The sequence below is a fragment of the Prionailurus viverrinus genome, chromosome A1, assembly GCF_022837055.1.
Source record: "Prionailurus viverrinus isolate Anna chromosome A1, UM_Priviv_1.0, whole genome shotgun sequence".
In the NCBI taxonomy this organism is placed as follows: Eukaryota; Metazoa; Chordata; class Mammalia; order Carnivora; family Felidae; genus Prionailurus; species Prionailurus viverrinus.
The window spans coordinates 10091394-10162934 of NC_062561.1; the positions used below are offsets into that span (position 1 = coordinate 10091394).

At 44.9% G+C, this 71541-nt stretch overlaps 2 protein-coding genes across 2 annotated transcripts in view; both read left to right on the forward strand.

The window, feature by feature from the left end:
* MEDAG (mesenteric estrogen dependent adipogenesis) overlaps window positions 1–6176 on the forward strand; it is a 17360-nt gene extending 11184 nt beyond the window's left edge. The window contains exons 3-5 of the mRNA XM_047874612.1: window positions 1614–1726; window positions 2386–2671; window positions 4992–6176. Of these exons, the coding sequence (XP_047730568.1) occupies window positions 1614–1726; window positions 2386–2671; window positions 4992–5116 (524 nt within the window). The 3' untranslated portion in view covers window positions 5117–6176. The remainder of the gene's footprint in view (window positions 1–1613; window positions 1727–2385; window positions 2672–4991) is intronic.
* A 7242-nt stretch (window positions 6177–13418) lies between these two features.
* Window positions 13419–44764, forward strand: TEX26 (testis expressed 26). Its single transcript, XM_047863306.1, has 7 exons — window positions 13419–13522; window positions 18825–18906; window positions 23846–24011; window positions 29999–30155; window positions 37342–37518; window positions 39202–39363; window positions 44582–44764. Exons 1-7 carry the CDS (start codon window positions 13462–13464, stop codon window positions 44671–44673), a joined length of 897 nt encoding a protein of 298 aa, XP_047719262.1. The 5' UTR covers window positions 13419–13461; the 3' UTR covers window positions 44674–44764.
* The last annotated feature ends 26777 nt before the right edge of the window (window positions 44765–71541 follow it).

Here is a 71541-nt window from a genome sequence, read left to right on the forward strand (position 1 = left end):
ATTTGGCTTGATGATGACCAGAAAGCTGGAGAGTTCTCCGGGAATGTAATTCACAGACATATCAAGTACACCTCCTGCGTCGATCTCTCAGGAGGAATCTTAAGAAAGAATAAGAGACCTCTCCATTTTTACATTTTAATGAAAGTAGCAGGGAGTGGTGCAGGAAATGTTTGTGGATTTGCGGGTGGCCTGTAAAAGGTATACGGTTGTGTGACAACTATCCTGGAAGGAGGTACAGAAACCCAGTGCTGTGCGATTGTAAGGAAAGCCATGAAAAAAAGAGCTGCTGTGATACAGAAGCTTGAGATGGTCAAGTTTAAATTGTGAAAGTTATAAGTAAGGTAACACGTCTAACCTTGGTGCTAAGCTGCACTTTTGTGCAAACTAGAAAAAGCCACCAGTAACTCAACATCATTTACTAATCCTTTCCAGAAGTTTGTCATAATAACTGTACAAATAGACAATGTCTATGAATGTGAATGGCACCCTCTAGAGTTGTGCAGTGCGCAACCTGCCCAGCCAGCACGACTGTGGAGTGCGGTAGCCCTTAGCATCTAATGAACCTAAAGATCTTAGTTTGGTTTGTGTGAAAGTTAGTTCAAGGTCTCAAATAGCTTGCTTGCTTTCTTTATCTCTTGTCTCAAAGAGGATATAAGGTCATTTGTATTTAAAGTGCCCCCCAAGAGGGCAATTTGGGAGAAAGGAAACAGGGGTAAAAAAAAAAAAAATAAGATGAACAAAGTTAGTGCAAAAGTTAGCTCAAATGATATTCCTGAGGGATGTAAGACTAATTATTGAGGGACCGTAGGTTTGACTCCCAAAGCCAATGCAAAATACTCAGTTCTCACACCCACATAATGGCTGGTCCGTGGCCTTTAACAGAGAGTGGGAATCCATGTAACGTGTCTGTCTAGAAAACAACACTTGACCGTTAAGGCGGAGGAGCTTGATTCTGGGGACTGGAAAAGTTACGAGATCGTTGGTTCATAATATTTCAAATTTCCTAATGAAGAAACAACTTTCTCTTTGTTTAGCTTGTGTAGGATTGGGCAGAAGTGGACATAAGGAATTAAAAAAAGAAAGAAAGAAATTAAGAAATTAAGAAAGAAAGAAAGAAAGAAAGAAAGAAAGAAAGAAAGAAAGAAACAACCCCAAAACAAACCAGCACCACACCACCAAGGATACACCTGCCGGGGGCAGAGACATCGTATCATTTAAACAGTGGGAAGGATTTTCTTCCTAGTGACGTGAGCTCCCCATGCCGGACGCACACAGTGGGAGTCAGTTCTCATCTGTGATAATCGGGGAAGGGGACTTATTTTTTGTATTTTTTATTTTTTTGAGACAAGAGTGACAGAGTAGACTTGGAGCTGATTTTTCTAACTGGCTTTTACAGTTGCCCAGAGCTTCCTTTGCATCCCCAAGGTTCTCAGGAATAACATTTCTAGAAATCTGGTTAGGCCTTACAGTGAGGGTCTGAGGGAGCTGCAGAGGAGGCTATAAATGAACAAAATCTCCAAATAAGTTGGGAGTCACTGCTTTATCAAATGCTGAGAAGTATGTTGATGTCGCACGTGCGCACCTCAGTCTGAATCTTGCCTCCTAATTCCTAGAAAGAACGTACGCGTTTCTCGTGAACACAAGGCACCCCAAGATAAGAAGACAGATAGAGCATGGAATGGACATGGTCATTTCCTCAGTGATCGGGGAAAGCTACCGGCTTCAGGTAAGCTTGCGTCAGTCGGATTCCAGGGCTGCTAACCACATAGAGAGGGGTCGGTGGCATTTCATGCGAGGCTGAGTCCCTAGAGCTGAGTTATAACCAGACCCATACGTTTTCTGTGGTTTCATTATCACTACCAATAAAATGAGCTTGGTTTCGAGCAACCGATTAGAAACGGGGTAACAATAAAGGTCAATGTGACCAAGCAGTTCAAGGGCTTCAGATGGATAAGGTATAAGTGCGAAGGTCTGTTTTAAAAAACAAAAGTCGGGGCGCCTGGGTGGCGCAGTCGGTTAAGCGTCCGACTTCAGCCAGGTCACGATCTTGCGGTCCGTGAGTTCGAGCCCCGCGTCGGGCTCTGGGCTGATGGCTCAGAGCCTGGAGCCTGTTTCCAATTCTGTGTCTCCCTCTCTCTCTGCCCCTCGCCCGTTCATGCTCTGTCTCTCTCTGTCCCCAAAATAAATAAAACGTTGAAAAAAAAAAATTAAAAAACAAAAGTCAACCGTTGAAAAATATGTCAGAAGGAAAAAGAAAGAAGATAGGTCATATTTTGGATATTTGGGCAGTCGTTAGTTCAATAATAGAATTCTATAGTAATATACGGTTCTGTAATATAACATTATAGCCATGACATTAATTAAACGCTTCTCTCTCTCTTTCAGTTTGATTTTCAAGAGGCGGTACAAAATTTTTTCCCTCCAGGAAACAAGGTGGTTAATGGAGAACATTTGAGCTTTGCGTATGAATTCAAAGCTGATGCATTATTTGATTTCTTCTATTGGTTTGGGCTCAGCAATTCTACTGTAAAGGTAGAAGGAAAAGTTCTGAATTTGTCAAGCACAAGTCCAGAAAAGAAGGAGACAATTAAATTATTTCTGGAAAAAATGAGTGAACCTTTAATCCGAAGGAGCAGTTTCTCTGACCGAAAATTCAGTGTAACTTCCAGAGGTATGTTACAAATTCTCAAGTACCTGAGGAAGGTAAATAAGAGGGTAGAATAATATCATGGGAGTGGACAATTAATTGAAAAAAAAAAGGCCTCGGGGCTCTTGGGCAGCTGAGTCGGTTAATAGTCGGACTTCGGCTCAGGTCATGATCTCCTGGTTCGTGGGTTCGAGCCCCGCGTTGGGCTCTGTGCTGACAGCTCGGAGCCTGGAGCCTGCCTTGAATTCTGTGTCTCCCTCTCTGCCCTTTCTCCCTTGTGCATTGTCTCTGTCTCTCTCTCAAAAGATAAATAAACATTTAAAAAAAGGAAGAAAGAAAAAGGCCTCTTGATAAAAGGGAAATATAACATCACGGACTTCAGAAAGTAAGAAGTGAGAAATGTTTACTACCAAGAAAAAAATGCGGTGACTCTTCTTTTTAGGCTCCTTAACGTTTTCTGACGTAGCAGTTATAGTGTGCAGCGTGCCCAGAATACAATTTTTATTTAAAAAAAAAAAAATTTTTTTTTAACGTTTATTTATTTTTGAGACAGAGCATGAATGGGGGAGGGTCAGAGAGAGGGAGACACAGACTCCGAAGCAGGCTCCAGGCACTGAGCTGTCAGCACAGAGCCCGACGCGGGGCTTGAACTCACGGACCGCGAGATCATGACCTGAGCCGAAGTCGGCCGCTTAACCGACTGAGCCACCCAGGCGCCCCCAGAATACAATTTTTAAATACATTGTTCATGTAAGTCCATCTTACTGCTCATTTAAATATTAACAACAATTTAACTGTTATGAAAGCGTGATGCTTTCCTGATGTGCATATTCAAGGCAACAGAATGTTAACAACCAGGAGCAGCTGGGGGAAGACTAACCATGGGCGATATGTATCTTTAAAAACTTTTGAAAGGGTTTGTAAGACCACGAAAGAATAGCTTTGGAGAAGGCTTCGCCTACCAGATTTTACTCTAGATCCTAGTATCCAATGCTTCCCCCTCAGGAGCTGGTGCGACTTTTCAGTCTGGTTGTGGCTCAGGCAGAGGACATCTGTCCAGTCTCGTCTGGGTTTGTCTTCCGCTGAGCCCATTCTCCTGTCCCACGTGAGTCTGGGCCCGAAGGCAACTCTCTCGAACCAGGACTCTTGCTGCTAATTGCAAGAAGAAAGAGCCCGAACACAAACACACGAAAAAACACCAATCTCTATGAACCTGCAGGTTAAAAAATACTCAGATATAAAAAAACAAGAGTCTCAATTATGTTTAACAAGGGTTGCTTTCTTCCGATGTTTATAGCAAAAATGCTTATTCCTGAGGATTTCTTGTCTTGGAGATAGCCCCTCCCCTCCCGTGTGTGTGTGTGTTTGTGTGTGTGTGTGTGTGCACGCGCATGTTCTCTCTCTCTCTCTCTCTCTCTCTCTCACTCTCCTCCTCCTCCTTCCTCTTTCCTTGCTTCCCCCAACCCTGATCTCTCTCTCCCTCTTCCTCCTCCCTTTCTCCTCCCCCACCTTTCTCCCTTTCCCTCTCTTTCTCCCCCTAACTCCCTCCCTCCCTCCACATTGCTTTAGCTTTCTCTGTCTGGGTGTTCCTTACAAAATCACTTTGTGCTTCGCTTCATTGCAGCCCTGTGGGGGATCATACATGGATTCTTGGGGGGAAGGATTAACTTGCCCAGTGGTGGCTGCAGTCCCAGGTGCCTGGTCCCTCCTGTGACATCTCTCCAGCCCCACCCACTGGCCTTGGTGCCCGTGAGTGCGGCTGCCTGGGATGACCATTGCCATCCAGGAGACACCAAGGGGCTTGTGAAGTTGGCCAGTGCCTCCTTGCAAGTTGACTAGGAGTCAAGCTGGGGCCACTTCCAGGACAGAGCTGTGGGGAGGGACTCTTGGAGCCCCGCCTGAGGCCTGAGCCATCATTATGCACCGCAGGTCGCAGGTCGCACAGCCAGAGATGCATCAGCTGCCTGCAACCCCCTGCAGGCAGGCCAGCCTGGCCTCTACTGGCTCTGCCCTGGTGAATCAACCTAGTGCCATCCCCTTCTCGCCTTTGCAAAAACTGACCTTTGTCCTAGGCATCTATTCGCCAACTGGGGGCCTTTTGTCACAAGTGGGAAAACTCTGCACATCTACTCCGGTCCTTGGAAAAGCGAATGATCCATATCCTACTGGTAGACAAACAACCATAAAAAGCTGCTTGGGTTTTTGAGTTCTTCTGAGGAAGTCAAGGTTCTCTACTAATTATTGAAATGGTTACATTGTATGTTGTATGAGTTTTAAGGCACTGTTGGGTTTTTGGCTTTGTTTTTCCAGTGACGATAATAACGTGCCTTGTTACTTTTCTCAGGTTCAATAGATGACGTTTTCAACTGCAGTCTGTCACCCAGATCATCTCTGACGGAGGTTCTTTTGGCAGAATTGCCATTTCCAAGTGTTCTGGAATCGGAAGAGACACCCAATCAATTTATCTGATTGATTGAACACTTTGTGGTCCCTGCTACCTGCCAGGCCTGTGCCAAGACAGAAGGCTGGGGGGAGGCAAGAGGTGGTGGGAGGCGGGCACTTCCCCCTGCTTGTCCGTCCCTGTGCTCCCTCGGGAGGCTCCTGTCTTCCGTTTCCCTGGGGATGCCCTGGCCAGCCGATGCAGCTGACTCCAGGAAGGGCGGGCTTTGGCCCAGTGGCCCGGAGGGCTATCTTCCCCTTTGAACACTTCTCCAAAGAGGCAGAGGGAGCACCCTGAATGCTTTGCTTAGAACCCCAGCATCCTGGGAGCTCCCCAGGCAGCCTTTGAGGGGCCAGTCTGACTTGGGCGTTGACTGTGGATACTGCATAAATCAGCGGTCCTCTGCTCGGGATCTCCTCCTCGTCTGAACCCAACCCCAGCAAGTGGATGGTTAGCAGTGCTATCTTCTTGCAAACGTGGCTGGACAAAAAGCCTAGGACACCTTTCACTGGAAGACAAGTATGTTTCCCATCCTTAGGAGAAACATTCTGGGGAGGGGTCACTGGAGGATTGGCCAGGTCGAGAGGACGGTAACCTGCCACCCGCTGCCTGAAACTTGAGCTCCCTTGGCCTCTTTCTCTCATCAAAATGATGTAGAAAGAGGCCGATAACGCGGAACCAAATAGTGACGGGGGAAGGATAACGTACTTGGCAGTGTCTTCTGGTGAAAGCGGGTTATGTCAGTTGGGTGTTTTAAACAAGCTTTTAGCAACCCTAACACTAAAAGCAAAAAAGAAGGAAGCTGTAACATTACCATAATACATTGTTACATCAGTACATTTTTCATCTCCTAGCTACAATGGAGTTCTTCAAAAAGAAAAAAAATTCCTATTTACATATAAAACCTGCATTGAAGGAATCGCTACATATGCTTATAAAGAGGAAGATTTATGGGTCCTTAGTATAATTTTTCTATTCTTTTTAAACAACTTCCTGTATTATACATTTTGATAGCACTCCTGATTGTCCCTTCATTTATATTTGATATGTTGGGTACTCTGTGCAATTAAAACTTTTCTTAGCATTCAACATGGAATCAATTACATTTGTGACCGTGTGTGTATGTGTGTGTGTGTGTGTGTGTGTGTGTGTGATATTTCCATCATGCTTTGCAGGTGGTGGATTTGCCTTGTAACTTACCAAATTACAATAAGAATTGTGGTTTTCACAGCTACTTTCTCAAGAAGAGCTTTTTGAGGAACAGGTCTATGAAGTATTTGGAGAATAGAAACAATTTGATAACCGATCTTCCAGAAAAGAAAAAAATGTTCCTTAATAACAGAAGAGGCTAAACATTTGTTTTTCAACTCAGTACAAGATGAAGAGTGTTCACAGTAAAAGAAGTGTCAGTGCAAACAAACCTTAGCAGATATCAAATATTAAATGTTTCCCGAAGGAAATAGAAACTCTATTCACAAAAATTGACAAAGATTTTTTTTTTTAAAGTAGCTGAATTAAGACAAACCATCAGTAATCACTCCAGGAATGGACTAGAAATCTGGAAGGTTTCTTTTATAATTAAAAACAGTGTTTTCATTGAATTAAAAGCGGTTTTTATTGGATGCATTCACTCAGTCCTTATTCACTCAGCAAAGTTTCATGAACTGCTTCTTTTTTTTTTTTTTAATTTTTTTTTCAACGTTTTTTATTTATTTTTGGGACAGAGAGAGACAGAGCATGAACGGGGGAGGGGCAGAGAGAGAGGGAGACACAGAATCGGAAACAGGCTCCAGGCTCCGAGCCATCAGCCCAGAGCCTGACGCGGGGCTCGAACTCACGGACCGTGAGATCGTGACCTGGCTGAAGTCGGACGCTTAACCGACTGCGCCACCCAGGCGCCCCTCATGAACTGCTTCTAAGGGGATATACACTGTGCAAATGTCACAACGAAGTAATGTCGGGCAGCCTTTAAATTGGTGAAAAGTGTATTGGAACAGATCTTTCTGGGAAAAAGAGGCTTCAATCTGGGTATAAGTGCAGCCTTATTCAGATATTTTAACAGTTTAAGATCGATCCTAGTCTCTAGGACAACAACGATCTAAGCAATTCATCCATTCATTCAGTCATCCATTCATTCAGTTCACGCGTGCAACACATATGATCGAGTGCCTACTCTGCGGTGCACTGAGGTGGGTGCTGGTATATAGAGTTCATCCCTTGCTTTCAAGGAGCGTCCAGTCTTATAAAAGAAGACAGGTGTGTGGGGCGCTTGGGTGGCTCAGTGGATTAAACGTCTGACTTCGGCTCAGGTCATGATCTCACAGTTCATGGGTTAGAGCCCCTCATCAGGCTCTGTGCTGACAGCTCAGAGCCTGCAGCCTGCTTCGGATTCTGTGTCTCCCTCTCTCTGCCCCTCCCTCCCTCCCTCTCTCTCTCTCTCAAAAATAAAATTAAAAAAACAAATCTTTTTTTTAAAAAGACAGCTGTGCAAACTAAGAAGAATAATAAAAGGAGTGCTATGAGAGACGTTTAAAAAAGGGAATGTCTAAAACACTTAGAATCCAGTTTCCGGAGTGAAACTAATGACATAAAACTGTAAAATCGAGTTTTAAAATAAATATGTGAGGATTGATTTATCCAAGTGATTGATTTGTTGAAGCTCTCAGAACAAGAGTCACCTTGGAGGCTATTAATTTATTCCAACAAGAATGCAAATCCAGACATTATCTACAGAAGGAGGGAGGTTTTTTTTTCTCATTACCTCACGGTTATAGTTGATTTTTGGCTAAAGGATAATATTGCCCAACTTGATTGCCTACCTTAATTATCAGCTCAAATGTGGATGTCTTTTTACTGTTTCAAATCCCAATCTATCTTCAAAGAGCCAAGTTATGCCCCTATTGAAGAAATTCAAAAGAATATTGCATCTAGTTCTGAAGGGAGTTTCTAAAGAATTTCAAAAATGCTTTAAGCAATGGCAGTGTCATTAGAATGAATTATTACTTTGAAGAAGAGAACATTCATTTGGATGGGTAAATGCTGGTATAACAGATTTAAAAGGAGTGTTCACACTTGATATTCACTACTTGAATACACTTGAAAGGACTGACAGTGTGGAGCATTAGTAATTACCCAATGACTGGCCTGGCCCACTTAACCTCTTCAGAGTTCAGAGGAGAGGAAAACCCAAGAATCAGGGACAGCAGAGCTGGCCCAGGAGGGAGGTGACGTCCATACTGGACTGACAAGGTTTTGATAGAATCAACAGTCTGATCTTGCTGCTCTGGCTCTATGTGAATAAAATGTCAGTAAGTTTGTTGAGTGGCACATTAGAAGGAGAGTTTAGAATCTGCTCCATTAGGTTGGACTGTCTTAATAAAATCGAGAACATTATAGAATTTTCTTTTCTGGATCTTTCAATAAAGTGATAGTAATCATTCTGGACTGCTTATTAACAACACCCCCTCTGAGTGACAGATGTGAATTAAGTAGACTTCAGAAAGATCTAGGTCAGTGAGGGCTAATTTTATGTGTCAATTTGGCTGGGCCATGGTGTCCAGATATTCGGTCTGAACATTATTCTGGATATTTCTGGTTAAGTATTTTTGACAAGACTAACATTGAAATCGGTGGACTTTAAGTAAAGCAGAATGCCCTCTACAATGTCAGTGGGGCTCTCCCATCAGTGGAAGTCCTGAGTGGAACAAAAGACTGACCTCCCTTGAGCAAGAGAGGGGTCTGCACAGGTGGCCTTCAAACTTGAATGGCAACATGGGCTCTGCCCTGGGCCACCCACCTGCCAGCTTCCTTTGCAGATTTTGGACTTGTTAGGCTGCACAGCTCTGTGAGCCAATTCCTTAAAATAAATCTCTTTCTCTATCCACATGCACACACACACACACACACACACACATACACATTCTATTGGTTTTTTTCTTTTGAGAACCTGAATCATATAGACTCCATCACAGACATTGAGAAAATGTTTTATGAGTTAATAAATAAGCTAAAACAAAGGAGCAAAAGCAATATTCTTTTTTTTTTAAAGTTTACTTATTTATTTTGAGAGAGAGAGAGAGCACAAGTGAAGGAGGGGCAGAGAGAGAGAGAGAGAGAGAGAGAGGGAGAGAGAGAATCCCAAGTAGGCTGTCAGTGCAGAGCCCAACTCGGGGCTCAAACTCATGAACCATGAGCTCATGACCTGAGCTGAAATCAAGAGTCAAACATTTAACCCACTGAGCTACTCAGCCACTTTAGTCTCTTTCTTTCTTTCTTTTTTTAACATGAAGACCCTTGACTAAAAGCATTGCAAACTACATAACGGAAAGACTTTTGCCCAAATATATCAACCCGGGGGAGGAACTTCACTCAGTGTATCCATATCCAAAGTACTTGGGTAACACTGGAGATCATCTGTGACCTCTCCTGGGCTTTTGGAAGCAGCCCCTTGTCAAATCTTTTACACATCCTTTGTTGGCTTGCTCTTTGAATTCTCCCATCAACTATTTCCCATCGTCTGTCTTGTTCAGGAGACACCGCTGTGACCACTGTCACGTTTCCTGGAGCAAAGCTTCTCAAACTTGAATGTGCCTGGGAATCTCTCGGAGGTCTTGTCGAGCTGTGGACTCATTCAGGAGGTCTACATGTTTTAATTTCTTTTTTTTTTTTAAGTTTATGTATTTATTTTGAGAGAGAGAGAGAGAGAAGCTCATGTGCACTGGACACGCTGATGCTTGTGGGGGGTGGGGGAGCGAGGGGCAAGGAGAGAGGGAGAGAATCCCAAGCAGGCTCCAAACTATGAGCATGGAGCCCAACTCGGGGCTCCGTCTCACAGACCTGTGAGATCATGACCTGAGCTGAAACCAAGAGTCGGAAGGAAGCTTAACCAACTGAGCCACCCCGGCGAACTGGTCTGCGTTTCTAACAAGCTCCTGGATGATGCAGAGTCTGCTGCGTTTAGGACTCGGCTCTAGCTCTGCCCATCTCAAACTTTATGAATCATCCGGGGGTCTTGTTAGAAAAGCAGAACCTCAGGCCCCGCCCGACTGACTTACTCAGAATCCGTGTTCTCGCAAGATGCCCAGCTGTAGGTGGGCACGCTCAGTCCGAGGAGGGGCATAGACATCTTCTCCAGGTCTGAGCCCCATGCGCTCTCTCCACAGCGGCAAGTGCCATCTCTCTCCCTGCTTCTTACCCACGGCCCGTGAATTTGGTTACTCATCCCTCGTTGGAACATTAACTGTCCACCTGACACACTCCCTCTCCTCCAGCTGGAGACTTCCTTCTCCTTCACAGCCCAAAGCTGGGTGTTCTATACTTGCTGTCCCCTCCCTCTGCCACCCACCCATCTCTCCGCTGCTTTAACAGCAGGTTCCTCTGTGTGTGTGTGTGTGTGTGTGTGTGTGTGCTCCTGCGTGCACAGAAAGAAATTCATTATAATAATTTGAATTGGAAACAACCGTGTAACATTTAACCCATTCAATATAATATTGTTTCAGATCAATTTGAAACTCTGTAAAAGGCGTATTAGTAACCTGGATGTCTTAATTTCCGAATGATGAACTTATTCTGGTAGGTGATATGGATAATCTTCCCTCTTCTTCAGGATTTATGTAAACTTCTGATCTGATCTCTTCACCCTGTTGCTTTAACTTAACTCCAGTGAATTCTTCTCATGTCTCGGCGGGGGGGGGGTAGGGGGAAGCCCAAGCACAGCCTTTGCCTTCTTTCTTTTTCTTTTTTTAAATTTTTATTAAATTTTTTTTTTCAACGTTTATTTATTTTTGGGACAGAGAGAGACAGAGCATGAACGGGGGAGGGGCAGAGAGAGAGGGAGACACAGAATCGGAAACAGGCTCCAGGCTCCGAGCCATCAGCCCAGAGCCCGACGCGGGGCTCGAACTCCCGGACCGCGAGATCGTGACCTGGCTGAAGTCGGACGCTTAACCGACTGCGCCACCCAGGCGCCCCAATTCTTTTTTTAAATTTTTAAAAAATATTTATTTTTGAGAGACAGAGACAGAGCAAAAGCGGGGGAGGGGCAGAGAGAGAGGGAGACACAGAATCCCAAGCAGGTTCCAGGCTCCCAGCACTGATCCTGATGCCAGGCTTGAACTCACAAACCATCAGACGTTTAACCGACCGAGCCACCCAGGCACTCCCGAAGCCCTTGCTTTCAAGGGGCATCCAGTTTTATAAAAGAAGACAGGTGTGCAAGCTAAGAAGAACAATAAATTCATGACGGAAAACTGTACAAGGCCCGCAGGGCCTTGTGCTCCGGTGTCTCTTAGCTCTCCCTTCACTCTTTACTGTGTGACAATCCCATGCTGTCCCCTGCCTCCTGGGCCCCTTCTCCCCCTTGTGGCAGCTCTCCTCCCTCTCCCGTCTCCTGTCTCCCATTGAGCGGAGAACCCAGCTCAGGCATTTCCAGTTCTAGGACCAGCTCCCTAAGCTCCCATGGTATCCAGGGCCCCTTAACGTCACCCTCCAGCTCATTTTCAGTGCACAGTCCGTGTTTGTGAAGGGAAAGAGGCCAAGGAGAAAAGAATCAACTTAATCATTGAAAGGGGTTACCTCAAGCAACCCGAATTCAAGGGCAGGAATAGTGCTATACTGCTCGCGATAAAATGGACTTGTACCAAAAATCCATTCTGAAGCAGAAACGCAAGACCAAAAAAGAAGGCAGCTCAGAATAGCAGTGAGACAAAAGAGCAGTACCTTAGGTTTACACGGCTTTATAACTTATACATTATTGTTGGAGTTACTCATCTTTCCATCCCGGTGAGGTGGGTACTGCTATACTCATTTTATAGATAAACTGGGGCTCAGAGAAGAATCTGCTTGATCCCAAAGCCCCCCCACCAGGTAGAAAGTGCAAAGATTTCTTCCAGCTCTTGATTCCGTGCGTAGGCCACAATTTCACAGCTTGCCTAAGATGAGACAAATGTAAGATATTAATACGAATTCACTTTCAAAATTCTATAGACTCCCTGCTCTGTTTAAAAAAATATATTTTTCTTAAATTATGCTATGCTAATTAACGCTGCCATTTTCAGACAGTAATCTGTTATTGGGTGTTATTTTCTTCATTTAGATGCCACTACTAAATCCTAATTTAGACTCATTCCTTTTAATAACATCGACAGAACTCTATACCTTCTATGTGTTCCCACCACCATTCATTGATGTAAAATTTGAAAGTGTAAAATGCATTAGGAATGTAAAACGGATAGGAATCCTCTCCGAAAATTCTACTTGGGATCTTGATTTTTAAGCAATACCTCGCATATGCACTTGGGATGCTTACTCTGATGCTTTTTCTGTGTCCTTTGATAATTTCCCTTTTTGTAGATATCACCGCCAACGACTGACTTTTGAATAACCCCTTTGCAGAGAAGGGATTGTTGTAGATTGCCTTCTAAATATGTTGCCAACAGTCTCCAATGTGCACTTCCTGTCTTTTCTTTGCGGCCAGGTGGCTAATAGCTGTGTCCTAGCCTGGAGGCATTCAGTTTTACTAAGCCCCTACTATGTGTCAAACTACCAAGGTGGTTGCCAAGAATATGAGGATAAAAGTCCCTCCACATTCTGGGAAAACTCTGGGGCGAGAGACACAGTTTTGTCTTGTGGGGATAGAAGGACAATTAAATTGACAATCACAAAGTGCAAAGGTTTGTGCCAGGAACCCCAGTGAGGAGAAAGGTGTCAGCTCACATCCTTCCCCACTCTTGTTTCCTACTTAATGCAAAGATCTATGACAATTTTGCCCACAGTCACTTAAATAAGTTGAAAGTTATGCGTGGATGAAAATTTGCAATTGGGGAGCCTGGGTGGCTCAGTTGGTTGAGCATCAGACTTGGGCTCAGGTCGTGATCGCCCAGTTCATGGGTTCAAGCCCCGTGTCGGGCGGGCTCTGTGCTGACAGCTCAGAGCCTGGAGCCTGCTTCGGATTCTGTGTCTCCCTCTCTCTCTGCCCCTCCCCCGGTAAGGCTCTGTCTCTGTCTCTCTCTCAAAAATAAATAAATTTAAAAACTTAAAAAAAGAAAATTTGCAGTTGAAAATCTTCAGCGTACTCCTCTTTTTGCTCCACTCCCCAAATAAGACCATGCTCAGGAAAGCTCATTGCAAGAACTATACAAATAAACAAAAGTAAGTAGCCACATTACTGGAAACACATCTCCTTGCTTTCCCCACCGGATGCCCCGGCCCTCCTGATGAAGAGCCCAGCCTCCCTCCAGCACCTGTCGGCCCCCAGCTGAGCTGCAGGAAGTGACCCATGTCTCCATGGCGACGCGTCACAATGCAGCCGCGCTCCACCCACAGCACCCAGTCCAGCTGGAGCAGAGGGCATCGCAGTGGCCTCTTTCCAGCAAGAATGGCACTGCCTGGGCTGGAGGCTGCGTGCCCCTTTCAAGGAGGCCACCAGATTCAGCCAAGTAAGGCTGCGGACCCTGCCGGCAGTGGAGGGGGGGGCGAGGCTTTTCCCTGGGAATGGGGTACACCGAGCAAAGGCTGCTTTGGTCTGCAGGGGTGTTTGCCTCCCTCTTATGGGTGGGACTCCCTTCATGGAGAGTCTGGGAGTCAGAGAGAATGAGATGTTCATGATCTTGCCCTTTTACAGCCCTTGGTCCCGTTTCTGCCAAACCTCTCCCTAAACCTCTCAGGTGCTTTCAAACCCCCCCCCCCCAAAGTGCCTCGGAGGGGACAGCAAAAAGAAGGAATAGTGCCTTTCCAGGATCCCAAAGTCAAAGACAAAGAAGGAACGGAGGTCGGACGCTGTGAAGACAGCGGACCCAGCGGAGACCTGACCCCCGTGCAGGATCTGGGGAAGTGCACAGAACGCGGGGAGGTGCCCGGAGGCAGGAAAGGACCCCGCAAGTAGATGTGCAGAGGCACCTTACCCCTGCGTGGTCGTAGCCAGGCTGGCACCTAGGCGTTTAGCTGCCACTTCTCCGCAACCTTTGCTGATTTTTCTTTCAAAGCGATTCCGCATGAACCCGGGTAGAGCTTTTAATGCTAATTGTGCGTGCAAATGCAGCAGGTTTGCAAAGCCCGCCTCTGTGTCAGTGGAGGGAGAGTGATTCCCAGGTACTCAGCCGCATCCTGGCCTTTTTCATGGCAATAATAACCCACCGCAGCCGCCTCGCTGGGTAATTGCGTTCCACAGTGGCTACAGAGCAGTGGGAACTGTTCAATGGCGCATTCCCTGGAATCATAGACCCACCAGAATGAATGAAATGCGTATTTTCATTCCATTCCATTCATCCCTTTGTAAATTAAGGACAGAAAATGAAAATACTTAACCTGTAAAAAACATATTGAGAACATTCTGTTTCTATATGATGACAAGGCAAAAAAAAAAAAAAAGAGAGAGAGAGAGAGAGAGAGACAGGAACCGCATTCCTTTTGAATCTCTCTTTCTAGTCACTCCTCTTGGTTTCTTTCGCTGTCTCCCCTCCCCCTTCCAGTCTGGGGAATGTGGGAATCCTCCAACATTCTCTCCTCCTTGGTTCACATCCTCTGTCGTGGCCGTGTCCTGCCAAGGGCTTCAAGTCTACAGAAATGCCCCACCGGCTTTCTAATCTTACCTCTCACTCCAGCGTTCCCCCTAATTTTCAAACCAAAGTACGCAACTGTCTACCGGATAGTTCATTTGGGTGTCACAGAAGGGCCTTGGTCTAACACGTAGAAAATTACACTCCTTGTCCACTCGACTTTGCAGGCTCAGTTAGGAGGGTGCCAGCTGCCCACGGTACATGGGAGGGCGGCTTGGCTGACACCTCAGTTTGATCACCGGGGCTCATTGATTCTGCCCCCCAAGTTCCCCTTCCTGTGGGTGAGTTTCATTCTTCACGCCCAGTCTTGGGGCTCTAACAGGCACTCTGTGCCACTCGATCTTCCACTGCTAAAAGTGTCACGCTCCAAAAGGTGGGGGACTGATGTGTCACACTGCCTGGCTTTGGTCCAAAAATAAGATGAGAGGTTGACAATGACTGCCACGGACTACTTGCTGTTGAACTATTACTCTATGTGGGCTTGTAAGTGCTGCATCACTTTGAGGGACTGCCATAAATAACCAGGAACTGGTGGCTTGAAACCAAGGAGATTTATTCTGGAGGCCCGAAGCCCCACATCAAGGGCTGTGCTGCACCGGTAGCTCTGGGGCAGAAGCCTTCCTTGCTTCTTGTGTTTTCTGGGAGCTGTTGGCATTCTCCACTCGTGGCCTCATCACCGCGGCGTGCGCCTCCACGGTCACATCGCCGCCTCTTCCGGGTCGAGTCTCCCTCTGCCTCCCATAAGGATGATGAAATTGCACTTGGGGCCCACTGATAATCCAGCACGATCTCCTCATCCCAAGATCCTTAACTGCACCTGCAAAGGCCCTTTACCCTTATGTGGTACCGCTCGCGCGTTCTGGGGGTTAGGACGTGGACCTATCTTTTGGGTCTCTGTTCAGCCTACGTTAAATGCTTGAATTTACCCTCCCCTTTAATCCTCCCGACAACTAGGAAAACGTTGACTCACCAGGTGCTGTTCATACTTGCCCACCCAGCAGGCTATGGTAAGGATGAAACAAGACTCCACCCGTGGACACACTTTGTAAAGCGTAATAGAATACGCACATGTTCGTTACTGTTTTATACTGTTTTCAAAACCTCCTAATGCATCTTCGTCATTGTGAATACCTCCAGGGGTGGTGAGTTCAAGGGGGCAGCAAGGCAAACAAGGCCTCGCTGGCCTGGCGTTGACCATTTCTTCCCCTGCTTCACTCACATCGGGCCACTTCAGACTTTTCATACCTCGCGCTGCTTTCTCTGAAGAATGCTTCCCTCCGTGTCCTCCTGTAATCGCGGTCAAACCCCTGCTTTAAGTCCCGGCTCAGATGCCACCTGTTCTATGAAGTCCCTCCCGGATCCACCCTCGATGCCCCTTCTCTCAACCAACCAGAAAGAACTGCGCCTTCCTGGGGGCTCCCACGGCACACAGCACAGCACCCCACTTAAAGTGCTCGTTGGCTATTTTCTCTTTCCTCTCCTCACCTGTGAGCTCCCCAAGGCCAGGACAGGGTCCCAATGGCCTCGGGCCTGTGGTCTCCATGGTCCATGGGAGGGGCTCAAGCCTTGCCTGTAGGATGAACAGAAAATGAGAGAGGTAGAAAGAGGAAGACAGAATCATGGGACGGGTGGACACAGAGAGGGAAAGACACTGGGATACTTAGCAAGAATAAGCGTAAAAGAAAGCAGTGGCACATGGCTTGCAAAGACGTTTTTAGAACATTCGGATTATAGATTTTTGAGTTACTGCTGCTGTTAACGAAGAGGGTTAATTCTAATAGCATTTTATTTGCAGGAGCTTTGTCAATGGAAATAAAAAGCGTAGACGCAGACCTGACCTAGAGACTTTTAGTAAGAAAAACTGTTAGACAAAAAGAATTGGAGAAAGATGTCCTGGAAATTGAGTGCACATCTCGTCATGTTGGTCATCCAGGCGGATTAGCATTAGGGAGTGGGGGGTCTGCTCGGTCTCAGGTCCTAGAGGCAGCCAGGCACGGCCTCTCCTGCACCCCATGCCTTCCAGAATAGGATCTTGGCGACAGAAGGCGGCCAGCACCCAGCCTGTCCTCAGAAGGAGGAAAGGCCGCAGACAGCGGCAGCCAGAGGTGTTCCTGGCCTGCCCGTGTGATCAGTTGGGAGATGTTACCCCGGCGCTGTGTTGCCAGGGTGTTTGAGGTATATTTGGGCTTAACAGGAAATTGGTCTGGCCTGGGTCAGTGTTGTTTGCTTTAGGAAAAAGAGGGGGAAATGGTGCGTGGGCTCTGTGCAGAGAGGATCCTTCCTGAGCCCTGCAAGCGTCACACTCCGAGGTTCAAATCAGGTTCCATGGAGGTTTCTTTTAAGAGCCGCACTGCCTCCCAATTTCTTCCCACTTACTTGTCCATACTTGGAACTCTCTGAACAAAGAACATTTAATGCCGCAGTTGGAACAAAATGCTTCGAAGCATGAAGTGACTCCCACTAACGAGCCGGTGTCAGAGCATGACGTCATTTCTCGGAGGCGCGTGGGCTCGGGACGCGCACACCCGCAGCGTGTGTGTAAACGGAGGCACAGAGCGCAGCCTGCGGGGCTCGGGCTTTTGTGGGACCCGGGGGAGCGGGTGGAGGGGAGTCTCAACCGTGGGAGGGCAGTGGGAAAATAGTCACGGAGGAGCGGGTCCAGCTGCCTGGCTCCCCCAAAGGGCCTGTTAAGTTAGAAACAAGACCTGCCTGGAAGATGGGAGAGGAAACAGAAGTATAGAGGCAGCACGAATGAAATGTTCCGTCAGGGCCCTACAGGCCAGGCGGTGCATATAGATTGTAAAGCTATTTGGAAACTGCAGACGTATTTGAGAAAAGTATAGCGATTGTATTCGGGATACAGGAGTGGGAAGATACACAGGCAGTTAGGTGGCTACAAGGTTCCTGCGGTGAGGCCCTAGACCCCCGACAGCAGGTTATTCAAATAGTAAAGGGGACCCTTTGGACCCAGGTTCTAGTGAGATGTAACCAGGTTAATTGCCTAGATAGGAAGAATGAGAAAATGTCGGAGTTAAATTTAAAATCTGTATTCCCAAGAAAGGTCGTGGTGCTTTGTGGACAGTGGGAGGCTGGGGCAGTCAAAGCCTGTTGTTGCTAGCAGGAGCCTGATGGTTAATTCTCTATCCTCAGTGGTCTGGACCCAGCCGACAGCGGTTGCCATAGGCGATCCCTCCCCCACCGCCTCGTGGAAAGTCCTCCTTCCTGTGGCCCCTGATGTCCTCTGCCCTCACTGACTGCTTTTCTCAGTCTTCCCCAACCTCTTGACATTGGTTGCCCCAGGCTTTATTTAGCCTTTGGGCTGGTCTCCTCCAGCTATGCCCCCTCTCTTGTTGAATCCACCTGCTTATGCAGATTGAAATATCACGCATGCTGCAGAATCCTGCACAGTCGCGGCAGAGAACGCATCAGAGCTGCCCCAGATGACACTGTTCAGTGACAGAAGAAAAGGACACTTTGTGTATTATGAGCCCAGCTTGGTAAAACAAGATGGTGGAAACTAAAACCCAATATGTCAACGTCCTTATATATGCGTATATAAATCTCTGTATCATTGTATCAGCAGACGTAAAAGCGTGGAAAGAAACCAGCACAATTGTTAACATGGTCTGGGAGGAGGGCTGAGGAGGAGGAGGGAGCACGGGGAAGGCGCCCAGAATAACCGGAGGTGAGCCCCTTTGTGCAAAATCATTTCATGTGCATATAGGTTTATCTAATAGGGTTCATGAGAAGTTGGTCACTAAAGTCACAGTGGGCATCTTAAGGGGATAGAACTTCAATCGAACTTTCTGTTTTATATTTTTACGCATTGCTTAAATTCTTTTTTTTTTCAATGTGTATTTATTTTTGAGACAGAGAGAGACAGAGCATGAACAGGGGAAGGGCAGAGAGAGAGGGAGACACAGAATCCGAAACAGGGTGCAGGCTCTGAGCGGTCAGCACAGAGCCCGACGCGGGGCTCGAACTCACGGGCCATGAGATCATGACCTGAGCCAAAGTCGGATGCTTAACCGACTGAGCCACCCAGGGGCCCCTATTCCTTTAGACTTTAAATTACTATCCCCAATTTTTTTCTTCTGAAAAATTATTTTAATTATGAAGACGACACATGATGGAAGTATTCTGGTTTGCCACATTTCAAACCGTTTTGTCATCCCTTTGCCAGGCGAGGCCACCTGGGATTCCTACGCGACCACAATGAGGACTGCATTCACGCCCAAGACGGGAGCGGTGCCTGCTTTAATTCGGTAGATCCCGATTTGCGTCAGGTTGATGGACTCACCTTCGTCTGTTCACCTGTGTTCTATTATTCGGAGTCCCAAACCAACAGAAAGCAGTCATCAGAGAAGGTTTAGAAAAGGGCACTCAGGTAGAACCTGTTGCGTGCACAGTGCTCCTCCAAGCACCAGACAGGCTTTCCCCCCTTCGGACCCTATCCAGACCTCCTACAGGAAAACTAAGGAAAGAGACACATGGATCCTTCATAAAGTCACTGCGGGTCAGGGCAATAGAGCCAGTGTGTAGGTTAACAGAATTGTGCTACTCAAAAACATGGAGCTGGCATTGCGTTCATTACCTGGTATGTAGTAGGCAATGACGATTCAGTAACTGGATGAATGAAGAATTGTTAGCACTTGATCATCCATTGGAAGCTGGATGGCCATGACCCACTCACCCTTCCCTTCACTCCTCCACTCACTGCTTCCTAAGTGGCCTTTCAGCGTCTCCCATTTCCACCTGAATTGTGCGGGGTGGGAATTTCTGTCCGTCGGCTGCCTCTTTTAACTCATTGGTGGGTGAGTGAGAGCGGGATCGGGAAAGCCTCGTTACCGTCCATTGCATCCCGGGTGGGTGGGAAACCAGCATGGAGACGCTTCACCGGCCTGTGTTTACTCTGTGAATTGTTTCCAATAAAGAGCATCCTGGCACCTTACAAGTTCACGTTGCTGAGAAGTCACATGGATCGTGGGCAAGACCACGGCTGAGGAGTCGGGCAGAAATGGGCTCTGACCTCCGCTCTTTGCTCTATCCCTTCTTATCTCTGCTACCTTCGGCAGGTGACAGGCTGTGGCTCAGCTTTATGGTTGGCAAAGTAGGAATAATGATTCCTGCCTCAGGTGGTGGTTCTGATGACAGAAGAAAACACTAGTACGGTGACCAGCATGGAGAAGTAACTCAAAATTTTTCATTCATTCCCGCCCCCCAGGGGAATCTCTGATAGACTTTCACAAACTACAGGGCTGTAAGACTCCTCAGTGGCTATCCCACCGAGTTACATTATGTCCCTTAACTGGGAGATTTATCATCTGACGGTAATGATCATGCCAGCTTCCCAGACAGTAACAGTTGTCTGAGGAAGAAACATTTGGGATAAGAGCCAAAAAACAAATGGGTACTAATGGAGTCTAGGTCAGTGGTCTTCAAATTCGCATATTTTTAAAGTTCACGGGAAAGTTTTCATCGTAAATTAAAATAATTGCAGAAGATAAAATGTATAGCCCATCCTAGACATTGACATTTTAAGATAAAACTATTAAGTCATTAAAAAATATAGCCAATGAGTAATCTAAACACCTTAGCAAATTGATACTTTCTATGATCTTTTTAAAAAATACACCAGACAGTAGACAATTTATTTCATTCCTTTTGCTTCTTGAACTTTTATTCCTCTCCACTTCCTCCGTAGAATTTTACCCTGCTATCATATATTTTGTGTTTGAAAGCAATTTATTGATCGCCCCATTATGCTTCTTTGAAACTATTTTAGTATATTAATTGAAATTAATTTTTAAACATATTATGTGACCCTAAGTACTGAGTTATAACAATTATTTTTAGTACACGATGGCTCAAAGCAATAAATACTTTACCGGTGTTAATAGTCACTAAACACAAGAAGGAAATTTTTCGGAATTGTATCTTAACGAGATAAACGTGACTGTTCTGTTTGCAATTAGTTTATGCATCCTGTTTGAAGTGTTACTATTTTGGGAGTGAGACTGCATTCAGCGTCCATTTTTTTTTTCTGCTTCTGCTGTGTATTTTTCAATTTAGAGATGCTAATGTTAACCAGTCTTGTTCACGTGAATAAGTAGCCGTGAACGAAAGGAGTTGGATGTGTGGCGCTGCCATTCAAGACTTTGAACTCTCTCTGAGTTAAGTGCCAGAAATGACAAGGTGATTTTTGTTAACGATTGAGCAGCTGACAACCCGGCTGGGAACTCCTTGGAGTTTATTGAAAGCAAATGATTAGATGATATGTCTTCCAGTTACTGGGTTTTTCCCCATCTCATTTTCTAAGTATCCTGAAAGTCTATGTCTTAACAAATGGCTATTAAATCACATCAGTTACTCTTTCACATGGAAGGAACTTGTTTAATATTTTTTCCAGTTCTATTGAGGAATAATTAACACACATCACTGTATAAATTGAACCCGTGCGGCACACCACGGGTGATGGCTTGGCTTCCATACGTTGTGAAATGATCACCACGATAGATTCAGCTAACATCCATCTTCTCCTATAGATACAAATTCAAACATCCACTATGCATTTAATGAAGGAGAAAGTTCTATATGCTGAAAATTAATTGGTCTGGCCAGCCAGCCTATATTTCCGTGTATCGTTAAATATTTTACAATGTAGAATGAGATGAGGACTGGCCGGACTAGATTAAATATTTCATCGCATGTTTGGCTTAAAAAAAACCAAGACTTGAGTACCTTATTGAATGATGGAAATCTGAAGGAAAACGTGACAACATTTTTATGTGCCAGAGTTACCCAGCGCATCCTTAAAAATGTGGTAGTCTCAGAAAAGATTCCAGTTGTGTTTAAAAGAATCAGCATCACCACCCTGTCCTGCTTCCCCTGCTCAGAGATGCTTTTCTTTCTAGCTAATGACATGTCTTCGGGATTTTTTTTTAAAAACCTGGAAAAAAAATGTTTAAATAGGTGGGGAGAAGAACCATTCAAAGCATTCTATATTCTCTGCTCTCTCCTCAGAGGCTTCTCCCCAAAGAGGGACGGACGTTTTGTAATTATTAGGAAATGAGAAGCTAGACACTGCTCTTAGCCAAAGCAGGGCACAATGTACCTAAAACCAGAACACGCCCCCCGGCCCCTGCCAGAGCATTTGCCCTGGTTAAAGCATCCCCAACCTCCACCCCTTCAGAAATCCTCGTGAGCCCAAGGTAGGGGCATGGAACTTGGATTACAAGGTGGCTTCCTTGGAACCACACCCCTCTCACTGTTGGAGGCTTAGACCCAGAGGCGTACCGCACCTTCCTAAGATCCTGCCATCACCTAGGGGAGAGAGAAAGGTGTGGGACAGAAGCACTTGGGCAGCGACGCGGGTTTGCTTTCAGGCAGAGACACGTTAAGGAAGATTACACTGGGAGATGGAGATCTGAAAATCAACTCCTTTCAAGCCGATTGTGCTGTGTTGCCTTTGGAAAATCGTCATGTGCCTTTAATTACTTCATTAGGACCACAGTCCTACCTGAGCCCACACATCTGAATAACAAGTAAACTGGTTCATCATCCAGATGTATCCCACTTCCCAGACGTTTGGTTTCTTATAGATAGTACCTGAATCTAACCCAGTCTTCTTTTTTTAAAAAGCCAATGTGAGACATTTTAGACGTACACAAAAGAACATACAACGAATCCCCAGCCAGTATCCAGCTACAATAATCAATACCCAGACAATACCTTCCACCCAGCCTTCCCACTGGATAATGTTGAAGCAAATTCCAGGCATTCTGTCATTTTAATTCTAAGTATTATTCTTATGTATCTCCAAAAGATAAGGACTCTTTAAAAGTATGCTACGATATAGGGGCGCCAGGGTGGGTCAGTCGGTTAACTATCTGACTTCGGCTCAGGTCATGATCTCATGGTCCATGAGTTCGAGCCCCGCGTTGGGCTCTGTGCTGACTGCTCGGAGCCTGGAGTCTGCTTCAGATTCTGTGTCTCCCTCTCTCTCTGCCCCTCCCCCACTTTCTCTCTCTCTCTCTCTCTCTCTCTCTCTCTCAAAAATAAAATAAAACATTAAAAAATAATAATAAAATCATATGCTACAATACCATTGTGTTGGCTAAAAAATAATTCCTTAATATCAAATGGCCAATCAGCAATCAAATTTCCCCCTGATGTCTCACAATTAAAAAAAAATAACAAGTTGGTTAGAAATTAAATTCAAGGGGCGCCTGGGTGGCGCAGTCGGTTAAGCGTCCGACTTCAGCCAGGTCACGATCTCGCGGTCCGTGAGTTCGAGCCCCGCGTCAGGCTCTGGGCCGATGGCTCAGAGCCTGGAGCCTGTTTCCGATTCTGTGTCTCCCTCTCTCTCTGCCTCTCCCCCGTTCATGCTCTGTCTCTCTCTGTCCCAAAAATAAGTAAAAACGTTGAAAAAAAAATTAAAAAAAAAAAGAAATTAAATTCAATAAGTTCTACACATTGCACTTGGTTATTATGTTTTTTGCCTCGTTTAATCTATAGGTTCCCTTTCTTTTTTTTTTCTGAGAATTTCATTTTTTTCCCCTGAGAATTCTGGATTTTTCTGATTTCATCTCCACTGTGTTATTTAAAATATTCCTCTTTTTATGCATTTCCTATAATCTAATATACCAAAGACTTCATCTAATTCAAGCTGGGTATTTCGGAAAAAATATTTAATAGGTGTTGTGTATGTCCATCTAGGGAACATGATAGCTGGTGGACCCTCTTCTTGAACTGTGAGTACAAATGCTGATCATTGCCTGGATGCTTGGTTTCATTACAGCCTCGCAGACCAGTGATGTCCTGTTCTTACCTACCTTCCTTTTATTAACCAGAAGAGAGAAACATTCTTCAACAAGTATTTGATTACATTGAAGTGTTATTTATACAGGAGAGTACCTACCTCTTTAAGAAATATTTTTAATTAAAAAAATCAATGAATTTCAGATTATTGTTCTTTTAAATTCCATTTTAGGCCTCCAGTACTTTTATGAAGAGCCGTCCTAAGATATGGGATTGTTTCCTTTCAAGGGAATCTGGAAATTAAATTCTTCCTGGCATCAAGTCTTCCTTGAGCCAATCTTTAAAAAAAAAAAAAATGTAATAAGGAAAATTATTTGACCTGTGCGTTGCCGTGTGATTTGGCATTTAATCCCTTATTCTGATTTTCGCTATCTTTTCTTGTAGTCGAAAGGGTATCAGAAGACTAGGATATACCTATTCTCTTAGTGACCCTATTCCCAATCAGACACAGTATAACGATGAGTATGTTTGGAAATCATGTTCTAAAGAAGACTGGATCAAAACCGGGACTTCAAGAGGAGTCAGGAGCCAAATACCTCGCCCCAGTCAAGTAAGATGATATCTACATATCTGTCGAATTTAATGCTGTATCAGTACTCCATAAGAACAAGAGTTTGAATATTTCCAAAGATCCTCATCTACAGTTATGGTCCTCCTTATACTATTTTTTCCCCCACCTTCTCTCATTTCTAACTCCTTCTCCCTTATCTCTCCAAGTTTTCAAAACATTTTTTAAAATTTAGGGATGTCTGGGTGGCTTAGTTGGTTGAGCGTCTGACTTTAGCTCAGGTCATGATCTTACGGTTCATGAGTTTGAGCCCCGCGTCAGGATCTGTGCTGACAGCTCAGAGCCTGGAGCCTGCTTCAGACCCTGTGTCTTCCTCCCTCTCTGCCCCTCTACTGCTTGCACTCTGTCTCTTTCTGTCTCTCAAAGATGAATAAACCTTGACAAAAAATTGTTTTAATTAAAAAAAATTTTTTTTGAATTGAAACGAAATTCACAGGGCATAACATTAACTTTTTAAAAATGAGCAATTCATTGACAATGAATACATTCATAATGTCCTGCAACTACCACCTTTATCTTATTCCAAAACATTTTCATCATCTCAAAAGGAAACCCCCTACCCTTTAAGAAATTAATTCCTGGGGCGCCTGGGTGGCTAGGTCGGTTAAGCGTCTGGTTCTTGATTTCGGGTCAGGTCATGATCTTACAGTTCGTGAGATCAAGCCCTGTTATCAGACTCTGCGCTGGCAGTCTGGAGCCTGCTTGGGATTCTCTCTGCCCCTCGTCTCTCTCTCTCTCTCTCTCTCTCTCTCTCTCTCTCTGGCCCTCTCCCGCTTGTGCTCTTTCTCTCTCTTAAAATACATAAACATTAAAACCAAATAAAATTACTTCCTGTTTCCCTCTTCCCTAGCCTCTGGTAAGTAACAATCTACTTTCTATCTCTGTGGATGACATATTCTGGATACTTTTTATTGGGAATCAGAGAACATGTGACCTTTCACATCTGGCTTCTTCATTTCGTGTAATGTTTTCAAGGTTCATCCGCATTGTAGCATCTATCGGTACTTCATTCCTTTTTATGGTTCCCTTTTATGGTTGAATAGTATTCTTTTTTTTTTTTTAATTTTTTTTCAACGTTTTTTATTTATTTTTGGGACACAGAGAGACAGAGCATGAACGGGGGAGGGGCAGAGAGAGAGGGAGACACAGAATCGGAAACAGGCTCCAGGCTCTGAGCCATCAGCCCAGAGCCTGACGCGGGGCTGGAACTCACGGACCGCGAGATCGTGACCTGGCTCAAGTCGGCCGCTTAACCGACTGCGCCACCCAGGCGCCCCTGGTTGAATAGTATTCTATTGTATGTGTATACCACAGTTTCTTCATTCATTTAGCCACTGCTGGACATTGGGCTGTTTCCACCTTTTGCCTATTGTCAATAGTGCTATCAACTGGCACTCGCAAACATTTGTGTTTCGTATTATGCGTCCCCAAACTGCCAGATCTTTTGTCATTTTGTTTACTCTACCTAGAATCCCTTCTCCTGTCCACCAAGGACATTCATACATTCACCAAGGCTCAGCTTAAAGAGAGCTATCTCTAATTCCCTTCTCCTATAGGTGGAAGTAACTGACCCTCCCTCTGTCTTCTGGGCACTGGGTACCCTTCTCCCACCATAAAAGGCAATGCTCAGTTGTAGTAAAGAGTTTCATTTATTTGGATGCCCCCCAGAATGGTACCCCCCGGGATGTATTCATTAGGTAATAAGGTGGTGGAAAGGGTAGGATTTGATGACTGAAAGAATATAAATGGCAAGGAAGGGGAAAGAACGAAGGATGATTTTTCTGGTTTTGAGTTGCATGGCTGAGTGGACACTCCTGCTGTTTACTGAGCAGGCGTGGGTGAGGACCAGGTTGGGTGGGAAAGGGCATAGGGGAAATGTGAACTCGGTTGAAGACACGTTGGTTGAAAATATGTCCAACAGGCAGTTGAATATCTCGGTCTGGAGTTTGTGTGGAAGAGGTGAGCTATAGATGTAGACTTGGGAGTCATCAGGGCATACACACATATCCCATTTAACACCGCATTTCCTCCTGGAACCCATTCATTTTAATGAATTTACCTCTTAAATATTTGCCTTAAGATTTTAAAATTAATGTAAAGCAGTTACAATATTATACTGTGTATGTATACATATATACACACACACAAAGCATTTGTTTTCTTTAGGTGTTACTGAACGCTCCCAGCCAATGAGAGCTAGAGCAGTAGGTGGTCCTGGGCACTCGTAGCCAATGAGCAGTAGTGGGGGCGACTGCTCTGTACGCTTTCAATCAGTGAGGTTTCACACCGGGCGTAGCCCCTCCAGCCATCAAGGCTCTTCCAATCGACCTGAATGAGGGGCATTATTTACTCTGCCGAGGCCTCTCTATCTGCCGTGTATTTGTTTCTGTTGAACAGTTATGACTGTGGCTCGGGACCTGAACTAGGATGAGACTGGCAAGGTGCTCCCTCTCTGCCAACAGAGAGGATCTGCCGCAAAAGCGATTGCCCTGGGAGTTAAAATACAGACTGGTGGGTTGGAGCTCCTTCAAGGAAACCGTGGTGGGAAACAGGGGCCTGATGATATATTGGCAGCAATTGTGATGCATCAGGGTGTGGGCAGTCAGGCAGAACATGGGCTGGAGGTGGGTCAGGGCTTGACTAGTGATCACAGGACCCTGCAGCCGTTTCTGTCGCTGGCCCCTTTTGCGGGCAAGGCTTGCATGTGTATAGTGATGCGTCAGAGTGACTAGTATTACGAGGATGAACGTGTGGAGCATAAAGATAGTCCGGCTGATGAAGCCCTGGGGAATCCCCAGGTTTGAGGTGCAGGTCAAAGAAAGAAGCCATAAATGGAGACCAAGGAGCAGCCCCAGAGGAAAGCCTGAAGGAGGTGGTATCATCAATGCCTGGGAAAGAGATACAAGAGAGACCCATCACCGTGTAAATTATCTCTGCTATCTATGGAGTGTCCCACCGGAGGTCAAGGGTGACTGCAGTTCCCATTCAGGATATTGGAAAAAACCAGTTTACCTGGGTTTAGCAATGACTGGCAGGGCAAAGACCTCAGGCAGTGGATGGTTATATGTGCCACCTTTTATTCATTCTTTTAAGCCACGAATATTTCTGGAGTGCCTCATATGTCAGGCACTCTTCCAGATCTGGGATGTAGCAGTGAAGAAAACGAGAAAAAAACCCTGTCTTCATGGAGCTTACACTTTAGTAGGGGGAGACGGACAGCTGATGATAAATATAACACTCAGGCAAACTGTAATGCACCATAAAAGTTTAGAAAGTGATAATCCTATGGGGAAAAAATTGATCAGGGTAGGGCGGATCCAGAGTGGAGTGGTGGGGGAAGGGTTTGCAATTTTATGTGGGGGTAATTTAGGGAGGTGTCATTTAGATGGTGACATGCAAGTTGAGATTTGAGGGAGGTGAGAGAAAAAGTCATGCTGAAATCTCGGGTCAGAACCTCTCACCCTTTCAAAGGCAAAGCCTTGAGGCAGGAGCGTGGCTGATGTTTCAGGAATTGCAAGGCAATCCAGGCAGCTGGAGAGAAGAAGGAAGTGAGGACAGAAAACAAAGGGGAGGTGCGTTGGAAGGGGGTGAGGGGTAGATGTGTGTGGGGGGGGGTTGTAAATTGTGTAGAGTCCTATAGGCCATTGCAGAGTATAACTATTACTCTGAAATAAGGAGGAGCCACTGCTGAGTTTTGAGAAGAGGAGGCGCCCTGGCCAAGAGTAGACTATAAGAGAGTAAAGGTGGAAGCCGAGATACTGGCTAAGAGGCTACTGCAATAATCCAGGAGATAAACGATGATGGCTCAGACTAGGGTGTTATGTGTGATTGGAAGAACTGGTCTGCTTCTAAATATATTTCATAGGTAAATAAGGTTTCCTGATGCAAAGAATGTGGGGTGTGAAGCAAAGAGATGCGCCAAGAATGACTCCAGGGATTTAGATTGAAACAGTGGCAAGGATAGAGTGGCCATTAACTGAAAGGTAGAATATTCAAGACTCAGGGGGACGCTCAGGGGTTCGGTTGTGGGAATGTGAAATTAGAAGTGTCCTAGCAAGCTTCCAACTAGAGATCGACAGAAGAAGGACGTTGGGCCGTAGGGATCTGTGTTGAGGGAGAGGGTCTAAGCCAAAGATAAATGGGAGTCATCCTATGTATTTGAAACAAATGAGACTGGATGAGATGATCAAGCTAGAAAAGAGAAGAGGTTCAAGGACTGAGTCTTGGGACATTTCACTAACAAGCGGTCAGTGGAAGAAGCAGCAAAATGGACTGAGAAGGGGCAGTCAGTTGTGAAGGAGAAAGCCCAACAGAGCGTGTTGTGCTGAAAACCAAGTGAAGAAAATGAAGGAAAAAGGACTGATCACTGTCAAGGTCAAGGTAGTCGAGGATAGACTTGGCCGTTGGCATGCATGGAATGGAGTTCATGGGTTGCCTTGACAGGAGTAGTTGTGGTTAGAAGAATGCTTGATCAGTGTGAGACAGAGGGCTTCTGGGAGAACTGGCCGAGTCCAGATCTGGGGTGGGAAATGTGCAGGATGAGTCTGGAACTACATAGAAAGAAAGAAAGAAAAAAAAAAAGACTAGAGCTATATCAAAATTAAAGAGGTGCCCACAGGCTCAAAGGTAATTTGAGCTTCAATAAGGATAACATATGCAATAGATTGAGACAATCAAATATGCTTAAATCTGTGAGTTCTGTTTAAAAAAAATGGGGCCACTTTCAGAGGACGATAAGAAACCAATTCATTATCTTAGAAACTGATAGAAGGAAAACGATCAAGCTCTCCCCCCCCCCCCGTGCCTTCCCTATATGAACTATGCCCCTGGTAAACTAAATGATAGATGAGGGAAAATGTCTCGTTATAAACATATTCTAGCTTACACATGAAAAAGAACTGATAGACTATCACCCCCTTTCATCCATTGATCTAGGCATTGAGCATCAACAGCTGGTAACCTCACACAAAGAGAAACAACTATATGTTGTAATCCTCCCTGTCACATACCACTTGCAGTCTCATCAGAGGGATCTATCCTGAGAGTAAGTCAGTCTCTGCCAATTGTAGGAAATACAGGGAACAGAGGAACTTGTTAAACTGCACAATGAGTATGCATTCAACAAAATCCAGAGCGTGGGAACCTCTCTACATCAAATGACTTGGTTTCTTCAATAGATTATAAGGGAAAGAAGGGGATGGAGAGGGACCCTGAAGATTAAAAGACACGTAAAAGACAAATTTGGGGACAGTCAATGTATGTAACTATTTTGGGGGGTTTCCTGCGAAGGGAAATTGGGAAATATCTAAGTAACTAGAGGGGAAGTAGAGTGAAGGGGGCGTTTTTAAGATAAGAGAAATGAAGCCAAGCTTGGACAGCCATGTCCCCAAAGAGAGGGAGAAATGGAAGTTGCAAGAGACAAGTGAGAATTGGGGGGGGAGGGTCACGTGCCAGAGTAGGCTAAACACAGTGGTCTGCCATCACAGCATAATGAGTGCAGATGTGGTGACGTGCCGGGCGGTGTTTGGAGGTTCTCATCAGATGGCTTCAGTTTTCTCAAGGAAATAGGAAGCAAGGTCATGAGAGTGGGTAGATGGAAAGAGGTGCTGGAGGCTTCAAGTTTCATAATTGTAAAATCTCTTTGGAGGCAAAGAAGAGAGAGCGCCTGCCCTCCCCCTCTTACAGGCTGCTTCTGAGAACTCTGCATGGGAGGCAGGGTGTCTCTTGAAGCCTGAGACTGTCTGCTCCTTGGGCATTTAAAGCCAGGTCAAGAACTCACGTGGGTCTTCTCCTCTGGTCTGAGCTGGAGATTTCTGGTTGGAGGCACACTCTTTGGACTCTGCACACACTGCAGTGTGGTAAGTGGGTGTAGAGGACCCAGAAGAATATATACCCACAAACACACATAATCTTCATTCCATTAGGTGAACCTATATCAATTTTCTTGAAAATTGTGTTTGTATTAATAGGATTTCTTTCTCTGGACATTGCCTCAGGGCCAATCAACAGCATCAATAAAGAGCCACCTCCCTTGGAAAATCACTGCTACAAAGGAAGAGGTTAGGAAGGCAATAGCAAATCGGTTTATTTCTAGTACTAGAAGAGACTTTGTGGACACAGCAAAAGGTAAACATGTTCATTTTCTCTCTGGTCATATGTTGTGCCCTGGAGTTGCAGTGGGGAACAGCATAGATGCAGTCTCTTTCCTTAAGGAACTCACAATACAGACACAGAAAGAGGCAATTTAGCAAACAAAAGGTCACATATGAAAAAGTGTATCATACGGGAAATTCTGGGTGCCGTGGGTGCACACAGTGGGACATCTAGCCTGAAGTTGGGAAGGGGAAGCCAGGAAAGGCTTTCTGGGCCTGAAAAACGAGGATGAAACAGCCCTGCAAAGATGAAGAGGTCAAGTTCAACATGCCATTTCCAATTATTGCTATTTTGAAAAATTAAAACTTTTATTAAACTAATGCATGCGTACATCTAAATCAAATAGTAACCTAGTGGCTTATTACAAAGTAATAGCAGTTCTTTGACCCTACTCCCCATTGGTGATCAGTTCAATCCTTTCAGTGGTTCTTATGTGATACTTCATATTTTAAAATAATATGCATATACCTTTATCTTTGGTTCATCAATTTTAGACCTTATTATTGACTTCCTGTTATAGTGGTTGAGGATTTATCTCTCCTGTAACTCTTTCTCACTCCCCTTCCATCCATTCTCTCTATAATTATATTACAAATTCTTGTTTGATTCAATTGCTAATGTTTATATTGTGATACTGATATGATATATTATGATTATGTAAACATTCATTGCTGAGCTAGGTGGTATTTTATAATTGTTTCCTTCCCTTTTTGTTTTCTTTCTTTTTTTTTTTTTTACCAGAGTTAATAATTGACTTTTTATTCATATGCTTAGTTTTCTATGGGCCTGTCACTAATTTTTGCCAAATTCTTTATCACATACTTATCAAGACTTTTTTCCAAACAGTTTCAAACACTCTATCACTTCTGTTTTTCCCAGAGATCTTCTGCTTGACACCCTTCATCATTCTCTTCTAATCCAGACTGGTTGTTCTGTAGCTTTGCTGCCCCACCTAGCACTGCGACTTCCTTTCTCATCATTCTAGGAATGACTTTGGCCTCTGCCTGCATTGAATCTTGTTTCCTCTTCCTCTTTCTTATCCCTTCTCCCTAGTTTTGCCAAAGGACATCTTTCAGTACGTTCCTAAGAAAGAGTGCATGGGAGGTAGTTTTTTAAGTGCGTTCTGCCCTATTTGGAAATGTCCTTTTTAATTCCTTAAACTTGTCTGATAGTTTGGCTGGATATAAAATTTTAGGTTGATAATCATTTTCCCTCAGAAAGCATTCCTCTAAATATCTTCTAGCATCCAGGATTTCTTTGTACAAGACTGATGCCATTTTGATTCCTGACCCTCTCATATATATTTTTTTTCCTGGCAGCTCTTAAGATCTTTTCTTTATTCCTGTCATTCTGAATTTCACAACTGTATGCGTTAGTGAGAATCTTTTGTCATTGATTATATTGGACAATTAGGGGCCCTAGAAGCTAGAGTCATGTCCTTCAATTCTGGACATTGTTTCCTGCATGTCCCTTCCCACATTTCTCCCATCTCTTTTCTCTGTTCTCTTCTGGGACTCCTATTTGTTGGACTGATCCTCCAATTTTCTCATCTTTTCTCTCCTAGTATCTTTCTCTTTGTATTTTTGTTTTGCTAACTTGAAAATTTCTTTAGTTTTTAATCTAGCTCTTCTATTGGATTTTTAATTCACTAGCTTTCTTCCTCTCTCTGATTTTTTATTTGAATAGTAAAATTAATAAGATTTATTTACTGCAATATATAGACCTCTGATTATTATGGTCTGATTATTATGATTATTTTTTAAAACAGCATTCTGTTCTTGTTTTATATATGTAGTAATTCTCTTATAAATTTTAGGATGTTTATGATACACTTAATTTTCAACATTTTCGTCTATTCCTTGCATTGTCTCTATTTTCTGAGTGTTTTAATGGTCTAATGAAAATTTGGTTTTCTGTTCATACTTACCGGAGGGCAGAGGCAGATTTACTATGATGCTAATAAAACTTCTTTTAATTCTTTGGACTCTCTTTTTAAGTGAGTGTAGGCAAAACATTAATCTCTAAGGTTCGCAAAACCTACAAGGGAGCCACACAAATCTGATTGCAAACTACATACAGAGATGGGGCTTATTAGCTGGTACTTGATTTAGGTGGTTAGGCGATAAGCTCTCTTTCTGTTGGGAAACCCCCAAATACCCATATTTATAGGTCAGTTTCTCCAAAGAGAGAAACCCTTGGCTGTTGGCCTTCTGAGAGCAGGATTGGGGAGGAAACTGGGATCTTCCTGCTTCCCATGCAACACTTACTGAACCCTTCTTTTTCCTGTTCATCTCACTACCCCACCTTCTACTGTGCCTCGTGTCCTGGAATCTCCTGAGCTTCTCTCATTCAGTTTTACACCTAATAAATTTCTGGTTAGGAAAGGATCACCAAATGACTGCATGAGGTTAAGAAGATTGTGCAGGAACTCAACCATGCTGTATACAAGCTTTCACCCAAGCTGCTTGTTTTCAGCCTGAGCCTCAGTACCTGCCTTACCCTGTTCCTGTTACAGAAGCCTATTGGGGGTCTACAATGTGGATTAGCTCACTGATTTGTTATTCCTTTCGGCAATCAATTAGTTTTAGCTTCCTCTACTTTGCTAATTCAGTTGCCACATCTGTATTTGGTCTCCAGCTTCTAAAAATATGGTAACCTCTAATCTGCTATCATTCTGGTGAAGTTTGGGGAGGGAGGAGTCAAGTATGATATATGATAATTTTTATGAATCTAAATTGGATCATATTATTCCATTGCTTTCCAATGGCTTTGCATTGTATTTTGTTTTGATTTTGTTTTTGAGAGAGAGAGAGGGCACAAGTGAGTGAGGGGCAGAGAGAGAGAGAGACAGGGAGAGAGAGAAAGAGAGAAACAGGACTCACCTGAAGTGGGGCTCATGTTCACGGGAAGTGGGGCTTGTGTTCACCCAAAGTGGGGCTCGTGTTCACCCGAAGCAGGGCTGGAGCTCACGAGAAGTGGGGCATGAGTTCACTTGATGTGGGACTTGAACTCCCATCCAAGTACTAACCAGGCCTGACCCTAATTAGCTTTTGAGATCAGACGAGATCGGGCGCGTTCAGGGTGGTAGGGACTTGAACTCATGAACCGTGAGATCTTGACCTGCGCTGAAGTCAGATGCTTAACCCACTGAGCCACCCAGGCTCCCTGCATTGCACTTGGAATGAAATCCAAGTTTCAGTTCCTTCTCTTTGTTCACAAGGTCCTGCGAGACTGCCATAGCCCTTGCTTACCTCCTCACTGTTCCTCCTCCCTCCATCCCCTCGTTCATCAGGCTCCAGCCACGTGGGCCTTTTTAAAATTCCTATAGGATACCGTTTCCCCCCACCCCCAGCCTTCAACCAGTGCACAGGCTGTCCCCTTTGCCTGCATTGTTCTTCTCCCAGCTCTTTCTGTGATTTTACTGTGTCATTCTGTAGACTCCAGAATGTCCCCTTGCCTGTGAGACCTTTCCTTACTGTTTTAGCTGAAGAAGTGTGCCACCATATCATTTGTTGCCTTCTAGCACCTGGCATTTTGCAGTCATTTGTTTACTGATTCTTGTTTTTTGTTGTTTTTGCTTTATTCTTTCTTCCACTATTTGGCAGGTGCCCCAAAGGCCTTTATTCACTCAGAATCTGGCACGGTCGGTATAGTCTAGTCTGGGTATGGGAGGTGCTCTGTAAATATTTTTGGAATGATGGAAAAAATATACGGGAAATACACTTTTTGAAATTAGATAAGTATAGAATCAAAAGACCTCCCTACTTCAGGTAAATATTAAGGGTGATGGGAAAAGATTTGAAATGTCAGCCTTCTTAAAAGATGTCTTCAAGCTACTAAGCAAAGGCCTTTCTGCATGTACAAATTACCATCTCCCTATGTGTAGATAAATACCCAAGACCTGCCAAGACTCTCTCCTAAATCTCTTAGCTCCGTCTGTTCCTCTTCCTCCCCAAAGCCACGGCCGCCCGTGTCTCCCCCTTGGATGACCTCTATTCCAGCTCTCTTTTCCAGGTTTGTCGCTTCCGATCCATCGCCAGGACCATCACCATAGTTTCCAGATGTGCGAATTGATGTCACCTTCCAGCTGAAAACCTTTCAGTGACTCCCCAGTGTCCTCGGGACACTAAGCTAAATGCCTTAAATGCGAGGCTGTACAATCTGGTCCCTGCCTGCCACGCCAGCATGCTCCCTCACCAGCCCCCACACCCTCCCCGAGACCGTCTGCCTTCCTTCCTCCAGACCCACGGCGCCCCCCGCGGCCTTGTGCCTTGCGCACACACTGCCCCCCTCCCGTGGGCCACCGGCCGCTCCCTTCTTGCAGCCTATGTCTGTCCATAAATGAAGTCCAAAGACAGGCTTCGTGTCTCTCCTGGGAGTCTCCTCTGATCCCCCACGTTTGGATTGCTGGCGCTCCCATATGTTTTTATAGATCTTATTCTTATCTTTTCCACATTATTTATCACCCAATATTGTCATTCTCTTTTTTTTGTTCGTTTCTCTAGTATTTGAAGCTTCTAAAGCGCAGGGGCCATGTCTTATCTTTGTATCTTCATCATTGTATGAAGGCCCATGAGTGAGAAGCACGAAAAGGTGCTTGTTTTCACATTGAGGCCTGGGGAACTTGGCTTCGATGAATTAGAACAGCAGACAGAGACAGCAGAACTGGTTCTTGCTTGGCTGTAGATTATGCGCTTGGTCCCAGTGGTTTTGAACAGTCCTTGCTGTAGATGCACGTTTGACTGGGGACTTTCTGCAAGTGCCATGCTAATCTTAAATGGGCCAGTTTCTCTCCTTGGGCTATAGGTACACTAGTGCGGCGTCAACCGTTCTCAAGTGAAAAAGAAACAGTGGGAGCTGAGCCCCTGAGGAGCAGGGATGGCTCCCCGCGAGGAGTCCAGGGCTTAGAGGTGTGGTTACCATTGGGTCATGTTAGCTCTGAGTCATGGTTATCCCGTCAGGGCAAACTTCAGTTCCACTACAGGGACTTCAGGCATAAGTTGGGTCCCTTGGGATCAAGAACTTCTCTTCTTGATGATACTGAAGGAACTCATTAACGTGAAATTTTGTAAAGACAATAAAAGCGTGCGTTGAGAAGAACGAGGTCGATTACTGTGATAACGGCTAAGGATCAATGAAGAGTAAGACTTAATCTTTATCTTCAAAGGAACGCAGAGTAAGTCTAGGCTCTAACTTTGTCTTTTCTGGGTCTTCACGTCCAATTGCTCCACTACGCTGCTTGATCCTGGTCTACACGGACCAGCCCCTCAAAACCCTTCACAACCTGGTTTCTAACTTACCTCTCCTGATTCACCCTCAGCTACTCCCTGCCCTGCATACCTCACACTCTTGCCAGCGAGATCATACTTAATGAACACAGTGCACAAGTTTTGCTGCCCTGTTGACCCATCACCGAAGCACATCCTTTGCTGTGTCTGCCATTGAACTCTTGTCTTCCCTCCCTTCCCCTAACAGAGCTCATTAAACCCTCTCTGGGCTTCTATAGCACCTGTTGAAGGCTCTGAGTCAGTGATTCTTAAGCCTAGGGGAAGCTTGTTTACAATGTAAGTGCCTGGGACCCCACTTCTAGAGATTCTCAATGTCTGGGATGAGGTTCAGCAACTGTGTTTTGGAAGAAGCTTCCTAGGTAAGTGTGCTGTATTATCTCCACGTGAGAACCACGGTTCCGAGTGTTACGGTTACAAGATGTCACATTCCGTATCTGTTTGTCGTGTGTACATCTTTCTAATCACGCTAGTTTGAGGTCGTGCAAGGTAGAGTGATGACTAAGTTATTTTTAGCTTTGGCACGGAGCACTTCAAGGACTTCACCAAGAATTTGTTTTCCTCCTATAAAGCTACTAGTGATATACAAAAACCAAGGTATAGATGGTGCTTACTAGGAACCATACCAGATGGTTTCCCAAAATATCTTCAGGGATATCCTCTTTTTAAGCCCTAGAGTTGCATCTTCTCTATAACTTTGTCTTCTCCTTGGACAGGTTATGAGGTCATTATGAGGGCCATTGAGTACCCACATCCTCTCTTCCTGACTCATCTAAATGAAGAGGCAGCACGTAGTGAAGCTTTCTCTCACTGTGCTGGTCTAGACGTAAATCATTTCTAAACAGATCATTAAAATGCTCTTGGGTGCCAGTAGATGCCATCACATATTGTTGGATGTACCTTTGAATTAAATATCCATAAAAACTACGGAAAAATGAATTCAGGACAAGACTCGAGTTTAGTTTCAGTAGATCGTGGCACCATTCGGATATTGCTCAAGATGGCCATGTTAACATTCTTGTCCTGAATAAAATTGGTGGTGTGTGACGTGCCTCTGAACCACCTTGGTAGCCAGAATTAGGGATGAACTCCCTCTAAGTGAGGTAGCTTGTGCCTCCTCTGTGATCTGGTAGCGCTTGTGGAAGCTGGCGTTTAGTCAGTGCCTCGTAGGTATTTACTGATTATTTATCATCGTATCATCGGTATTTGATGAATATTCGTTAGCAGAGTTATTACAACGAAATAATGGCGCCGTTGTCCGCCAGTGACACGATGTTACCTAACCCTCCATCAGAAAGGGATGAGCTTCAGGTGGTTCTTTTCCAGGTGATGGGGATGGTATGCACTTCTAGGGTTGCCAGATTTAACTAATGAAAATACAGGATGCCCTGTTACGTTAGAATAACAGTATTGAGTAGATAAGCGAGTATTTTACAACAATTCTTCGTTATTTATCTGAAATTCAAAGTTAATGGGTGTCTTATGTCTTACCTGTCAATCGTAGCCTTACCTGAGATCTCTCTCTCCCCTCCCCACCCTGCCCCAGGGACGAGGCATCCCTACTGGAATGAGGGATGCCTTCTGTGTCCATTGAGCAGAACGGAAGAGCGTTCCAAACTGACATACAATATATTCATTAAAACCCACTTCTAATCATTGGAGCATATACTTCCCATGCCTGATAAAGCAGAAAATTATTTCTTGGTTGAAATATCCATAAAAACGACATTGATTGTACCTCTAAATACGAGAAGAGTGGGTTTAGTGTGATAAAATTGGAAGCTACTGCCGGAAGTAAAAATGGAATGGAAATATGATGCTATTTTAAGTAGCTTACAAGGGGTTACTGCCTTGTGTCTGTGCCTCCATTCCAGCTCAGGAGATTCAGAAAAGTTCTCAGATGTCGCTGGGACAGAAAAAGTTACTTCCTCGACCTGCGGACACTGAGTTTCGACGGAATTACCAAGTTCCAGCTAAAATTCCTGAGCTTCAGGACTTTAGCTTCAGATATGGATGCTACTCAAGCCTCCCAGTTGCTTCTCAGGGTCTAGGTAAGTACACCTAGAGCTTTTAAAGCAACTTTATAGATTCTGTCCTTGTTCCAAGATTCTTCGGCACATTGGGCCCTGGCAGGTAATCTTGGTGACCGTCACAAAGAATGCCAGTGATCCCTGTAAGCCTCCAAGGGATCAACACTAGGCCTAGCTTCAAACCCAGGGAATGAGTAAGTTCTGGGAAAGAACTGATTCCTTTTGCTGTGAAAAGAGTGCACGCTCTGCCTGGGGGCAGCGGTGGGGATTGAGGGACACTTCCTCCTTGTAAAACAAAGGGAAGAATTTAGTTACTATACAATGACTAAAAAAAGAGACTGAGTGGGACTGAAGTTAGATTTGTCAATCATCCACTGGAAGCTTGACCGTATGGTATGTCCATCAAGGAGCTTCAGATTCAGCAACCATTCCATTCACGTATTCTCTTACGATCCTGATTCCTACTGTTTTCAACAGAAAAGCTCTTAAAAGTTCCATGAGCAAGCCACCTCCAAGCTACTGGTTAAGAGGATAATTTGGTGTCAGTCTGAGATGGTGATATATTCCTGGTGTGGAGTTGGGATCAAGTAGTACTCTAGACAAAAATCACGGGATAGAAGCTTAGCCTCTCGGGATTAGAAGACAGCGTAGAAGTTACCTCATCTGGATCTCACACCCTGTGGGAATCCCCTCTACCCCATCCTTGCCAAGGGCCGATGTTGTCACTCTTTGGAGGATACCCCCCACCCCCAAGGCAACTCTTTCATTCTTAGATACTCCAACTGTTGGAAAGTTCTCAACGGCTGGAACCTTCCTTGCTACGCTTTGGCTTTGGTTCTCCGTCTTCCTACAGAGGTTATTCTATGAAAACCTTCCTTTATACCTTCCACGCTCTCTACCGAAAGCATTTCCAGACCCTCCAAATGCTCTTCTGAGGATGTAGCATGACAGTACCCTCTTCCTCCCCCTGCTTCCTTCCCCTGGCCAGTGGTCCCTATAAAGGGACAAGCTGGGACTGAAAGCAGTATTTAAGGTGTCCTTAAGGTTCAAAGATTGGGCATGCTGTAGAAGTTAGGTTCTCACCTCATGTTTTCATTGCTTTTTTTTTTTTCTGTGATAATTCCATGACCCTCGGAACCCACATTAAATGAGCAATATTCAGAATCAAACGTAAGTGATCTTGGTTTTGCTTGCACCTGATGCCTTTATTAGTCTGAACGTGTAATGAGTGCCAGCTGGAGATGTCATCACCGCTCACCTGAACACACCTGGGTCCCTGAGGGACTCCTCCTAGTGTGTCAGCCCATGTCTGCACAGGGGATGGCACAAAAGGGAAAGAAGCTTCTGTGAAGGCAGTAGTTTACTAAGGAGGTAGTGAATGCTACCATCCCAACACGCTGAGAAGCAGAAGAGTCGATTTCAGGGAACATTTTTCTAAAAACGGAGGTCAAACTTGAGTCTCCGGTCATCGGCCCCAGTCACCACCACTGCCAACAGCAACGGTCCTGAGTCGGAGCAGCTCTGCTCAGCCCAAGTCCCGGGAGGAGTCACTCATGTACAGCGCCTCCCTTTCCAGCACCTTAAGGGTGATGATTAAGCTCCGAGTTGGGTTCAGCGCTGTTGGGGGCTTGCTAGACAAATAAGGGCAGGAATTCTTTCCTCAGTGACAGCCTCCGTGTCTTTCCCTCCCGTATGTCCCTCTAGTCCCTTCCGTGCTGTACAGCCACACGAGGAATCAAGAACGCACAAAGAAGCAGACCACGTACCAAAGCGATTATGGGAAAACCTACCTGGATGTCTTAGTGATTTTAAACTCATTTACTCCCTCTCAAATCACAGAGTACCTTCAGAGTCTTTCCTACAAAGGTAAGAGGAGGTCTTGAGTTACTGTTTAATGGATTTACAGATCATAATACACTGCTTTATGCAAATAGAAACTGTTGCAACTTTCAGCCACTGGAGTTAAATGTTCACGAAAAGATAGATATTGCCTCATAGAAATCCCATAGTTTTGTGTAAGCCTCAGCCCATTGAAAATAACGTTTTCTTTTTCTTTTTTGTTTTTTAACTTTTTAGTGTTTATTTTTATTTTTGAGAGAGAGAGAGAGAGAGAGAGAGAGCGGGGGACGGGCAGAGAGAGAGGGAGACGCAGAATCTGAAGCAGGCTCCAGACTCTGCGCTGTCAGCAAGGAGCCCGATATGGGCCTCGAACTCACGAACCGTGAGATATTGACCTGAGCTGAAGTCGGATGCTTAATCGACTGAGCCACCCAGGTGCCCCGGAAAAAAAGCTTTCTTAAAAGAGGCCCCAGTGACTGTAGCCCCCCTTATTACAAAAGAAACACCTAGCTTTTCACTCATTCCTGATCTCTCTCATTTCACTCATTCAGCCCGTGGTTGAATTGCTCCCATATGACTTCTGTTTTTATTACAGTTAAGTGATTTCTTCTGTGGGTGTTTATACTGTCTCACGATTTCGTTTTATCTTATGTGATCTTTATTTCCTGCTTGGTGGTACTTTTTGTGACAGCCTTTTAGAGTACGTGAGAATCTCTGTGTATAATGCCCTCAAAAAGAGCGAAGGCTGTGCTCAGGACAGTGTTAGTTCATTCTGCGTGACAAAGACTTATCCCAGCTCAGGGCCTGGGGACTGGCATCTCCTCGAGAGCATCTCAGGGGCTGCTGGTCATTCTGTGCCTGTGTAAAATGTCAAGTCAGAGCAGTTGGAGTGAAGGAAACTCAACTCCTCCAACAGCTGTGTGCTCAACACCCACTGCTAGTGACTGTCCTGTCATTCCTCATCTTTGAGCACATGACCCAGTGCAGACATTTATTTTTATGCAGTATATTCATACGCCACTAAACTAACGTATTAGGTAAGTTATAAAACACACTAAATGCTAAAGGAAGAAGTGCTTCGGGCTGTGTGGGGGTCACACACACAGCCTTGTCTTGTGCCCTGTGCTCGAGCGTAAGCTTAGGTCTTCCGCCAGCTCCTCAGTAATCCTCCGACTGCTCCCTGTCGCCTACCTGCCTTGGTCCCCAATCTCTGTCCTTTGCCTGTCCCCAGCTACGATCGGAAGAGCTTGATCTTCTGAAATCTTCACTGAAACCCTTTTATCCTGAGATCTCCTACCCCACACAAAACTGAAACCCTACTGTGGGCAAGACAGAAAAGGGAGTGTGTGTGTGTGTGTGTGTGTGTGTATATAAGGGGGGGGAAAGAGGATACTTCCCATGATTGCAGACTGAGGGCTGATGGCCCAAAGGCCTTTAAAAGAGCTTAAATGTTGGGTTTTAAGAGGTACAAGAAGCAGGTGTTTTGCCTCACTCTAAGGCAGAAGCAGAAGTCTGTATTTTCCATCGGGAGCCTCATTCCTCTCAGCAGGTGCCTCTCGCACCCATTTGGCACGTCAAAAGGAAACCAAGAGGCTCTTTGAGGTCAGCTGGTCAGATCTTCCAGGGAGTCATCCCATCAAGCTCAAGCCTGCTTTCTGTTCCTTTTCCCAGCTTGGTTCACCTATATAAAACTGTAGTCAGCGTCCTGTAAGGTGCTCTTTTCACCTTGGAGCCACATCTGTTTGACCTATAGAGTGCTCCCAAAGCAGATGCTCCCATCTGCCCAGGGACTTGAAATACAGATGCAGCTGTCGCTTCTCCGCCTGCGTGGGAAAACCGTGGTGGCTGCTGGCACTTCTGTCCTGGGTTGTCTGTGTGTGTGATTTGTAATTGAGCCTTAGTGGTGCCCCCCAGGGGTGAACTGAGGACTCTTTAGATGTTTTGCAGCCTCTGCTCCACTCAGATGTACCTTCCCCAGGATTCCTAGCATAAGCCGATTCCGTTGGACTTCTCCAGTTGGGCTTTTCTCTCCAGACAAGTGAGACATGGCCTATTACTTAACAAGGTAGCTTTGGGGCCAAGCTAGGCTTCGGTAGCTTTTCAGATCTCCTCTGTTCCTGGTGCCCTCAGGATGGGTGCTGGGGCAGGTACAAGATGCTTGTGCCCCAGAGCCTTGCCATTTTGCACTGACTTGGTGGCTTGTAGGATCTGCTTGCTCTGGGGTCTTGGTTTCTCTTCCCTGGTTTTGCTTTAGGATGACCTACCCATCAGCCAGCTATGCTACAGGCTGACAAGCAAGTAGGAGGTTCCCTTTGAATTCTTATGCCCAAAACCTGCTGTCATTTTCTAGTGTCTGGGACGACGCTTATGCTTTTTGGATGGCGAGTGTCTCAGCAGAGCTCATTTGTGGTAGGGCTGAGCCAGGATGCAAGAGAATAACAATCTTGGCAGGCATATTAGGCTGAATGAATGATTACCACCTCAGCTTAAAGTATTTTACTGGATGATCCCTCTTAGACAGTCTCAGAGCCCAGAACAGGTACATTTTGAAAGAGAGAGGGGAAGGGGAGGGATGAAGGATATGGCCCAGGGCTGGGGCCAGGGAGGTGGTGGGGGGAGGTAGGATAGAGAAGACTCCAGGAAGACACAAAATGAAGCTGGGGAAGAAGAAAGGGGGAGCAGCTGAAGGCAAATCTTTTGTTTCCAACAATGCTGAGGATCGCTACTTGGTATGGAGTTTCTCTATGAGAACTTGAGGGGTTTGAACTAGATGTCTTTAGTGGGCATTCTGTTTTCAAAATTGCTTTAATCTCTGAGTGATTCAGACCACCAACAGCTCTGACTCTTGGGGCCTCTGTTATCTATTGATAAGGACTGTCATCTCCCCGGGTAGTCCCCCCTCGAACGACAAAATTACCTGAAATCTGGCTTCAGATGCTTTCAACTATTACTCCCTCTCTATCTCTCCCAATCAACACTCCCAGGAATATTCCTTCCTAGGGTGTGATTCAATGTTGTGACGAATATATTCACGGACTCGAGAAACTTCACCGATTGAATACCTATAATGCCTACTTGAGACCAAGATAAATAAAAAACAAATCTTTCTTTTTTCAAGGAACTCATCGTCAGGGGTGGGAGACAGGCACGCAGTGGTAATGTCATGAGCTCTGTAATCGAAGTAGTTTTTGGGTATGTTCCAACCCTGTGGATTGACATTGCCTGAGGGAAGGCTGCTTCTGGGAGGGAGGCTTCCTTTGAAGGTTAAGGATGAATCACCCTGACAAGAACCAGGGCCTTTCAGAGGGAGCAGAGGGAGGAGCATAAATGAAATCACGGAGACATGAGTCTGAATCTGTACGTAATAAATACAGTAGCATCTGGATTACAACTAGTAGCCTGTCTGACATTAATTTATTTAAATTGATATTAAATTGGACACAATCTCATCTTTTTTTTATTAATTCACGCCAAATTTGATTCACCCTCTATGTTTACCTTTGGTATAAGAATGATTTTTGGTTCATTTGCTTGCTTATCTAAAATTAGCTCTTTGCTGTAAGGTTTAAAATGGAGCCATTTGGGGCTTGCAATGACAAGGACTCAAACTAGCAAATGTTGAGAGTTTGGAGCAAAAAGTTGCTGGTGGGTATATCAAATAGTAGGATCACTGTAACACTTGTAACAGATCTGTCAGTTTCCCACAAAGTGAAACCAAATCTACTCCATGACCCAGAAATTCTACTTCTGGGTATTCACCCAAGAGACAAGAAAACACATGCCCATGGAAGGACTTGTCCAAAAATGTTCATGGCCATTTTATTCTTCACAGTCCCACACCGGATACAACCCAAATTACCACCAATAGCAGAAGGTAAACAGACTGGTATGTTCACAAGATACTACTAGATCTTAAAAAGCCCCAGTGATTGGTGTATTCAACGACAAGAACTTCAAACACATTATGCCGAGTGAGAGGAGCCAGACACAAAATCATACGTTTTGTATGTGGGCCTTTATTCAAAGGGCTACAACAGGCAACATTTATCTGTGATGAAGGAAATCAGACGAGTGAGTGTCTTGAGGGAGGAGGCATTGACGGGGATGGAGCCTGACAAGCTTTTCTGGAGTGGTGGCAGCGATCTCTATTATATGGGTATGGGTTACATACACCCAAGTGTCAACCCATCGAACTGCACGCAAAGGATCAGCGCGTTTCACTTCATGAAAAGGATACCAAAATTCAAAAAACACTGAGGTCAGAAAAGATATGGAGCAGGGTGGGGATGGCTTACAATTAAATGTTAGGTCGTAAAAACAAAGAACCACAGAGAATTGGAGAGTAAACCTGGTGCACACACGTGCACTCCTGACCTTTAGACCTCGGCTGACATTTGTAACATGGGCATTGAACTTGATGACATGGTACCACTTGCATTGTTCCTTTCTTTTGGTCTTTGCTACATAGATGACAATTGCTGGGAGTAAGAAAAATTTTACAGCTCCTCTCTGATGTATATAATACACACACACGCGCGCACACGCACACACGTATGTGTAATGACGATTAGGGAACCATGGATGTTCCGACTCAGACAAGGCTCCTTTAATTTCCAGATGAGGAAATGGAGGCCAGAAGGTTGAAGGGCCCTCTCATGGTCAGTTATTACTCAAAGATAGCAAAGCGTACCAAGGTTTGTTGGCAGAAGAAATAGCCCTGGCTTCAAGAAGCTCTTGCACAGTAGCCTCTATGGTTTTATGTCATCACGGTTTATTACTGTGTTCTCAGTAGTAAAGGACAAGGCTATCCTATTTATTGTCTTTTATGGACCAGGCCCTGCCCAGGTGCTTCTCACATAGCATTCCTAACCCAGTCCAGCAAAGGTGCAAGGTAAGCGCTATTATATATATTCAAAGACAAGGAAGTGAAGAGATGGAGGGGCCATGTGACTTGCCAAAGATCGTGAGCGCGGAACGGAAACTTAAGTCAGTTGCATTCCAAACTCCACGCTCTTGCCAGGAAGACTTGCTGATCCTTTGAATATGAAGTGTACTCTTTTTAATCCATACTTATACAGTTGTGCCTTTCTAGGTATTAGACATATGCCCTTTGATATTTTGGTCCCATCAAATTTGTATATAGAGCGCTATTCTCAGATATTTTTCCTCCTTCCTAGAATTTCTCTGTTTAGTGCTTAAGTAGTTAAATGGAAGATTTCATCCTGTTTTTCTTCATAATTTTCAGACAGACAAATTCTTGATCGCTTTATTCGCTCTCACTGTGGCGTTGACATGGGACAGGAAAATAACGGAAACGGTTCGAATGAAGAAAATTGAAAATCAATGAAAGCACCAGGTCAGAGGGCCTACTGAGTCATTTTTTCAATAATGAAAAAATAATAAGATCCAAATTGTTCTAAATAATTTATTCGTGACGCCGTGTAATTTTGTTTTATTTTGTTTTTAAACAATAAAATCATTTAAGGTCATAAATCCTTCCCACCACCATAGCTTTAAGTGTATCTAATAGATTTTGCTGTAATGTTTTGTTCTATTATCTTCTGGATACTTAATTTGTGGTTTCAGTTTTGATATCCTCTTAGACCCAGAAATTATGCCAAAGAGGTTTCTTAATTTTCCAATAATTAGAGGATTTAAAAAAAACGTGTAATTGTTGATTGCCTGTTTGAAAGTTAAAAATATATATATTTGCTTTGAAAAATACACCAAAGTTTTCTTTTGTTGTGCATATGATTAATTTGTAAATTACATGAATATAAGAGGAGAAAAAAATGTGTAGGTTATTGTGTTTCTCACACCATGTCTATCTTTGCTTATATACTTGAACTGTCAAATTCTGAAAGAATAATATTAAAAACAGCCCACAGTAAAAATGTTTTCACTAATGTCTCCTTGGATTTCATATATTTATATTTATATATGTAAATATATAATATATGGCTGCTATGTTGTTTGTCAATGTTCATGACTCATAGAGCTTTTTCAGTGATTAGTTTCCTGCTCATTACATACTCTTCCTCTTTGAGCTCATTAATAATTTTGGCCGTGAATTACCTTGAAGCTGATATTAGTGTTGCCATCCATGTTGGGCTTGCTTTTCTTTGCCTTTTCTTGGTATATCTTTGTCTTCCCTTAATTTCCAATCTTTCCTTGTAGCATTGTTTCAATATGCTTCCAGAAATACCTTATGCCTGGGTTTTATATTATAACTAATGAGAGTCTTTACCTTTTGCCAGGAGAATTTAGTCAGTAATTATGATGCTTGACATACTTGCTTTTATGATTGCCATATTAGTTTTTGTTATTCTTTATTGTTCTTTTTAGATTTACTTTTAAATTTTTTCTTTATTTTTTTTCTTAAGCCATTAATTTTTATTATTTTTAATGTTTATGTATTTACTTTGAGAGAGAGAGAGAGAGAGCACGAGTGGGGGAGAGGCAAAGAGAGAGAGAGAGGGAGAGAGAGAATCCCAAGTAGGGCCTATGCTGTCGGTGCAGAACCTGACAGAGGCCTCGATCTCACAAACCATGAGATCATGACCTGAGCTGGAATCAAGAGTCAGATGCTTAACTGACGGGGCCACCCAGGTGCCCCTGATTTTTAAATTACACTATTTTTTGAATTAAAAGCAGTTTTTGAAAAGTCATACATGGCCATTGCTGAATTTGGGGTTCTCTATTAAAATAAAAAATTACACAATTCCTATGCTTCCGGTGCCTTCTCCTTCACAACTCCTCCCTTCCCCACTTACTGATGGGAGATATTTTATTTCCCCATCTCGTAGTGTACTTCCTGTCCCATCCCCACACGCACATGTACACACACGCTCACACACACTTCACTGCTGAGGGAGTTTGGAATTTTTGCTTCAAGCGCTTCTTAAGGATTTCCTTGCAATTTCCTTTCCTATTTAAAGAAGATGTAAGGCATATAATTTTCAGTCACATCATCAGTATCATCCACTTATATTTAACTATCACCGGTTCCTCCATTCTTTTGTCTTCCTAAATGATGAGATCCGTGCTCTGACTTACTTTTATCTGGTTAGAATAGTTGCTATGGATTTTCTCAGATGGGTTCCCGGGATGGTAACACCCTGAACCTTACTTATCCCACAAGGTCATTCTTTTGACCTTTTGTCTTAATTAAATGGTATCTTGTCTGGGTGTAGAATTCTTGGAACTGACTTTGATTTTCTCAATTGCCCACAGGTATTCTATTGTCTTGGTTGAGAGTACGATTTATAAGTCAGATACTGGTCTGGTTCAATTACTGCCATACGTGATCTGGGTTTTGTGAGTGTGTGTGTGTGTGTGCACGTGTGTGTGCTTCCTGGAAGTTTATAAGATTCTCTCGTTATCTTTAGACTATTTCGGTAACTTTTTGAAGTTATGTTCAGTTTCATTTGGAATTTTTCTTTAACTTCAGGTAATTTCTTTTATTTCACCTTTTGTTATTATGGCCTTTCTCTATGGAACTCTCTATGCTCCCTTTTCTCCTTCTGAATATAATAATATTTGCAGCAGAGGCCTCCTGGATCTGTCCTTTTAGTCTTTCGCCTTTTTGTTTATAGTTGTCATTTTTAAAAATGGTTTTAACTTCTGTTGTATGTTTCTTCCTTTTGCTCACTCAAAACATCAGTTTGGTTCTTAGCAATGACCCTTCTGTTTGCCACATTTTAAAATCCAGGCATTAGGGGCGCCTGGGTGGCTTAGTCGGTTAAGCGGCTGACTTCGGCTCAGGTCATGATCTCATGGTCCGTGAGTTCGAGCCCCGCGTCGGGCTCTGTGCTGACAGCTCGGAGCCTGGAGCCTGTTTCGGATTCTGTGTCTCCCTCTCTCTGACCCTCCCCCGTTCATGCTCTGTCTCTCTCTGTCTCAAAAATAAATAAATGTTAAAAAAAAAAAAATTTAAATCCAGGCATCAAATTTTATTTTAGCTTTAGTTTTAGAAAGCCTTTTTTTTCACTCTATGATTGAATCTCCTTGAGAGTTTACTTCTCTTTTGTTAAACTTATCCTTACCTTCTTCATTGACTCTGACTTAATTGGAGCCACCTTTTCTAATTTTTGGGTCTGGTCTTTTCCCTCAATGTATAGAGTACTCATAAAAGGTATCATAGGTTGTCTGCCCTCAGGCTAGGTCAGTCCCCTGGGGCCTCTGAGCCAAGAAAAATGAGCCTTAGGGGAAGGCTGGTCAGTATTTGTTTACCGGCTGAGAAGTGAAGGGCTTGGCTAATAGAAGGACCCTTGCTACTGAAGGGCAGGGGAGAGTCCCATGCTCCCTCTGGCTCCTCCGAGAAGGGGATGAACAACTCTTTCTCAACTGCGCAGACTGGGAAGAGTGTTGCAAACCCCTCCAGGTTTTGTATGGTCATCAGGCTTGGACAGGTTGTCTCGGAACCACAAGCGACAAGGGGACAGGTGTAGTGCTTCTGGAAGGTATATTCCCACATCTGCCCATTGGGGGCCCATCAGAGAACCTTGAATCGGAGATCCTTGCTCTGGGTTTCTCCCATGGCTTGGTGTCTACTGCTCTACCATGGCACGAAGATTCGAGGGGAATAAAGATCTGTACCTACTCTGAATTTCTGACGAATTTGTGGCTTCACACAAGGCCCGGGCCCCACTCAGTAACGTGCAGTTTGGTTGTTGTGAGGTATTGGAGTGCATCGGAAGCTCCTTAAAGATAAGGCTTCTCAGCCTCACTCTCTCTACTTCCCCGGAAGTTGTGTGGGGGCATTCTCTCCTCTGCTCCCTGCCCTGAATAACAATTACCAGCAAGATTTGCGAGGGGAGGCAGCTTGACCACACGGTGTTTTATGGATCTCTTGTTTGCATCTGTCCTACTTTCCATTCCCATTTTGTATGAAAGCAGCAATATCCCAATGGTCTCTCTCTCTCTCTCTTTTTTTTTTTTTCCAATGGTGTCCCTTTAAGATGGGTAATTTTCTACCTATAAACTGGTGTTGGCCCCGCTTGGGCCAGTACTCGAACATCAAGCTGCTGTTGATGTCTTTCTTGGAGTTCTAGGGATTTCGCTGTGGCCAGCCAGTAATTTCACATGGATTCACTCTTAGTTTAGTGTGTGTCATGGGGGGCTTCCTGACTGTCCTTACAACACTCACTCCAAAGCATGGTCCACACACCACTGGGATCCTGTGACAAATACGAAACAACGAGTAGCCACTTCAGTCGATATTTATTGAACACCTACTTAGTCTGCAGTATTTTGTTACAGCAGCCCAAATAGACTCACACACCCAGCTGACCTGCCCGACTGACCCACAAATTGTGAGTGAAAAATAAATGGTTTTCGTTGCATGCCACTGAGATTAATGGAACCATAGCTAAATGATTCACGCACAGTATTTATTTAGATGAGACATTTCGGGGAAACCTCAAAACGAAATGAAAGGCTTGGTACAATCAGTTCTCCCTCTTAAAAATATTAAGTCTGAACACCACTAAAAACTGGGTAGTGTTTAAAAAGTGGTTGTCTTTTAACATAGGAGAGGGCGGTTGTGTTTCCTTTGTATTTTAAAGCCTGCCAAATGGTGAAGGCATTCGAAACATTGAAAACTTCAAAGGTTCTCCTGAGGCCAGTAGCCACTGGTTATTTTAACGTGCCAAAGGATGTGAATGATTGCTTTGCTATGGTTCCTTCTCAGAGCATATTGTCAAGACCAGATCAGTCAATGCATCCGACGTGAATTAATTATGTGGTCCTAGTATCTCTATTACCGTATTTCAAAGAGAGTTGCATTTCAACACAGATAATGATTCTGAACTTGTTTCTTTTGTGGAATCCCCTGATGGTTTTTTTTTTTTTTATTCCCTTTCCACTCTCTTGCAACACTCACCCCCGCACACACACCCAATCAAAAAAAAAAAAAATTCATACATAGCAGATTTTTATACTTTCCAGAAACATCTGTTCTTTGTTTTTAACCTCTTGAGGAAACTGTGATATAAATATGTTTAAATTTGTTCTGTTTTGTTTAAAAAATGCTTTCACGAACGGAAGAGTCGAAAAGTAACATCACTTTAAATTAAAGACTGCAGTAATTTATTTTAAAAAAAATAAGAGGAAAAGAGAAGAATCACCATGGTGCACATGTAGTGGAATTTGCATTATGTGCTAAGAACCTCTCTGTACAGCAAGTATAGGACAGAGCGGTGCTTCTCAACCTTGGCTGCACAACAGAATGGCCTAGAGAGATTTTGATGCGGGACTCGATCTCATGAACCACGAGATCATGACCTGAGCTGAAATTAAGAGTCAGGCATTCAACCAACTGAGCCACCCAGGTGCCCCTTGTCTCCATTTGAAGTGGCCTTCCTTGTGTGTGTATATACGACATCTTTTTCTATTCATCAGTCAATGGGCATTTGTGCTGTTTCCATAATTTGGCTATTGCAGATAATGCTGAAGTATCAGGGTGTGTGTATCCCTTTGAATTAGTATTTTGTGAGCGGGGGGATGGCTTCAATAGGTGATGGGGATTAAGGAGTGCATTTGTTGTGTTGAGCACGGGGTATCCTATGGAAGTGTTGAATCGCTATATTGTACACTGTATGTTAACCGACCAGAATTTAAATAAAAACTTAAAAAATGGGGGTGCCCGGATGGCTCAGTGGGTTGAGCAGCTGACTCTTGATTTTGGCTCAGGTCATGATAGCAAGGTTTGTGGATTTGAGCCCCGCCTTGGGCTCTGTGCTGACAGTGTGAAGCTTCCTTGGAATTAATTCTCTCTCTCCCCCTCTCTCTCTGCTCCTTCCCCACCCTCTCCTGCTTGCTCTCCCTCTCTTTCAAAATAACAGAGTAAATAAAATAAATAAATAAATACATAAATCTTTAAAAAACTTTTAAAAATGAAAATTAAAAAAAATAAAGCAGGTGTCTGGTAGATAGCAAATAATTAGACTTGCTTTTATTTTCAATCTGATAATCTCTCTCTCAATTAGTGAGCTCATGCCATTCACCTTTAATGTGATTATCGGTACGATTGGATTAAAATGTTTCATTTTGATATCTGTTTTCCATTTTATTTCATATCTTCTTTTTTCCCTCTTTTTCTATCTTCTCGTGGATTGATATCGGCATATTTTTTGAATCAGTTGGATTGATCCAGATTATTTTTATTATTCCATCTTTGTCTCCACTATTATTATGTATGCTGTTTTCCAAATATTTTCTAGTGCTTGCCTTAGTTTCTCCAATATACATCTTGAAGTAGTATGTATCCACTATTAAATATTTTACTGCCTCCTATGAGTTTAAAGACCTCATAATTTTATATGCCTAATTCCTCCTTCTTTCCTTTATGCTATTGTTATCATACATTTTATTTTCACCTATGTTATAAATATGCAACAGACTACTATTCTTTTTTAGATAGCTTTCTTTTAGAAAAATCAAATTTGATGTTATCTTTGTTGTATCTCTAGCACTCTCCATTTCTTTGTGTAGGTCTGAGTTTCTGTCTGATGCCATATTCTTTAACATTCCCAAAGCTTTTCCTTCTGGTAGACTTTTGCGTGAGGATTAAGGTTAATCTTATCAGGAGCTGGGCTGAGTTTGAGGTGACTTGTTGCTAGGATTACCCTTGGTACAACAAAACCTACAAAATTTTCTCAGTTTCTGTTTGAGAATGTCTCTATTTCGCTTTCAGTTTTGGAAGATATTTTTTGAGCTATAGAATTTTTGCTTGACAGATTTCTTTTCTTTCAACACTTTAATGGTGTTCTTCCTTTGCCTTATTGCTTGTGTCATTTTTAACAAGGGGCACCCTAATTCTTATCTTTATTCCTCTGTAATATGTCTTTCTTCGGTGACTGCCTTCAAAATTTTCTTTCTTTCTTTTTTTTCTCCCCCAAGGAGTTTGACTATAATATTAAGGTTTTTGTTTGTCTTTTTGTTTGGCTTTGGTATTTACCCTGCTTAATGTTCTCTGAGCTTCTTAAATCTATGGTTTGGTTTCTGTCATTGATTTGGGGAAATTCTTAGCCATTATTCCTTCAAAGAGTTCTTCTGCCCTGTTCTCTTGTCTTCTGCTTCTATGATGCTAAGCACACATATATTACTTGGCATTGTCACTCAGCTCTGAAATATTCTGTTTTGTTCTTTTTTTTTTTTTCTGCTCTATTTTCTCTTTGTGTTTCAGTTTCGCTAATGTCTATCGGCCAGTCATCAAGTTCACTGATTCTTTTCTTGATTGTGTCACGTCTACTGATCAGCCCATCAAAGGGGGCTCTTCATCTCGATTTCTACATTCTTCATTTCTAGCATTTCCATTTGATTCTTTCTTGTGGTTTGCATCTCTGTGCTGACCTTACCTATTTGGTATTGCATACTGTCTACATTTCCATTAAACTTTAATATGTTCATGGTAGTTGTTTAAAACTTCCCATTACATAGTTCCAACATCGGTGCCATAGCTGAGTCTTTTTCTGTTGATTGCTTTGTCTCTTGACAGTGTACTGATTTTTTTAAATTGTCCTTACATGTGCCTCATAACTTTTTGCTGGAAGCGGAACGTCTTGCGTACAACAGTAGAATCTGGAGTGAACAGTTCTCATGACTGGGTACTGTTATGCTTTGTCTTCTAGTAGACCTTTGGTGTGGGAGTTAGCGTTCTTTCCGTCAGGTTTGTTGTTGCTATGGTTACCCTGGGTGCACCACAGGTTTCAGATTCCTCTTACAATACCTTGTAGTGGAACAGTACCTTGTACCACAGCAGCTGGCTTTCCAGAGACTTTCAATTCCTGCTCCTTCCCCAGCGTTAGGTGTCTCCTGCACGATGCACCTCAGTATGGGTGTATTTCCACACTTGTAGCTCTGCTGGCAGTATTCTACTGTTACTTGTCACTCAGCTTGTTAGCGTCGTGGTGGGGATGTTCTCTGGTGCACTGGCTAAGCCTTATTCTTAGGCTGATACTAGGTTCCCGGGTCTTGGGATGTGGCCTTCTCAGGACTCCTGCCTCCCCTCTAGCTATAGTTCTGAGCCCAGTCCTGTGCCTGTCCCTTTCCCATGAATAGAGGATACTTTCATTTCCCTTCCCTCAGCACCAGTGGGTTTTCCCCTAGGCCCTAGAGGCAGTATTATTTTCTCCCCCCTTATAGAATAAAGCGTTTATTCCATAGGAGAGATAGGGAAAGGGGTCGGGGTAGGGCTTCCTGCTCCTCCTGTGGTAGCTACTCTCCCTAAAGCCTGCACCATATTTTCCCTGGAGAGTCACAAGTCCCTCCCATGAACTCCTGGTGGGGTCCATGGAGAAGTCTGCAAGGGGGTGGGAGATTCCCCAAGTCCCGCGGCCTCACCGGGCTCCACACTCTACTGCCAGCCCGTAGTTTCTATCAAATCACCAACTGTTCTTGCAGAATTCTTTCTGGCGTCCAGCTGCTTCTGTCCTAGGTTAAGCAAATATCAGTTCCCATCTCGCCCCGCAGGTGCCCGTGTCTCCTTAGATTTGGGGCTAGTTGGTTTGCCCTGTGACCTCAACTCTGTGATAGGCACAAAAAAAGTTGCAAACTTGCAGTTTGTCCGGGTTTCTGTGGTGGTTGTTCTTATCAGGGTGGGAATTATACCTTTTCCTCCTCTCCAGAGCCCTGAGCGGAAGCTGAAAGTCAGAAATAGGGTTTTTTTTTTTTTAATTTTTTTTCAATGTTTTTTATTTATTTTTGGGACAGAGAGAGACAGAGCATTAACGGGGGAGGGGCAGAGAGAGAGGGAGACACAGAATCGGAAACAGGCTCCAAGCCATCAGCCCAGAGCCTGATGCGGGGCTCGAACTCACGGACCGCGAGATCGTGACCTGGCTGAAGTCGGACGCCCAACCGACTGCGCCACCCAGGCACCCCAGAAATAGGGTTTTTAGTTGAAGTTTTCTGTCTTTTAACAGTTTCTAACTTCCACTTATAAGTAAGTCCCGAGGATGCAACGTACAGCATGAAGACAATGATTTGTTATATTGTATGTTTGAAAGCTGCTAAGACAATAGATCTTAAACGTTCTCATCACAAGAAAAAAATGTGTCACTATATAAAGTGATGGATGTTAATTAAACTTATTGTGGTGATCATTTCACAATACCAACATGTATCAAGTCATTGGATTGTGTGCCTTAAATTTATACAATGTTATATATCGATTATATCTCAATCAAACTAAAAAAATGAGACTTTTTTGGCATGTTAAGGATATCTCACTAAAAAATCATACAGTATTTTTTAAAATCGTGTGGACTAGGGGTGCCTGGGTGGGTCAGTCAATTGGGCGTCCGACTTTGACTCAGGTCATGATCTCGCGGCCTGTGGGTTCGAGCCCCGCATCAGGCTCTGTTCTGACAGCTGGGAGCCTGGAGCCTACTTCAGATTCTGTGTCTCCTTCTCTCTCTGCTCCCAGCCCCCAGTTGTGCTCTGCCTCTGTCTCTCAAAAATAAATAAATGTAAAAAAAAGTAAAAAAAATCGTGTTGACTGTTTTTAAGCAATTGATGGATATAATTAATCAGTAGTCAGTTATTAACTAATTTTACTAGTTTTTAAGTTTTATTTTATTAGTTTAATGTTTCTTGTTTTTATAGTAATTATAAAATACTTTGGGTAACATTTAATCAGAAACGTACAGGACCCATATGAAGAAAACTCATAAAATTCTCTAAGGAACATGAAGTAAGTCTTGAGGAAATAAAGAGGGGGTGAAATTTCATACAGAAGATTCAATATTGCACAAATGCCACTTTTTCTTAAATCGACTTATAAATTTAATACCAATAGAATTTTTAACTGTAGCTTCATGAGTGTATATAACTTGACAAAAAATTCCAAAGCTCGCGTGGAAAGAATAAATGTCAAGAATAACCAGGAAATTTTTAATCCAGAAGATAATTGGAGAAAATAATTAGGAGAAAATTTCCCTTATAAATATTAAAATGTGTCATAAAGTTACCATACTGCACTCTGTCATAGGTGGAGGGAAAATGAACAGATTAACGAAAAAAAATAGGCGAGGAAAAGACTAAAACATATATGGGAATGTGGCATTTAATCAAGATGCCAGTACAAAACTGTAGGAAGGAAATGGCTTATCAAATAAATGCCACTGAAAGCCAACCATGGGGGCAAAAAGACGTATCTATACATCATTCCCTTAATAAATGGCAGAATGGATTAAATAAACAAATGTAAAATGTTTAAAACATGAAATCTTCCAGGCACCAGAATTTTTTTGTTTTCCTAGTGAGGGTAAAAAACACAGATTCTTAAATAAAGAGACTATAAAATCTGTCCACCTCCCCAACTCCAAGACAACCTTGACCATAAGAAAATGAGAGACAACTGAAAAAGTATTCACATCACCTATAACAGAGTAGCAATAGTATATTCAGATCGTTTTTTTTTTTTTCAACGTTTATTTATTTTTGGGACAGAGAGAGACAGGGCATGAACGGGGGAGGGGCAGAGAGAGAGGGAGACACAGAATCGGAAACGGGCTCCAGGCTCCGAGCCATCAGCCCAGAGCCTGACGCGGGGCTCGCACTCACGGACCTCGAGATCTTGACCTGGCTGAAGTCGGACGCTTAACCGACTGCGCCACCCAGGCGCCCCTCAGGTTGTTTTTATAAATCAACCAGAAATTAACAAACACCTTGATGGAAAAATGGGCAAAGGCTTGCCATGTTGGCAAAGATGAACCAAACAGCGTTGGCAAGGGTGGGAAAGGATGTCCTCATGCATGGTTATGGTGTGTATTACTTTGTAACAAGTGACCAGGAACTGGGCGGCCTGAAAACAACAAAAATTATTGTCTCACTGTTTGGGAGGCGAGAAATTGGAAATCAAGGGGGAAACTGGCAGGGTCATGCTCCCTCCAAAGCCTCTAGGGGAGAATCCTATGATTCTTCCAGCTTCTGGTAAACCTAGGTATCTCCTGATTTGTAAAAGCATCAATTCAACCTCTGCCTCCAATGTCACATGGCATTCTTTCTGTGTCTTTGTGTCTTCACAAGACCATCTCACCTCTGTGTCTCTGTCCAAATTTCCCTCTTCTCATAAGGACATTGATCACATCAGACAAGGGCCCACCCTAATCCAGTCTGATCTCAGTTTGGCAACATGTTTCAAAGTCCCTTTCACGAATTTACCACAATAAGATCTTTGGATAAATGGGAGACGTTACATACGCAGTTTATTTTTTAAATCAAAGATCTATGAAATTGGAGAAAAGTGTCAATGACCATTATGTCCATTAATAGGGGAATGTTAAGAGGCACCTGGGAGGTTCAGTCAGCTGGGCGTCCATCTTCGGCTCAGGTCATGATCTCATGGTTTGTGAGTTCAAGCCGCGCATAGGGCTCTGTGCTGACAGTTCAGAGCCTGGAGCCTGCTTCACATTCTGTGTCACCCTCTCTCTGTCCCTCCCCCATTTGCGCTCTGTCTCTCTCTCTCTCTCTCTTAAAAAATAAACATTAATTTTTTTTTTTTTTAGAAAAGGGGAATGTTAAGTAAATTCAGAATGTAACACCATGCACACAGTTAGGTCTCTATTTTTTTTAATGTTTGCTTATTTTTGAGAGAGAGAGAGACACAGAGCACAAGCAGGGGAGGAATAGAGAGAGAGGGAGACACAGAATCCAAAGCAGACTCCAGGCTCTGAGCTGTCAGCACAGAGCCTGATGCGGGGCTTGAACCCACAAATCATGAGATCATGACCCTTGCCAAAGTCAGATGCTTCACCGACTGAGCCACCCAGGCCCCCCTACATCTCTACTTATTGACAAAGAAACCCAGTCTAGACATCTTGCTAAGTGAAAAAAAGTGATACGATGTCATTTCTATAAAATTACACAACTTCACATTAATGTAAAATAAAAAAAAAGATTACACCGATGTCCACAATAGTATGCTTTATCTCGAGGAATGCATATCAGAGTGCTACCAGAGGATATCTCACAGGTAGTGCCTAAAGTCAGAGCATTTCCATACTTTGTGTAAAACATCAGGAGAGACGAAAGGGGACGCAGCTGTAGTGAAGTTCAGGGGACCCCACCCTTGAGGACAGAGAGCCAAGCTGGCACATCTCAAAGCAGAAATCTCAGATGGGTCCCATCCGAGCTGGGCTGCTTTCTTCACGTGTAAATGAGGATCGCCACACTTCCGGGGGTTGACCCAGAGAATAAGCAGATGAAGTTTTGGGACCGACGGGCAAACTGAGAAGTGCCATTCATTCTCGCTTCTCCTATTCCAGACATAGTTCTAGCCTCTGGGGATTCAGCTGGAAAAGAGATCAATTCATATCCATGGAGCTTATGTTCTTGAAGGTAGAAAATTGATAACAAACTAATAAATGCATGATACAATGACAGTTCCAGTAGGGTGAAGGAAACGTACATATAATACAAATATGTATTTCACACGTAATACACCAGTGTCGAATTCAGGAGTGTGAAGGAAAACACACAGAGACTAACCACAGAGAGACATGAGGGGTTGCTATTTTAGGTGGGGTGGTCAGGAAGGCCTCTCTAAGGTGGCCTTGAGCTCTTTCCGAGCCGACAGAAGCCACGGAAGAAGGCAGAATCTCGCGGATATCTAGAGGCAGGGCCTTCCAGGTAGGGGAACAGGGGCAGAAGGCCTGCACGTACTAAGAGAAGGTCAGTGTGGTCCTAGATAACCCAGCAGAGAATAGTAGGAGGAGATAAGGTCAGGAAGATAGAAAGGCAGGCAGATCACAGGAGCCTCTGACGCTACGGATTTTGCATCGCATTTCGCTTGAACGAGATGAGAGTCATGGCGGGGTTTTGAGCAGAAGATTGACATTATCCAACTTCTGTTTTTAAACGATGGCTCTCTACACAGAATATAGAGCAGGGAGGCAGAAATGAAAACAGGGAGACCGACCGGAGGCTCGTGGCAATGGCCAGGCAAGGGATGTGGGTCGCTTGGACCAAGAGGAGGTGTTGGTGGAGAAAACAAGGGATGGTTGGACTCTGAAGGGATTTCAAAGGTAGAACCTATAGAATTTGTCGGTGGACTGAACGTGCGTTCGCGAGGGAAAGAGGACGAGATGACCTCAAGGATTTTTCCACAAGCAACTGGAAAAATGGAGTTGCTGTCTGAGTCCGGGAAGATGGGAGAGTGGCGTTGGGTAATCAAGGGTTCAGCTTTGGACAGTGAGTGGCATTCAAATGTAATTATTATGAATTGTGCCCTGGCAGGGCAAAGTGATGAAAGAATACTTTCATTTTTTAATTTTTATTTTGAGACAGAGAGAGAGAGAGAGAGAGAAGGAGAGGGGCAGAAGGAGACAAAGAGAGAGAGAGAATCTTAAGCAGGCTCCATACTCAGCGTGGAGCCTGACGCAGGGCTCGATCCCATAACCCTGGGCTCATGACCTGAGCTGAAATCAAGAGTCGCTCAACTGACTGAGCCACCCAGATGCCCCAAGACAGCACTTTTAAGACCAGAGTTATTTTTCCTCTTTGGTCCCTCCTTGGCATCTCCTCCCCACCCCACCACCAACTTCACGTTAGCATCAGTTACCTTCTCCAGTGATGGGATTAATGTACCTTAAGGTACATGAGTCGGGGGGCGGGGAGCAGAGAGAGGAGGTACCTACCCTGGTACTCCAGTTACAGACCTTGGCAGCGAGAGGCAAGCAGCCACTCTGGGCAGAGCTCATCAGCACTGGTTGCTCCCAGCCAGAAAGCAGCAAGATTTTCTTCTGCTGGCATCTCTCTGATCATCAGTAATTGGCCTAGGGGACCTAGTGGACACAGTTCTTATCAGTAAAGCAGCACCTGACAGGTTTTGCCGTCTGAGACCATGAACCAGAGAGGAAGAAGAGCAGACTCTGCTCTGGGAAGGTGAGAAACATCTCACGTTAACAGGTAAGAAAAGTTATCTTCATTCCTTGCCTTTTTTTTTTTTTTTTTTAAGTCTCATAGAATTTTCTAGAATTCTGCTTGGGTACAGACAGCTGTTTGCTGTAACAGTGAGTATTACGAGGTGACTGTTTACGTTGTCAAGGAAGCAGGTTTTGCTCCTCAGGAGGAAGGTAAAGAGAAATTTGTCACATTCACTGTGGAGCTTGACCATACCCCACATGGACCGGCACGAACGTCAGTGCATTACAGTGGATTGTGCTCAGTGTCCTTAACTGGCTGTTGCTATGGAATTTTGTCTCCGTAATCAGAGCCTCTGCCTTGATAATTTGATTGCACTTAAAAAACAACAACAACAACAAAAACCCCTTGAATTGGTGTAAATCCCGATAACATCACGAGAGGGCTTTTGATTAATGCAAAATTAAAGCTCTTTCAGAAGCATTAATTGAATAAAAAGAACACTATTCAAAGAGCTTTAAGGACATCCCAAACCATTTGAAGATAACAGACTCTACAGCCGTTATCTTAAAATCTGGTTAATTAAAGTACTAAGTGTCATCAAATATTTTGACTTTGGGGTACTTTATTTATACTTGTTTCTATCTAATTTTCTTGTCCTGGTCATTAAGTATCTGTTCTTTTCTCACACTGCCCAGTCACGTTAGCAGGAAAAGAAACCCTAGAGTATTTCCAGCTCAGTCTTTCAACCCATCCTTCCTCCTGGCCAAGTGTTGATGAAGTATCATAATTAAAAGTGACCCATTTCGGGCGCGTGGGTGGCTCAGCCAGTTAAGCAACTGACTCTTGCTTTCCTCCCGGGTCATGATCTCGAGGTTTGTGAGATCAAGCCCTGCGTTGGGTTTTGTGCTGACAGTTGTGGAGCCTGCTTGGGATTTCCTCTCTCCCCCTCTCTCTGCCTCTATCTCTCTCTCATAATAAAAAAATAAACATTTAAAAAGGTGATCCATATTTTCTGAGGTGGCTAAGACACAATGTGCCTTTAGCTCGGCGGAAGATGTGACAGAAACAACCGTGAACATAGTATTAAGTTAGTATTTATATCGACAAACAATACACTTAAAATTTGCTGCCATCTAGGAGGCTTAGTGTCATAGCTCGTAGGAGACCCACATTGCCTAGACATTTAGAAAGGTCGTTACCTTACAACGTCCATTTGCTGGTAGGGAGTGCTCCGAAGCTGGTTAAATCAACAACTCCAAAGCGTCATTTAACACAAAATATCCTTTCCAACCTCCTTGTTCGGGCTTTGGGCCTCACATTTATCTGGGTTGCGTGTGGTTATGGCATCTCCAACCAGAGTCCCCACGTCTGAGGCAAAGGAAAACCTCGGTGTCCCCCTTCACTTTTTAAATTTCTTCTTCTTTTTTAAAATTTATTTTGAGTGAGAGAGAGAGAGAGAGAGAGAGAGCCAGCGCATGAGTGGGGAAGAGGCAGAGGGGGAGACAGAATCCCAAGCGGGCTCCACGCTGTCAGCCAAGAGCCTGACGTGGGGCTCGAAGTCACCGTTGAAGTCGCCAACGGTGAGATCGTGACCTGAGCCAAACTCAAGTGTGGGATGCTTCACCCACTGAGCCACTCAGACACCCCTCTTCACTTTCTACACGCATGAGACCTTTCCCAAAAGCCACCCAGCGCACTTACACGCACATCTGATTGGCCAAGTTGTGTCACGTGCCTGTGACTAAGCCCAAACCAGCAAGGACAAAGGCGGTTACCTTTGTCATCTAGCATCTCAGGATTCCCCCCCCCTCCCCCACTGAGACGAGGGAGGAGCCCTGCCTTTCATGAAGGGCACGCCCCCTGGACACCCACCTCAAAGGCAGAGTTCTGTCATTAGAGAAAGGGTGGGGACAGAGGGCTGCTGGGGCGAAATGCATGGGCACTCTCTGGATTTCTTCCCATCTTTTTAGCTGCTCATCTGTAGTCCTTTTCCTTACTTCTCTTCCTCTGCCTGTCCTTGAAATATCGGGATTCCTCAGGGCTCAGCTGGGCCCTCTTCCCTTCTTTGTGTGTCCTCTCTGCTTAGAAAATCCTATCCAGTCCTGTGGCTTGAATTGCTGTTTACACGCTGGCAACCCTCCAGACTGCTATCGTCAGCCCATACCTCTCCTCTGAGCTCCACATTTGGCATCCAACTCCCCACTCAACAGCTCTACTTCTGTGCCTCAGAAGCATCTCAGACATGTACGTCCCAAACTGAACTTTTAATTTTCCCCCAACCAGCCCCTCCGCAGGCCTTCGCATCCTAGAAAACAGCACCTCCCTCTACCCAGTGTTTCAGAACAGATGCCTGGGAGTCAGTCTTGACACTCACCTTCCCTAACTACCCATCACAACTACTTTTCTTCTGTTCAACATGGCAGCTAGCACGGGCCCAAGGGTTCAGCCCACAGTGGGCGCTCAACAAACATTTGCTGCAAATTGATTGGATGTGCTAATGCAGCACATACCTTGATTGGAGAATGGAAATGTGAAGGTTAGAAAGGGCTTGAGGGTAATAATGGGTGGCATTCTGATAAAAGATGTTCATTCTGGGGTAAATTGAAAGAAACCTTCACAGTGCCTTCTGACAGGTGTAATGGCGTCTTCCTCCCCAATTCAAACAGAATGCCACCAATCTTTTTCTTTGTTTATGTTTATTTATTTATTTTGAGAAAGAGAGGTAGAGAGCAAGCAGGGAAGGGACAGAGAGAGAGGGCGACAGAGAATCCCAAGCAGAGATGCGGGGCTCGGACTCATGAACGGTGAGGTCGTGACCTGAGCTGAAATCAAGAGCTGGACCCTTAACCGACGGAGCCAGCCAGGTGCCCACCACCAATGTTTTCGACAGGACTTGCATGAACGCTAAAGGAGTGGTGGCCGTGGAATCTTCTAATTTACTCGGATTTCTCGCAGAAGCATTGGCCTCCATCGTGCTCCTGGTAGCAAAACCATGTTTGATAGTGAATGCACAATGAGGGCCCAATGGGAAGTGAAATTGTGATGAAACCTGCATTTTCTCTCAAGAAGCCTTGGGTCAGTGACTAATGAACTGTTCAGCTGAGGGATGGTATTCTTGTCTTTGCCGTCATTAATGATGCTGATACACCGTGATGTTGGAAAGATGGAGAATTACACCAGTCAGCTACTGCTGCATAACAAGCACTTGTGACATCTTGGCGAGCATTACTTCCCACGCATCTTCCGCTTGGCTGCAGTGGCTCATCTAGGTTGGGCATTGCTCGGATAGTTCTTGAGGCCGTCACTCTAGCTGGGTGTGACAGGGATGACTCCGTTCCGCTTGTATTTATCCCGGGTCCCAACTGAAGGGGCAGCAGTTCTCAAAGGAAGTTCTTTGCACGGCGATGGCAACAAAGGCACGACAGGGAAAATGGAAACATTTGAAGCCTCTTAAGTCGTGGGCTCAGAACTGGCACACTGCCACTTTGGCCAACGAGGCAAAGCAAGCTACAAGACCCAGAGCGGTACAGGACGCCTTTTGCGGAAAGATCTACTGGTTACAGGGCAGACGGCATGGATGTGGGGGAGGGGTGATGAATCAGAACAAGGTTTCAATCTGCCTGAGTGTATACTACACATCAAAGAAAACGGAAGAGAAATCGCGGGTTCAGCTTGAACTAATCAAGCCCGGGGTAGGGCTGAATTTCCTCTGTTCCCATCTGCTTGTCACTGTAATTCAAGCTACACCTTACGGTCCCTTTGTAGTAGGCTATCCAATATAATATCCATCCCTCCCAAAGCCATTCCGTTAGTTATCTATTCAGGAATGCCCAGACAACTTCCCAGGCTGGTGCCCTGGATGTTGGTTCCTCTGGTACGGTTGTTATGGGAAACATTTCATTTCACATCTGCTGACACGATTTGCTGTCTCTCTAATTTTTTTTTAAAGGAGAAAGAGAGAGACTCATATTCTGATGGCTGTAAAGGATAATGAGTAATTTATTCAGAGCTATATACAAATCAGACTATCATCTTCCAGACAGAATCAATAATATAATTTTAAGCCCACACACATTTACAAATGCTAACGCTCCAGCGCAGCTGGGTTGCCATGGGCAACCAGGGCATGCCAGCTCGTGATCTGAGACGGGCCCATGTCTCCCAGCCTGGTAAGCACATTCTGCAGACAGAATCCAAGGGAGCCAAGGATGTTAGTGTTGGCTCTGATCTGGCTGCCGCACAAATGCACCCCTGTGATGGTTTGGATTAGTTCTTGATTGAACTGCTCAGCTTTTTTAAAGCTCCTGTTTGCACAGGACTTCTTCAGTACCTCTTCTGTGTCTGTGTTTAAGCAGGTTGGGGGATGGAGTGGGGAGCGTGGAAAGAGCTGTGTGGGGTAGAGCAGGTGACGAGAAGCTCTGCCATGGCCGCTAAAGGTCAGAACAGCGAAGGGTGGTACTCAGGTCAGAGGTGAGGGAGCAGGCTGGTTAGTCAACTGGAAAAGTGGGCCCCGTGGGTCTTCTCCAAAACAGGGCCTGATCAGATGTTGGGAGCTGACCTACGTTGGCTGGGAAGACAAGAGCCAGAAACAAAAAGTCACGAAGGGAAAGGAGAAGGTGGTCGAGCACAGGCAAATAGTGGGAATGTGGTGAGAGGCAGGCAGGCCCCACTAAAAGGGCTGCAGGAAGGGAGGACACACAGGAATGGTCCATGATGGTTCCATTCAAACATGTCGGCACAGGGGTGCCTGGGTGGCTCAGTCTGTTGAGCGTCTAACTCTTGATTTCTGCTCAAGTCGTGATCCCAGGGTCGATCCCAGGGATCGAGCCCCACGCCAGGCTCCATGCTAAGCGTGGAGCCTGCTTAAGAGTCTCTCTCTCCTTCTGCCCTTCTCCCCCACTCATGCTCTCTCTCCCCTTCTCAAAATAATTTTTAAAATGCCAATACAAACCGAAATTCACTGCCAAAGGGGTCTGAGTTAGCTCGGGCAGCCACAACAGAATACCACAGACCGGGTGGCTTAAACAGCAGATACGGATTTCTCGTGCTTCTGGAAGCTGGAAGCCCAAGCATCAGGGTGCTGGCATGGTGGGCACCGTGGGATTCTTGCTGAGGCATCTCTTCCCGGTTTATAAACAGTCAACTTCCCGGGTACTCACATCACGGAAAAACCGATCATCCCTCTTGTGTTTCTTTTTATAAGAGCACGAATCCACTCACCGAGGTTCCACCCTCATGACCTTGTTACCTCCCAAGGGTCCAGTCTCCAAGTACTAGCACACCGGGGATCAGGGCTTCAGCACGCGTATTGGGTGTTCCCAATTAGGGGATGTTCCCGGTGAGAGAGCCACTGATATTCACAAAAATCATGAAAACATTTAGAATTAGGTGGTGTTTTGTGATGTTATGACATGACTTGTCCCCCATCACTGGCCCTAATCTTGGTCAGAATCGAAGAAGAACAAGCTGACAGAGAGACCTAGGCTGTATCCCACCCCCACCACTGGACAGCAGCATGCCTGGATTTGTTCTACCTCAGTTTATACACCTGCGACACTGAAGAGGTGCCTCAGGTGACAACCACATGAGCAGAAGGTCTTTGAGGAGTCGAGCCCTGTGCATCCCACGGCTGGGGAGGAGACCTGTAAGCCAGAGGGTTTATGTGAGTTGGTGGGGAAACCCATCAGGAGATTCTTTTCTTCCCCCCCCCCCCAACCTTTCTTTAAGTGAGAACATTTAGATTCTACTCTCTCAACAAATTTCAATTATACAATACAATGTCATCAACTGTCGTCACCACGGTTATACATTAGATCCTCAGACCTTATAACTGAAAGTTTGTATCCTTTTACCAAACTCTCCCTGTTTTCCCCACCTCCATCTCCTGACAACCACTGCTGTCTCCTCTATTTCTACGAGTTTGACTTTTTTTTTTTTTTTTTTTTTTTTAGATTCCACATTTAATTGGTACCAGGCAGTATTTGTCTTTCTCTGTCTGGCTTATTTCACGTAGCATGATGCTCTCCAGGTTCATCTGTGTTATTGCAAAAGACAGGATTTCCTTTTTTGTTTCTTTATCCTTTTGGAGAAACATCCAGAAGTGGGATTGCTGGATCATATGATATTTTTATTTTTAATTTCTTGAGGAACCTCCATACCGTTTTCCATAGTGGTTGTGTCAGTTTATATTCCCACCGGTGGGGCATGAGGGTCCCTTTTCTTCGCATCCTTGTCCACATTTGTCATCTCTTATCTCTTTATAATAAGACATCCTAACAGGTCTGAGGTGATGGGAATCTTTAAAATGCAGCAGAGAAGTCACGAAAAGTCCTTGGGACACCAGCTGATCCGAGAAAGACAGACAAGAAAATTAAGGTCACAGAAGTTATATAATTTGCCCGTGGACAGAAAACCAGAGAGTGGCAGGTGGGCAGTTCCGTAGGGCAGTGGGGAGCTTCGAGCAGAGGGTGGCGTGAGGAAAGGGTCTGCAGACAAGTGGATCTGGGCTCGAGAAGAATCAGGGATAGGAGCTTCAAAAGTCAGGGAGACCCAGAAACCACCAGGTTGGGGGGGATGGGAATAGAGAATAACAGGATTGAATGACTTGGTGGGTCAGTCAAGAGGACAGATGGCCAGAAAGGGGGCACAAGATGACTACCCTCCCGCGTTTGGGCAGCTGTTCAAACGGTGGTTCTGCTTCCAGGAAAGTGAGGAGAAGGAAGAATTAAAAAGGTCTCAGACTCGGCGACAGGGCAGCTGGTTCAACGGTGGGGCCATCCCAGGGAAATGAGACTAGAACAGCTCTCGGCATGCTGGGACCCAGGAGCCATAAGGATGGAAGCCATCTCTCCAAAAGGAGAGACCCTGCAACCCGGGAAGTGAAGGCTTCCCGGGATTCTGGGAACAGTGGAACCCCTACCTCCACCTCCCAAACTTCATGAAGGGCATGCACCAATGTCTCTGGCTCCAGGCTTTGCCTCTGGCTCTTCTCTCCCTTGTGCTCAAGTCTTCAGGCTTCCGATCGCCCAAGATCTGTCCCCCAAACCTGATCCTTTTTTATTAACGTGTGTGCATTAGCTCCTCTGAATTGCCGACCTTGAGCATCGCCATTAGGTGCTTGGCTCCCTGGGCACGCGATCAACAGTGACGCTGACATTTCTGAGTGAGAACAAGACACTCTCCACACAGCCTTCCCTGCCTCCACTCACGCTGCAGTGACCACCGTGGGGCGGTGTCCCAGGTGGGTCTCCAGCGCTCCAGACCTCTACTTCTGATCGTCTGGTAGATCTCTCTTCCTGGCTATCTCAACAGGAGCTTTGATTCAGTATGATCTTGAGTGGCACGTCTTTTTCCTTTCGCCATGGTTTTCTAATAGCCTCTCCCCATGTATCTCGTCCAAAACCCGGAGCCATCCTTCACCTGCCCCACAACAAAGTCACGGAAGTCTGTTACTTCAGACATATACCATCATCTCCACTCCCGCTACTGCTGTGGTTCAGGCCCTCTACAGTTTTCTGTGGACTCCTGCAAACACGTTCGGTCCCTTCTAATCTTTCCTCTTGCTACAGAGAGAAGGGTCTTTCTAAAATATCTTGCTGGCATTGGCTCTCCGTTGTTTGAGGATGAAATCTCCTTAGTGTGACATACACGCTCCTTCAGGATCTGACCCCCACTAATTTTTTTGCCCTTGTATCTTTCATCTCCTTGCTCAACTGCTTGGAGCTCCCTGACGACATCCAGCATCCAGCTCGCTCTGGCCTCTGCACTGGCCTACTCGCTCTGGCTCTTCCTGGAAGGCACTGCCCTTCTGGTCTTCCTGGAACGAATACTTCTCTCTCCAATGGCTTCTCTTTTGGGAAGCACCTCCCCACCCGGACCCGTCCAGCCAGAGTTAAGTGCTTCCTCTCTGTTGTTATAGTGCTCCCCCGCAACATGGCATTTATTGCAGTGTTAAAATCATTGGCTCACCTGTCTGTAATCTCTTTTGTCTTTATAGCGCCAAGATCTGACACAATGTCCAGTGTAGGTCATGCGCTCAACAAATGCTGGTCTCGGTAAGAGAATGAATGAAGAAATGAACAGAGAGTTTCAGCGACGCTGTGCCACCCACACCCACCCTCATTCTGAAGGGTCACTGCTTCCAGAACTCAGAGGCTGGTAGACGAGCTGCAGTTTGGGGAGTATAGATTCTGCTAAGCTGGATAATAAGTAGATTAACAATAATGTTTAGAACCCAAATGGAACCTAGAGATTCCTTAGCCCACTTTCTCATTTTAGGGGACATGACTGGATAATGATGGGCTGCTGGACATCTTCTCTACCTCACCCAACCAGCCGTGGGCAAGAGGGTCGGGGGCCCTTGGTCCATCTCATGTAGGATAGGAGGGGGCAGGACAAGCCTTAATAACAATAATAACGCAATAATAACAATAGCTAATATGAGCAGAGCACCAACTCTACGTCTTGCACTGCTCTAAATACTTGACATACACTTTTCCATCTCACGTTTACTTTTTACCCTGGGGGTTAGGTACTAGGATTATGATCATTTCACAGTTGGGGAAATTAAGCTTCGTAAGCCATGTAGCTGTATCTCTAAACGCTACCATCCTTTAAAAAAAAAAAAAAAAGGATTGTACTTCTGCAATGTTTCCATATCCTGGCCTACTCTCTTCCCTTTGGCCTTTTCCTGCAGAGGTCCAGGGCCCTCACTTCAGTTATCCAAGGTACTTCATTTAAATGCCCATGTTCCCATAGCATCCCTACTCCTTCTCCCCTCCACTACTCATCCAAATCCTACTCAACTCAGTTCGCCTCTGGCTCTCTTTCCCCTCCCCTCCTCATATCCGGGAAAAGCCTGGTTTGGCTGTTTGTGGTATAAGACCCACCATTGTCAGGGAGGTTTTGTTCCAGGACAGACTCTATGTCCTTATGGTCACATGAAATAAAATTCCAGGGCACCAAGAGTAAGAGACTCTACTCAGAGGTTTTCCCAGGCTCTGTAGATTCAGTTTCTACATCCAGCATTCGAGTAATAATATCCAGGATGCTCCAAAAGATACCTTCTTAATCACTCAATAATCCTGAACCTTCAGGAGGACCCACAGTCTACCCTATAGCTTACAGCTGAGCCTCTGAGCGGCATAACCGGTCTACCTGTTTGTTCCTTTCCCAAGAGCCCAGATTATGAGCCCAATAACATGAAATGAGATTACAAACTTCTTTTGCCTGACTTGGCAGCCAAAGAGATGCGTTTCTTCTGAGTCTCTATATTTCAAAAAAAGCCCAGTGAGCAAGAAATTTAGGCGAGGGACTAGCAAGTGTTACTCTCTCTGAGCACAAATACAAAAGGGCACGTACCTATGAAAAAAGTCTAGGATCTATTATTGCCTCTGTTTCTTTTTTTTTTTTTTTTAATTTTTTTTTTAACGTTTATTTATTTTTTATTTTTGAGACAGAGAGAGACAGAGCATGAACGGGGGAGGGGCAGAGAGAGAGGGAGACACAGAACCGGAAGCAGGCTCCAGGCTCTGAGCCATTAGCCCAGAGCCCGACGCGGGGCTCGAACTCACGGACCATGAGATCGTGACCTGAGCTGAAGTCGGACGCTTAACCGACTGAGCCACCCAGGCGCCCCATGCCTCTGTTTCTTTAAGATGGAAATACATCAAAAAAGCAGCAATCTCAGGCACCTTTGGGGATTTTCCCGAGCAGCCCCCATAACACTCTTGTAAAATTAATAGTAATTAGGATTATTGCTTAAACAACTTGTCGTTTATATCTAATTACCATGCACTACAATAAAAATGATGACAGATTCACTTTGGTGTAGCCCTTATTTAATTACAATCCTTAACTTCTATGGATTTTGTCTTAATAGTTTCCTGCTTACTTGTTACATTGTCTGTCCAGAACTGAAAAATATTTGAGAAATTAGTAGTTCTAGGCTTATATTGGGGTGTCTTTTTCTTCCTTTATCCTTTTTTCCTTAAAGCAGGCCGGGAAGAGCTCAGCTTGCTGTCTTTCGTCTTGGTCAGTGAAGGCGGAGATCCTGCCCCCACCACCCCCACCCCAAAGTCCTTTCCTACTTCTGGTGCCACTTCTGAGAAGGCGGCTGCTTAGTCTGCTCCCAAGGGAGTTGCATGTGGGCTCGAGGGCAATGGCGGTGGAGTGGGACCCATGTTCCGGGCTGGGGTCAGGACAGCATCCTGGACGCCGCAGCCATCCTGGGGGAGCCGGTAACGCTCAGAGCCCAGACTTGCCCCACTGGACCTCAGCCTGCAGGGGAGTAGGGGCTGCAGAGGGCCAACCCCCCCGGCCTGGCTGCTTCGGGACTGCTTTGCCAGGCAGAGGATGCGCAGCCACTCCATCGGGATGGAGGGGCTGGCTCAGGGGAGGACGCCACCGACCCCGCGGGCCTGGCTTGGAGCCTGAGGGGGGAAAAGGTAAGGGAGCAGGGAGGGGGACCACAACGTCCTGGGCTATGCGGTCTCTTGGGCAGAGCTCTGGGGCTTGGCTGGAATCCCCTAGGGTCCAGGGCAGATAACCCAGTTTAAAGCCAGAGATCCTACTGGGTGCGCTGTGGTCTCCTCCCGCGTAAGGTCCTCCCTGTCCTTGCTGCTCCTTAACCACCTCTCCCCTAATGCACGCACCTCCCAGACCCTTCCGTCTAACCCACGTGGCCAGCTTTGCCATGCTTCTTGCTCTCCCTCCTTTCCATGTCTTGCAACTTTTTTTTTTTTTACACGGCCGGCTGCTTTCCAGTATCATTCTTTGCTTTTCAAGGTCACAATTGCCTCCTCACATAAATCGGATTCATGCTAACGTGTCAAGGGTGTGAATATGTTCCAATTAATCCCTTTTATTTGATTTCAATTCAGCAAACATTTATGGGGCAATAGCGTGTAGGGAGCCCCAGAGAAAACTCAAACTTAAGTAAAATATAGTCTCTGGAGACTTTATACAACTAGCACGGCTTTTCCTCACAGGACATGGTAGTAGGCTGAGATTTGTAAAATTTTAGTAACAGTGAAGTATTCAGGTAAATGTGTGCTAGAACTCTAGCAAGTACATCAAAGCCTTGATTTCATAATTACTATTATTTAGGATGAGGCTAAAGAAGGTAGCATGTAAAACAAACAAGTCTATTTAAAGAAACATAGTAAGTAAATAACAGAGAAATGACAAAAAGCTGGGCAGGGGATGACGGATTCGGATTCGTGGCTGCTTTTCGGAGGAGGAGCTCGGTAAGAGAGGAAGATTTGCAGATCAAAGACATGCTCCTAATGAGGAGACGGGGAGGGGGAGAGAAAGGCTTCATGGAGGACGTGACATTAGAGACGGGTCTCCAAGGATGAGTAGGAGTTTTCCCAAGACTGTGTGCAGTAGAGGCCATCCACATGGAGGAAACAGCACACGCCAAGTCAAGCGATTGAGGCACACGGGGCCTGAGGGGCCGATACACGATGACTGCGTGACGGTGAGGTTAGAAGTGGATCATGAGGCGCGAAGAACTGGGTTTTGTTCTTTTCGCCGTTGTGACCCACGCAACCCATCTATCAAAAGGAGCTTTCCTGGGGACAGGATCTGCACACTGTGGGTGAGATCAACTAATGGAAAGGGATTTCCCAGAATATGACTGGCATCTAAAGAAAGACGGACGGTCGTTCACACCAGAGTTCTTCCAGAAGACGCGCAAGTGGTGTTTGGTGAAGCCTTTGTTTTCTGAGTGGGCGCTGCGTCATGATGGAAAGTGGGTGGCGGCTCTAAAAGTCTGAAACCAGTGGCTCCGTGTAGGGCCTTTGCTCTACCCATTAGATTCTTGTTCGCTCGCCCACGACTGAAGGAAGCTTCCACCATCGTCAGAGGATGGCCGAGCTACGGGGGGCATTTTGTAGTTGAGGGTGAGTTTTTAGCTGCTTGTGGCCAGCCTGGGGTCTGATCCTTTGCAAATTGCACTTGCCCTGGCCACACGGTGACTGGGCTGTGCCTGGCAGGGGGCTCCCCGTTGCCGTCCCGAATAGCGACAGGATCTGAATCTCCTGGCATGAGGCGGGTGTGGGATGGTGCGGAATCCAGGCGGTGCAGGAGGCTGTGGGTTGAAGGCACTTCAAAGCAAAAGGGCTGGCCTGTGTGGCACATATTTAAGTCAGCTGTGGGAAAACAGGCACACAGCAGTTATTTTTAGTTTGTGTTAGAAACTGCAAGAGCCAGAGTTGCTCATAGAGTACTGGCTTTGGATGTAGGAGAGGAAGACTTTTTCAGCTCTACCCTAACTTCTGTGCCCACAGCCAGGGGGAAGGAGCCGAGGAAAGACAGCAGACAGCACAGCCAGCCCATTGTGGGCTCGTTAGAGTTTATCATCACCGTCTCCAGACTTATTCCATCCCCGAGGGCTCCAGCCTTCCTCCGGTTTCACCTGCTCCTTCATAGAATACCCCTCCCTCTCTGAATGCCCTCCCAAGGCAAGACCCAGAAGTTTCTTTCTTTTTTGGGTGTGCAAGACTGATAATAGCTTGAATTGACCCTTGCAGAAGATGTTGTGCTTCAGCACAAATGTGAAGAAGAAAGCTCTAGCTGGACTCTGACATTGGTCACAGAGCAGAGCATCTGTCGGAGACGTGGGGTCCTTCTTGACACAGTTAAAGCACAGTATGTAGGTAGTTTCTCATCCCACGTGTGCATACACTCAAATTTGGCTGGCACCACGTAGAGCTTGGCTTTTAAGGCTGGGAAGAACCGGACCAAACGTCCTGTCTTTTCTGTAAAGAAACCAAGACCCAGAGGATTGAAATAAGCTAAGTTCAACTGTATAGGTATTTTTTGAGCACCTACTCTGTGCTGGACAGCATGCTCGACGCACGGAAGCAATGGTTAACGTGATCCAGTACCTACCTTTATCTCTCCACCATCATACACCCACCTGTGCAGACTCAGAGTGGGATTGTCACTTCTGCGGCTGGTCTGTCACTGAGAGTGGACAGATAGGGCACCAGATTCTTGGCCCGGATGGAGCTGTGTGTGAACAGTGACTCAGAAATGGTTTCTGTAGAGTCTAGGAACGGAGCTGAGGGAAGAGTAATTGTCGTGACTCTGAAGTCTTGGGAGATAAAGGAAGATCCAGCAGGCAGGGATTAAAAATGCAAACCGAGGGGTGCCTGGGTGGTGCAGTCGGTTAAGCGTCCAACTTCAGCCAGGTCACGATCTCGCGGTCCGGGAGTTCGAGCCCCGCGTCAGGCTCTGGGCTGATGGCTCAGAGCCTGGAGCCTGTTTCTGATTCTGTGTCTCCCTCTCTCTCTGCCCCTCCCCAGTTCATGCTCTGTCTCTCTCTGTCCC

Bases quoted from the DNA above. Each gene is read 5' to 3' on its own strand.
- TEX26 (XM_047863306.1), top strand. From the start codon at position 13,462: ATGGCACTGCCTGGGCTGGAGGCTGCGTGCCCCTTTCAAGGAGGCCAC. The intron at 37,519-39,201 runs GTAAGTACACCT...ATGTCCCTCTAG, and splicing joins AGTTGCTTCTCAGGGTCTAG to TCCCTTCCGTGCTGTACAGC. The intron at 39,364-44,581 runs GTAAGAGGAGGT...CATAATTTTCAG, and splicing joins TCAGAGTCTTTCCTACAAAG to ACAGACAAATTCTTGATCGC.